Raw genomic sequence first — 70,969 nt, 5'->3', positions numbered from 1 at the left:
GCAGTTGGCAGCACCACGCTTCCTGTAAATCCTGTAATGAGCCAATTAAACCCCTTTCCTTTTAAATTACCCAGCCTCAGGTATTTCTTTACGCCAAAGCAAAACAAAACAAAACAAAAAACCAGCCTAACACATTACCATAGAATTCCTTAGTGGGGTAACAAGATGTGACTTTAGGGTTAACTGTAGTTCCTGTAATCTCTCTAGATCTTGGTTTAAGAATTCAGCCTCAAAGCTGAAAAGGAGGCAATAGAGGACGGCCGGTGACAGGAAGCAGTGCTCAGTACCAAGGACAGCACTGCTCGTGGGTGGCAAGGTTGATTTAGGACGCAACCTGTTTCCAAAATAATAGAAAAGGCCTGTCAGGAAGGAGGTCTTTGTATATCTCCTTCCATGAGTTGCAAGAGAAAAGGGTCCTGGATATTGTGGAAGATCCTTGAATCCCTCAGGCAGACCTCTGGTGAGACTGGTGAGAATGAAACTTTTTCCTAAAAGATCTAAAAATAAGCCACATGACATGCCAGTATATCTAGGCGGTGTGACTAACGGGTGCCTGGAAGGGTCTGGGAAATCACTTTAGCTCTTGGCGTTTCCTCTTCCTCACCTGTCAGGCAGAGATGATAATCACTTCCCTGCCTCACTCACAGGGTCATTATGATTATTGAACCAGACATTGGACAGAAAAGTGCTGTGAACGGCAGAAAGTACAGATGGGAAGGACTCTGAGTCCACATGTCCAGTTTAGCCCCTGATCTGCCACCACTCTAGTCTCTTTCTTTCTTATTATTAGAAAGATTGCCTTTTCTTTCTAAATAACCCAGAGAAAGAGTCGAGACTGGTGCCAATCTCACCCGGTGGGCCTTGGTTACCTATCCGGTATCCATACCCCCAGCAACCCTTTCTCCCATTCCATGGAGCCTGGGTTGTACTCAGGGACAGCTGCCTCCTCCGGAAGGTGAAGGGCTTCCCTGGGGTGGTCACAATGGTCCCATGTCTCTTGCTAACTGTTTTAGAAATGGATCTTTGAATAATCATGGCCAAGGAGAAATGAGAGAAAGTCTGCTGGGGGGTATGAATAATGATCTCACATTGATTTTTAAACATTGCAGGAAGACAGCGGGTCTCCCTCAGAATAGAGTGTAGCCGAGCCGGAGCGGTCCACCCCTGTGCCCTAGAGCTTGTCCAACCTCTGAGTTTCTTGTCCTGTGAGATGATAAAACTCCTTGTTTGGGCCAGATGACCTACAGCAAAAGCATCCACTCTGATAATCCCTGGCCCATGAGGAGATCCTCCGGGCTCCGCACCCCCCACCACCCAGAGGCTCTCCCTCTGCCCAGAGTCCCCTCTCCATCTCCTTTTCTTGGCTTCACCTGGAAACAAAACTGACAAACCATATGTTCCACAGACCCAAGCTCATCTCTAATTAGTGCTCAGAGGCAGTGCTGGGGCTGCAGGGAGGGGCTGCGTTAAGAACTCTGCTCCCTGCCTTCCACCTCCAGAGCTAAGGGAGCCTCCCAACCCTGCACTCATATTCCTCTCCCACAGTGCTCAGAGATGGAGCATTTTGGGGGAAATATTCACTCTGACATCCCAGGATGGGAGGGTGCTCTCTGCAGCCGCTGCAGGGCAGACCAGCTCTCACTCCCAGCCTGTGCCACACCCCACGCTGCTTCGGCCCCAGGAGGAGCTGGCATCCTGGTGGCTGTCAGCAGGAGCCTGAGGCCTGGGAGAGTGCCTGGTTTACTCAGGGAGGAGGCAGCAAATGCCGAGTGGGGGTGGAGCCCAGACCTCCCAACTTTTGGGACTGGCCTCCTCTCCACCCCACAGTGCCCTGGTGCCTCCTGCCCCTTGTCAGTGAACCCACCCATTTGGTTTCACTCACCCCATAGTAAGGAGCTGGAGCCTGAGCCCGGTATCAGGGTCCTCAAAAGAGAGGAGGAGTGATGGCAGCACCAGGAAGGGAGGCTAGCTGGCAGCCCTGGAGGGAAGTGAGAGCACGTGTGCAGGGAGAGTCCGCACTCGCTCCGGAAGGCCCCAGGGTGATCCTTCTCTACCCTGAAGACAAATCCTCTTCTCATAGCTGACCCCTCAAGGCCTTGCACAGGTATCCTTCCTGCTCCCTCCCCTAGGATGAAGGCCACCCGGGCTCCACGAACACCAGGTATTTCCATGTCATCTTTCCTTCTGCAGAGGGTGCATCTCCCTTCTCCTGGGATCCGTCCCCTGAGTCTGCCTCCCTCTCCACAGTCCTTCTGTCTTTCACATGCCTCCTCCGGGCAGCTGCCCAGACCACTTCGGCCCTCCCAGGCCTCATTCTCTGGGCTTGGTCCTCCCGCGAAGGGGAACACCATGTTGGGGTGGGACCGCACAGCCGCTTTCAGGTGGCCTGACATATGGTCAGGAACAGGATGTCACACCCCAAAAGAGGACAGATGGCCCAGGATGCTGTGTAGCCTGAGTTACGACCCACGTGGCTAATGGTGGCACCAGCAGAGGCAGGCCTGGGCCGGGGGTGCTGGCTGAGGATTGGAGGGCACCGGGCCTGCCCTGCCTTCTCCTCCTGCTTCACCAGCCCTGCTGCTGCCTGGGGGAACAAGGCAGCCCAGGGCTTTGACCTGCATGGCTTTGGAGCTATTTTGCTGGGCCCAAGGCCCCTCTCTGGGCCCTCCATTTCTGCAGCAGCCACTCCTATGCTAGCCCGGGGAGCAGGGGTGCTGGCAAGTCCCTGGCCTAGTTTATCTGCTCTGTGTCTACCCCCTTTATCTGTAAAGGGCATAACCAGGCCTGCTGGTCCCCCACCCAGGCCTCATCCTGACAGAGTGAGGTGAGCTGAAGTGCCGGTTCAGCCACAGAGCATGCCATGGGTCCCCATGGGGAGGAGGTGTGGCTACCACAGGAAACCCCTGTCTGTCCTCTAAGGAGTTAGGGGCACAACAGACTGTGCCAATGAATGACACCCCACCCCCAACCTAACACCAGACCCTAGACACAAAAGTGGTCAGAACTGGACGTGACTCCCCCAACTCCCTGACTTGTGGCCCATCGTTCACTCCTCCCATCCCATCGCATCTCCCTTAGTCCCCTGCTTCCCCGTAGAGCCCCCAGCCCTAGCACTTGGTGCCATACCTTCTAGTAGTGAAGAAAAAGTCCTTCTCTCAAACAAAAGGACTGGGGCTGCAACCCTGCTCAGTGGCCTGCATGGTAAAGCAGATTGGGTAGGGGTGGAAATTAAAGAGCTCTGTGAGAGGCTCCTAGCCAAAAGAGGAGGGCCCTCCGAAGACCCTCACAGTGCACCAGCAGCTCTCCCAGGTGGAGACAAGTGACTCACCCACCGTTTGCAGAACACCCCTGGTCCCTTTCCAGATCCCTCCTTTGGTGGCCTGGCTTCTACCTTCAGGACTAGCCATGTGGGTCCAGCTAGAGGAGACTTTTTTTCTTTTCTTTTTTTTTTTCATTTTCTTCTTCTTCTTCTTTTTGAGACAGAGTTTTGCTCTTGTTGCCCAGGCTGGAGTGCAATGGCACGATCTCAGCTCACCACAATCTCTACCTCCCGGGTTCAAGCAATTCTTGCCTCAGCCTCCCGAGTAGCTGGGACTACAGGCATCCGCCACCACATCTGGCTAACTTTGTATTTTTAGTAGAGACTGCGTTTGTCCATGTTCGTCAGGCTGGTCTTGAGCTCCAGACCTCAAGTGATCTACCCACCTTGGCCCCTCAAAGTGCTGGGATTCCAGGCATGAGCCACAGCGCCCGGCTGAGACTTCCTTTTCACTTAAAAAGGCAACAAAATGAAACAGGAAAAAGGATATAAGGATTCAAGATGTTATCAGCCAAGAATCGCAGCCATCCTTTCCTGCCCAGCACTGGAAGTCTGGGCACACGCAGGGCTACCTTGGCGAGCTTGGCCAAGGAGAAAGCAGCCCAGGCATGGGCAGCCTGGGGTCACATTGGCCCAGGAGGTCCCTGCCAGCGCTTTCACATAAACCCACCTTCCTCCTCTCTGAATTCCCAGCCACAGAGCCCTGGGCTTCCATTTTTGTCCCAGTTCTCATTAGCCCAGCTCCTCTCTCTGCAGCCCACGGCATTGGAAGGCATCCTTAGCAGAGGTCAGGAGACCAGCACTGCCTTCATCCTTTGAATGGCTTTAGGCAAATTACTCCCTTCCCCATCACAGGTATCCCATGGCAGAGAGTAGATGTGGAGGTATTGGTCACTAGGAGCCCTGTGGCCACTAGGGTCAGTTATCAACTGACCTCCTTGTCTTCTCTCTGTATGCCTCGGACATGCCTCATGGCACCTGCCTGCTCAGAGCTGCATCCAAGAAAGGCATTCCTACCACAGACCCTGAGCCCCATGCTTTGTCCCACCAGCAGTCCACTCACCTGGCTGCCACTGATGGGACAGAGGCAGGTAGGCAGGTAGGCACATAGTCCAAGGTTAAGGAACCAGTGACCTGTGCTGATGAGCACAGAACTGGGAAACTGTCTTTCTGGGAGAGCTTCCTTGAAAAAGTGATATTTAAGCTGAGACTGAATGGTAAGTAAGTTTAGCCCAGTGATAAAGAAGCACAGCACGCACCCAGAAGTGGGAAGGAGCTTGGAACACTGAGAGAATGATAAAAGGGCCGGTGAGGCTGGACACAGCAGATCTGGAGGAGCAGGGGTAGACAGGGCCAGAGCAGTGAGCTAGGCAGTCACACAGGGCCGTGGAGACCTCCATAAAGCATTTGAATGTCATCCTTCCTGCTTTCTGCCGTCCTGCCTCCAACTGGCCATCTCTGCTCCTACACAGCTCTGCTCCTCAATCATTTCAGCTGCCCATGACCCAACACAGCCTCTCTGGATTCTTTGATCTCCTGGCTTTTCTATGTCAGCTTTTGCTACTAAAAACTACATGCTGTGAATATCTTCCCCAGCTGAATAAAAAATGGCCGCTATTACTGGGCACAGTTCCACCCTCATGCCTCCCAAGGACTCAGAGAACATTGTCTTTATTTCACAGATGCAATCCCCAAGTCAGAGAGGTCAAATCAATTGCCCAAGCAAATTCAGTTGGCAAACAACAGGGCCAGGATTGGAGTGTAAGACTGTCTGATTCTAAACTCTGCCCCGCAACCCTATCCTCAGGTTATTGCTCCCTGAGGCTTTAAGGCTGCAGGCAGGGATGTGTCGGCATAGGGGAAGCAAAGGGGTCCATTGTAACAGGCACCTGATTCCAGGCAATAGGCCCAGAGTCTCCACAGGCTTGTCTGGGATAGTATGAGAAGTGACCTCTTCTCACAGAAACTGACTCTCTCACAGTTCTGGAGGCCTTAAGTCTGCAATTGATAGTACTGGGCTGGAATCAAGGACTTGAGCACAGCCACACTCCCTCTGCAGGCTCTTGCAGAGGCTATTCCTGGCCTTCTGCAAATTCTGCTGGCAGCTGACATTCGTGGGCTTGTGGCCACATCGCTTCAGCCTCTGTCTCTGGGGTCGCATCGCTGTCCTTCTGTGTATATGTCAAATCTCCCTCTTCCTCCCTCTTGTAAGGATACACGTGATGGCATTTAGGGTCCATCTAGTTAATCCGACAGCATCTCCTACTCTCAAAATCGTTAACTTAATCACATCTGCAAAGACCCTTTTTCTAAAGAAGGTAACATTTACAGCTCCCAGAGATTTGGGGCTGATATGTTTGGGTTATTGATAGGCCTACTACAACCAAAAGTGAAATAATTTAGAAATCTCGCTTACCACTAAAGGCAAGGATGAGACTTTTATATTTAGCAAAGGGACACAGAAGTTTTAAAAGCTTCAGTGAGCAAAACGACTTGCAAGGGTCCTCCCTGTCCAATCACTGCAATTTAAACTGCCATGTGCGGAGGGAGACACGCGTTAATTGAGTTTCCATCAAAGCAAAACACAATCAAGAAGTGAAATCCATGACCACAAGACAAAACCGGTCCCAGGCCCATGGCCTGAGATGCCCCTGTGAATAAAACGTTATCTGGGTCTGTGAGGGACTTTGGCTCAGCTGGGGAACCACATCTCAGGGCCTCAAACGTCGCTGGCTCCTAGTTCTGTGGTGGGCCCCAGGCTCAAGACAGACAGAGCCCAGGCCAGGCTGGTGAATGGGTTGGAGAGGCCAGGATCGCAGGCCTTGTGAATGCCCCAGAGATTCATAGCCATATCTCAGCAGCAACACAGCCGAGGAAGAGGGGGATGGCCCTCTGGTTACGCCCTCTGGCCTTACTGCATTTATAAACAGTATTCTTCATGTACCCACAAACTGAATCAAATTGAGCATCTATCAGTCAGGAGAGACACCGCTTGGGGATTCCAGTACAGAAGGGAAGGGCAGAGGTGCTGGCTGGGAAGGGGGCAAGGGCCAGGGACAGCAAGGGGTCCATAGAGGTGCCAGCCTCAGAATCTTCCAGCTCCTCAGCTTTGCTGTAGATTGGCTGTTGTCATGAGCAGAAGACAGGGGCAGATGCAGCCAAGTCTTGGCATGTCTACCTGGTCATGTGCACGTGTGAGCTCAGAAGCAGACACTGGGCCAAGTACACGTACACATAACCATATGCACTCACACACACATGCACACATACAGGCACACACACAGGGGGCTGGGACCAAGCCTAGGCAGCCAATGCATAATTTGTCAGTTGCCCTTTAGGTTACACTTTTAAGTCCAAAAGCCAAATGGAGCGTGTTGCCACGATTTGTTTTCCTGGCATCGCAGCTCCTGAGTGAGCCTAGATCCCCAGCTGAGCTGCCATGTGGCAGGGACTCACACAGAATCCTCTCTTGTGCTGAGCCCACCAAGGGCCTCTCTTCCTCCCTCCCTCCCTGGGCCTGAATTCCTCTCCCCTCCCTTATCACTATCCTGCCAGAACCCCAGCACAGGAAACAGCTGGCCCAAACATCCACAAACACTCACCAAACTTCAGTGCTCCAGGATTTAGGAAACATTTTTTTTTTTTTAACTATTTTAAGGGGAGAGAGAAATGGGTCAGCTTAGAAGGGGAAGAGGGGGTTGGGTGCAGCAGCTGATCTGGGAAATGGAGTTGCCCAGGCTTGGCCCTCCAGCGTCTATCCCAGAGAGCCCATTGTCTGACAGGTGGGGAGATAGAGGCGTGAGGAAACCAGCCAGACCCCTGGAACAGAACAGAGGGTGGAAGGCACACAGAAGAAGGTGAGGGCAGAGCTGGACCACAGGCCCCTTCCCTGGAGCATGCAGCTGCAAACATCGGCACAGCCACCCGGGATGCAGGGACCAGAGGGCAGCTGGGCTGGCACTGTGGGAGGAACAACTGGCTCCGGGGAAAGGACGGCAGCTCCAATGATTCTGTGTTGAGATTTTGTGGTGCTGTTGCTGTTTTTCCAGAACCTCCCTGAACAGTCTGGAGGCAGGCCCTGCTGCTGAACAGTAGCCAGGGCTGGTGGTCAACACCCGGGGAAGACCAGCAAACAGTGTTTGCTCTGCCTGGCCCAGGCTGGCACATCTGCTCAGAGATGGGCCAGGCTCTTTCCCAGGGCTGGGGCAGGCAGCCAGGCCAGATAGACCCTGGGTCTCCAGGTCTAGTCTTCCCCCTCATCCCTCAAAACTTTCTATGGAGGCAGCTCGGGATCAGGGGATGGGGGCTTGTCGGGGGTGGCACCTCCGCACTGTCCAGGCTCCATTCTGCTATGTTGGGCGCTTCCTGTCTGAGGTTGGTCTCCCTGTCAGACTTAGAGCCTCAGGGCAAGGACTGTCCCATTCATCCCTGATCCCAGCATCGTCCAGACTGGACTTGGGCAGCGCATATGCCCAGGGTGATCTTCCCATCTTAGAAGAAGTGAGTGGCTATCCCATCAGGGGTCCCTGAGTTCTGCAGAGAGACTACACTAGGGGTCTCACAGGTCCCTTCTCCTCCAGTCTAGGAGGCACTACCTTTTAGGGCCCTTGTGGTAACAGATGATGGAAACCCAATTTGAGCCAGTTTGGCACAAAGGAGATGTTACTGGATCACAAAACCAAGTGGTGGGGAAGGCCAGGGGAGCAGCATGCCTCGTGGAGACTGAAAGTGAGACTCCTAAGCCACACGGCCTCTCCCTCGGGGTCTCCCCTGCTTCTGCTGGCTGCCAGCCTCCTTTTCTCCTGCCAGCCCTCTCCACAGGCCAGTGTGTTACCCACAGGCTGTCCCAGGGTTCTCTCCACCCAGAGCTACTTGCAGAGAAGAGCTATCTTTCCTTGGTTCTAAATTTTCAAGGGATGTTGACTGGGCACGCTTGGGTCAAGTGCCCGTCCCTGTGGGTGGGGGTATAATGTGATTGGCAGGTCCCTGAGGAATGGAACTCTGTTACTACAAGAAGGGAGGGGGTTGGACCAACAAAGCAAAAGGCATCTCAGGTCACCTGCGACATCCCCTCCTCCTCCAAGCTGGCAGGAGCCAGGGGTGGGCTGATATAGTTGGGGAAGTGTATAAGGGACATGCAGGGGCGGTCACCTCTCCTACTCCTGTCACCCATCAGTTCAGCTCTCAAATCCTCTCTTTAGCATTTCAGTCCCTTTACAACTCCCTCCCCACGCCTCTGCCTCTCCAGCTTCCCCCACCCTAAACCTTCCCTCTAGCTGGGTAATTTCTACATGCAGAGTACAGTCAAGTGGCTACAAGCATGTCTCCACCGCTAGATTGACTTGGGGTCACATCCCAGCCTTGTCACTAACTAGCTGTGTGATCTTGGGCAAGTTATTGAACTTCTCTGTGCTTTAGCTGTTGTGAAGGTTAAACTGAGCCATGCCCAAGCACTGGAACAAAGCCTGGTTCACCACAAGCCCTCAAAGGGGTGTTCACTGTCACCCTGGCTGCTGAGTCTTGGCTCCCATCACCCCTGGCTAGGATGCCCCTCCTCTTATCCAAATCTTCCTCCTCTTAAGGCTTCCCTGACCACTGAACCACCATGGCGAATCCTCATCTCAGAATCCCTGGGGCATTCAGGGTTGGGCACCTGACTGGACATCACCCTGTGGGAAAGACCTATCTTCCCAACTGGTCCAGGGCCCAGGAATCTTCCTACTGTTGGTGAGCTCTGTCCCCAGAACACCCTGGCTCAGGCCTAGGCACACTGGGATATTGGGAAATGCTTAAACTTCTCCCCTGCAGGACGGGCAGGCCAATGGAAAGAGGAAGCTGTTGGTGATCCTGGAGACCAGCCCTGACCAGGGACCATTGGAGCTAAGCAGTGAAGCAGACACAGGCCTCCCTCCCAGCAGACACTCCTCTGGGATCCAGGAAGTCCCCATACCTGTGACATCACACTTCCACCACAAAAATTGCCAGCATATCTCAGCAGCCCGGGTGCAGCCTGCTCTGTGGGGTGATAGGCTGTGAGTGCGAGTCAGCATCTGCCGGGCGGGTGACACCCCTCCCTTCTGACCCCAGAGCGGGGACATGCTAACCCATCAGCAGAGGTGTCTGAGGCTGGGAGAGGTATGAGAGGCAGGAAGACAAATATAGGCAGAGTTCAGGGTTCCCAGGTTTAATTCTGAAAACCAGAGCCGGTCGGGGTCCATGTGTCTGAGGCGGTGTCTTTCTCCAGCTCTGGAACTGGGTCTCTACCCCTGCTCCTCCCTTCCTTCCTCCTTCTCCTGAGTCTGTCTCAGCTGAGGTAGTGCCCAGGGCTGTGGGTGGCTGGGCTGGCAGAGGGCAGAATGACAGAGGTTTCAGGGTTGCAGACTAAGCACAGGTAAGTCAAGGACTGTCAGACCCAACCACATCCCCATGGAGCCTGACAGTGACATGATTTTAGTCCACAGGCCCCACTGAACCAGACACACTGGACTCCACTGCCTCCCATGGAGTCTTCCCTGGGCTCTGGCCACAGAGTGTTCCTGGAGTGCCTCCACCCACTCTGAGTGAACCCAGGATCAGAGCAGGGGCCCACAGTTCTGGGCTCTGCACAGCCAGGGCTGGGAAGGAGGATTGCACGTGCCCTCCCAGCCTGGGGGAAGCAGACAGCGGCAAATAGGAGGCTGGGATCCTTCATAGGTCCCAGACCTCCCCCGAAATCTTCTGTTTTCCAGCATCTGGAAGGTTATTAGAAGTAGCACTGGCCTAAGGAAACACTCAGAACAGCCCCGTGTGTGTGTGCATGCATGTGTGCACACGCGCACAGAAGCAATAACGTGGCAAATCTGGAAACTGCATATGCTCAGAGGTGAGTGCAACTGTGCATAACTATTTGTGCCAGGGCGCTTGGGTAGGGGTGTGAGAGAAATTCTGAATGTAGGATAAATGGTGCTAGGAAGTGGTGGGAGGCGTCTATCTATGTGTGTGCCCATGAGGGTAAAAGCTAGGAGGGCTTTGGGGAGGGTGAGATGGGGAAGGAGACTTTTGTACACTCATACCTAGGCTAATGCCCCTTATCCTCATATCGCCGCAATTCTATCTCACCTGGCAAAGCGTAGGGCCAAATAAATCCAAACGCCAAGTCTACTTAACTTGGGACCTCATTACAGAATTATTTTTTCCATCAGAAAATTTGCTGAAACAAAATGGTGTTTGGCTTCAGCAAATATTGAACCAGTTTGCTTTCCCAGAGCTGACACTGGAGGGAGGGTATGAGGCACTCAGGCCGTGGGAGGCCAAATAGTGACTCTTCATTGGCAAAGAGAATCCCCCCAGGACTGCCCAGTGAGGCAGCCTCACACCTGGGAAGGACACACGTCTCTTTCTGCCTCTGCTTGTGCCAGGCCACCTGCCTGATGTTCTGGAATGTTCTCCCCTCCACTTCTCCACCTGAGGAACGACGGCTCTGCCTCCAGGAGTTAGTGCATCTGCCATTTCTGTGAAGTGACCTCTGGTTCCCTTCCTCTCGTCACCCCACAGCACCTCATATCCTCCACGACAGTGAGTCGATATCCCTCCCCCACTAAATGGGGACCGCCTTGCATACAGGTTTTGTTCAATTCTCTAACCTCAGCATCTAATGCACAATAAAGACTTTTTTTTAAAAGATAGAATCTTGCTCTGTCACCCAGGCTGGAGTGCAGTGGTGTGATCTCAGCTCCCTTCAACCTCTGCCTCCCAGGTTCAAGCAATCTTCCTGCCTCAGCCTTCCAAGTAGCTGGAATTACAGGCACCTGCCACCACACCCGGATAATTTTTGTATTTTTAGTAGAGATGGGGTTTCACCATATTGGCCAGGCTGGTCTCAAACTCCTGACCTCAGGTGATCTGCCCTCCTCAGCCTCTCAAACTGCTGGGATTACAGGCGCGAGCCACTGTTCCTGGCAGAGACTTTTTAAAGTTAACACATGTTGGCCACCTACATGTGCCAGACACTTGACAAGGAGTCTCTTTAATTCCTCAGAACAACCTGTGAGGTCAGTTCTCTTTGTAACATTCCCATTTCATAAAGGAGATTGAAACTCACACTGTCCAGGAATGGAGGGGGCATTGAACTCATGTCTTTCTGACAGCAGAGCCCGTTATGCAATGTTACACTGCCTCTCTGTAGAGACAGAGTCCTGGACTCAAGGTCAGGAGGCCTAAGACCCACCGTGGCTGTGCCTGGCTCTTTATAACCCAGAGCCTTGACTTCTCCATCCATAAAACGGGAAGACAGGTGCTTCCAGCATAAGTTCTATGCCAGTAACAGGAAAGGCAATTAGTGTGCTTTCCCGTGGACAGCTTGTTTTTTTGTTTGTTTGTTTTTGTTGTTGTTTTTGAGACGGCGTCTTGCTCTATTGCCAGGCTGGAGTGCAATGGCGCAATCTCGGCTCACTGCAACCTCCGCCTCCTGGGTTCAAGCGATTCTTCCACCTCAGCTTCCCGAGTAGCTGGGACCACAGGCGCATAATAATTTTTGTATTTTTAGTAGAGATGGGGTTTCACCATGGCCAGGATGGTCTCCATCTCTTGACCTCTTGATTCACCCGCCTTGGCTTCCCAAAGTGCTGGGATTACAGGCGTGAGCCACCGCGCCCAGCCCATGGCTTGTTTTAAAAGTTGTCTTCTCTTTGCTTTGTTTGTTTCTTTTCTTCTCTGTGCTTTATTTGTTTAATTACAGTCTTCTGTCCATAGCCTCTGGAAGGCTGGCTAAGTGAGGCAGGTGTGAAACCAACCAGGGTTTATTTTCTCCTGGCAGTTTCCAGTTGGGGACATTGCAAGGATCTCAGACGCTGGGGCTCGGTGCTGCATCTTCCCTGGCACCTCTGTGTGATCTGCACTGCCTGCCCATTCAAAGCCAGCAGGAACCAGCTGAGGCAGGGTGGGAGCTGGCTCCGGACCGCAGGACAGGCGCCACCAAATGCAGACAGACCCCCTTTCTCTATCTTTGAGGAGCCTGTCATCCTGAGTGCCCCTAAAGCTCAAGCTGAATCCTGCACCACCTCCCTAGCTGCTCAGGAGACAGAAACCCAATCCACAGCTGGGCAGAAGGACCGTGGGAGGCAGTGCCCAGAACCTGGCTGCTCGAGCACCCAGCTGTGCCCATACCACCCTGGGCACTCCTGGACAAGCTCACCCACGCCTCCCAGGCTCAGGACAAAGGAGTTAAGAAGGAATGTGTCGATGGGCCTGGAGCCACTGCCATTTGAATGCTTTGAATGCTTCCTACAGGGCGGTGAAGCTCTCTCCTTCCCCTCCCGCCTTCTCCTGGGCTCCTTCTTGTTCTGTCTCTTTGCTCCCTCTCCCCTTCCCCTCCCTCGCCTCCTCTTCTTTTTCTCTCTCTCTCCCTCCCACACAGCTGCCTCTTAAGAACTCCAGACAACGCTTCACAGTCTTAAAGCAGAGGAAGGCCGCAGGGTCGCAGTGGTGCTATTCATTCTCCATCAGAGATCATTCTTCCTGGAGACCAACAACCTGCCTAAGTTACCTGAAACCTGAACCGCTGGAGACACTGCAGTCTTCCCCACCAGCCTTTTACCTCTGATAAAAGTTTCAAACAAAGCTGGTAGTTTGTTGAGTTGTGAAGGCCGAGTAATCTGTGGACCATGTCAGGTCAACAGAGCGGAAGCATGGCAGTAGTTCAGTAAAGGGACGAAGGAGAGGGGTCGGCAGACTTCTATAAAGGGCCAGCGGGGAAATATTTTCAGCTTTGCAAGCTAAACATTCTGTTGCCACGTCTCAATTCTGCAGTTGCAGTGCAAAAGCAGCCATAGATAATATGTAATGAACAAATGTGGCTGCGTTCCATTAAAACTTTATTTTGGGGCACTGAAATTTGAATTTCATGTAATTATCACATGTCATGAAATATTATTCTTCTTCTCATTTCCCCCTCAATCATTTAAAAATGTAAAAACCATTCTTAGCTTGCAGGCTGTCTAAAAACTAGGGGGTAGGGGTGGGAACTCGATGACCTACAGGTCAGAGGATCCGGGAGACAGATCTGGGGCTGCGATGGGACAGGCACATCAGGCCATCAGATAGCAAATCGTACAATCAGCAACCCCGTGCCACCCCAGCTCTCCAATTCTGGTTCACCAAAGAGCCTTCAGATCGTCTTCTCTTGCAACTTGCTTTTGGGGAGAAACGCGGACCCGGGAGTATACATGTACCCAGAAAACCCTCAGAAGTTCTATTTCTCATGGTGAATTCCTAAGCCAGCGTTTTGATGATAATTTGACTCCGACTTCCTACTGTAGCTTGCCTACTGGGAGCAATGCTATTCTGCCAAGACAAACATCCGTTGCACTTGAGTAGCATTTCTTATTATAAATTAATAAATTGGCACCGGGATATGTATATAAATATCAGTCCCTGTGAGCTTGGTAAATGTGAATCTGTCACAGAGAGATGAATCTCCTTAGCACCCAGCTCACTAAAGCAGATTCCTGTGTCTCCAGAGCTGGCAGCCAGACCCGTGGTACTTTCTCAAAGTAGATGCCACCATGAGAGACCTCCAGGCAGCCAACCGGGTTGCTGGTGAGGCTCTGTGCAGAGCTCTGCCATCCCCACTGCACAGGAGCTGGGCGTGGAATGATGGGGGGATGAGTGGGCAGATGAATGAAGGGGTGGATGATGAAAGGGAGAGTGGCATGTGGAAGGGTGGATGGATGGGTGAATACAATCAGCAAGTTTGTGCCCACTGGCAAAATTGGCCCTGGAAGGCATGGTGGGTGACAAGGTAGCCACATGTGTCCTGAGAGGGAAAGATGGAGCCGAGTACTAATGTCTTTTGTGCACCTACTACATGCCAGCTTTGAGGCACAGGGCTGGCTCCCTCTCCCTTGCCCCCAGCAATCCCCTCTCCCTGCTCTCATGACCTTGTGGGCATGAACTTGACCTCCACGGGCCTTCTCAGGCCCTTTCTGGCTCAGTTCCTAAGTACAAGACGATTCTTTTATGTTCCTGGAGCTTACAGGAGTTGAGGGGTGGTCCTTCCACACCCTTTCATCAGCACCAGCCCTCGCTTTATCTACGGTAGGTACAGAGTGATTTTGCCCCAAACCACACTTGTAGAGGGAGAACCCCTCTCAGGAGAGATGTTGCAAAAATTTAGACTCCCCAAAAGGCCTTCTTTCCCTCCCCTGCTTCTTCCTGGCAGTGCTGTCCCCATCCCTGCCTTTGACCCATTATGGGTCAGGCACAGACTCCTCCTTCCCATTCTCAGATCCCTGGGTCCTTTCCTCAAGGAAGCCCTCCTGGATTGCTTCCAATGGAGCCCAATCTCCTACAGGATGTTGCAGCTGCGCACCTGAGCTTCATCATTTCACACAGAAGGATGTAGCAGCTACAGTACGTGTGCGTGCGTGTGTGTGTGTGTGTGTGTGTGTGTGTGTGTGTGTGTTGGGGGTGCTCTGAGGCTTTCCCCTCCTCCCTCTCCCTTTAGAGCTGAGCTGGAATGAGCTCCCATAGGTGCTGAGCAGCGACTAGCTCAGGGCTGATTGCTCCATCTTAAATGAGGAGTCATTTAATTTTCCCAGCGAAGCTTCCTTCAGCGGATGAGCTAAGGGAACACGGCGGGCCTATTGGAACAGGGAACCGCCAGAAAAAAAACCCCGAGCCTGGCTATTATTACTTTTTGTTGTTGTTAATTTATCCCCTGCTTGGCTTCTGATAGGCTCCAAGATGACTAAATAAACCCAGGAATCAACTCCCCACCCTCCCAAACTCGATCTTCGGCAAGGGAGAGCTCAGTCTGCAGCATAAATTAGCGGAAGCCAGAGTGTAAAAATATGACTCTGTGAACAAACAGAAGCCTTCAGTCATGAGACCAGCAGCGGCTGAGCTGTTCCCGCTGCCGTCAGCTCTGTTTCCAAGCAATTAGAAGGCACAGAGAGAAGAGCCCATCAGGCCCCCCAGTGGAGCTGGGAGGGAGGGAGGAAGGGGGGCAGGGGCAGCCCCCAGGGCCCTGCTGCAGCCCTCCAGACCCTTGGAGCTGGTCAGGAGCTTGCTTGGCAGGCAGGAGAACTGTCTGCCTGGCCCCAGGCTGCCGGGGGACCCCCCGCCACCTCCAAGTGTGATTTTTGCCGCTTGGCCTCAGTTTCTTCATCTTTAAAATGAACATAATAACTCCTGATGGCTTTTCCAGCAATGTATCATGAGGATTAGACAAAATAAAAGTCTGGAAAGGGTTTGAGGAAAGGTAGAGGGAGGTGAGGGCTGTTTGCCGCCTTTCGGCAAGTCAAGGCACTGCCAGGAGGGTGGGTCCCACTGGAGAACTCTTCCTGCTTGAAATCTCCACCCACACCCATTCTACAGATGTCAAAAGTGAGACTCAAGGAGGTTGGGCCCGGTATCAGTTTACTCTCCAGAAACTGAGCCTGCCAGGCACAGAAGCCAGCGGCCTCCCTACTCCACCTCGGAGTCACAGTGCCTTTTGGCAAACCGGAACTAGATAACTGAGGCTCCTGTGAGCTTCGGGCTGAGTTGGTGACCTATGCCTGGTTCATCTGGGTGGAGCTTGGTGACAGACACGGGGCAGCCCACAGCCTGGCACCTGCCAGCATGGTTTAGACTAAAACTACCCTCTGTCAGTTCTCTGGCCTCTTACAGGAAGAAATTCTGATCCCAAGAGGGCCCTTATGAGCAAGCCCCTTGATAAGCATTGAAGACCCTGGAATGGCAAGAGACAGTCCCTGTCCCCAAATGGTTTGCAGTCTGCTACTGGGGACAGGTTCATGGGCCACCTTCAGGATTGGCCTTGGAGGGATGGTGCTTCCCCTGCCTGCAGTGCCAAATTGGGGACTCCAAATGTGAGAGGGCACAGAGCCAACATGTACTGTGCCCCGATGCAGAGCCTGGTGTTCGTCCTGCTCCGTCCGTCCGTTCGGCTCCATGGAGCCTCCTCTTTGTGCCTGGCATACAGTAGTGAGCAACGCACAGGCACCCCTGCCTCCTGGAGTGAGGGCGGACAGGCACTGAACAAAACGAAGCATGGGATGTGAGATGGTGCAAGTGAGGTGGAGAGAAAGAAAGCAGGGAGGAAGGTATGGTTTGAAACCCAACCACAGTCCTCAAAATACCCCTCATCCGCCATTTCAGGAGACTGAGACGCAGAGAGGTTAAGTGCGTTGCTCAAGGTCATACAGTGAAGAAGAGAAGAGCTAAGATTTGAACCAGAATGTTCTGATAGGGGAGCTCTGCTTTCCACCACCGGGCAGCCAGCACTCCAAATGACCCAGGAGCAGACAGAAATCAATCAGAAATCAATGGAGAGCTTCCAGCCAGGAAGCTAACAGATCAAGGAGTTCCATTTACTTTGGACAATCAGGAAGGCTTCATGTAGGAGGCAGCAGCACTTGAGGCTAGTCAGGGAGAGCTCCCTGCCGCCTCCATCAGAGGCTTCACTGAGCCTGGTGAAGGGTACTGGTGCAGGCTGGGGCTGCCTCCTAGTTCCCTGCCGGCCACCCTCTCTCAGCCAACCCCTTGCCTTCCCAGAGCCAACTTGGCTCAGAAATCAAGCAGGGACAAGAAGTTCCCTTCCTGTGCCAGGCCCACAGCCAGCCCAAGGCTGTGGCCTCTCCTGCTTGCCTGCAGATGGCAGAGAAACCTCCAGCCCCGAGTTCTGGGCACCAGCCTGTTGGCCCAGCAGAAAGGCTGCTGGGGGAAGTTTGGCTGAAAAAACGTAGAGTGAAAGAATTGATTTTTTTTTTTTTAATCTACACAGTTGTAAACATAAACTGGAAGATACATCTCTTCCTTTATGGGAGACAATCAAAAACACAATACAAGTTTATGGAGGGAATGTGTCTTTCTTATACAGGATATTTTCCCCAAAACACTTGGCAGCCTGAAACCACTTCATTCCAGAGAGAAGTAATCAAGTGGAAAGAGAAGCGGGGGAGCGGGATCCCGGGGCTTTATGAGCCAGAGACCCTACTCGGTTAAGGATACGGAAAGAGTGGCTTTCCTCTTCTTCTCCCCTGTCCTGGAGACCCAGGGCCATGTGAGATGAGCCCAGAGACCCACATTCCACCTTTGGCAGCCAGGAACCAAGGCTGGGCCATGATCCCATGCTGGTTTTTCAGTGTGGCTCCTCTGGGCGTCTGTGCTGGAGCTGAGGACACAGGTGGTTGGGACCCAATCCTTGCCTTTGAGGAAGCAGCCAGCCAACAGGAAGGGGAGAGATTTAGGCAACCAGTGCTGACCGTATGCAACAGGGATCAGCGGTGTGTAGACGTCTTTCTCTTCTCCTTCCCCTGAATCTTTACTTCTCTCTCGACCTGACTCCGGGTGGGGCTCCGAACCAGGCACCCACCAGCAACTGCTCGATAAAACTTGCCCACTGGGTCGCCAAGGCAGGGCCTTCCATGGTGGCAGCGGGGCCAGGAAGTGGTTGCCCGGAACCAAATGTGCCCAACTCCCTACAGCAGAAGCCACTTCCGGCCCAGCCACACTCCAGGGTAGGCAACTCTGTGCAAGCTCAGGGTCCACTTCCAGCACTTCCTTCCTAGAGGCCAGAGGAGCCATCACCTCCCTGGAGAAGCCCCCCAAGCTGTGGGTGATGGCAGCCAATATTGAAACACCCCCGCCTTCCATCCTTTAGGCCCTTGAGTCCTGGGAGATGCCAGGGGAGTCGAGCCCCACCCTCCACAGTGGGTTCTTTGTTCATGCTCCTTTCTATCAGCTTTTCCCCTTCCCTGTCTCACTCCCCAGCTAACCCCTTACTGAAATCTCCCAAATACACTTCCTCTACCCAAGGCCTGGCCTCAGGCTTTATCTTCAAGGGAGCCCAAACTAAGAAAGTCCTCCGCCACTTCCATACTCCCCAACAGACAAGACCTCTGGCCTGCCTAGAGCTTCTGGAACGTGCTCGAGACTGGTATATTCTCACGGCAAAGGAGAGAGCCCAGCCTCAGCTGGAGGAGTCAGGGGGAGAGGACAGTGGGCCTTCTTCTCCTCCCGGGAGCCATCCCTCCCTCCTTTCCAACTTGACCCCAGATGCTTGGCTCTGGAGCCAGTGAGCTTGAGAGGGCCCAGCTCCATAACCACCTATGTGACCTGGACAAGTGACTTCACCTCTCAGAGCCCTGTTTTTCTCATCTGTCATCTCGGGATGATGACACCAATGCTGAAGAGCCGTGAGAACTGAATGAGGTCGTGTCTGGGAGTGGATGCGCAATCCAAACGGAAACGCATGAACCCGCTATTTGTATGAATTCTGTCTCCCTAGACAGACTGCCAATTCCTTGAAGGCGAGGCCCTTCTTTATTTTTTTCCTGTCTCCCCCACAGCTCCAGCACAGAGCTGGGTACCTGGGAGGCTCTCATTGAAAACTGCCTGGATGGAGTGGGGATTGGCCCTGAGCCCTGGGCTCCTCTCAGACTGGCAAAGCTCTGCATGGCCAGATGATGAAGGCCACTCTGAGCGTGCCCTGGACTGCACAGAGCTGGTCTGGCCCTGTGCCTGGTGCCAGCAAAAGGACAAGTTGCCCTCTCAAGCTGAGGTTGGATGGTGGGCAGGCCAGAACCTGGGAGAAGTGGCGCTCGCTGATGCAGACATCCCTACCCTCCTGAAAAACCCAAGATGACAGTGTTGGGGGCTTTTATCAGCCCCAAGCTCTTTTTGAGTAAAGGGAAAAAATTGGCTTCCACTCCGAGCCCAACTGCATCCGACATCTGGCAGCTCAAAGTGAAGTGACTCATGCAATCCTTAGATACAAGGAAGTGGGGGGAGGAAAGGGAGAAGAAAATCACACAGAAGGAGGGAGAGCAGGCAGGCCATGTGGCCCCAGACAAAAGAATTAGCCAGAGTGGAGAGCAAAGGCTGGTCCCATGCCCAGGTGGCCAATGACAGTGAGTTGCCCAGCCTTTGTTTTGCTCACCCAGCTTTGGGCCGAATGATAGGACCTCTGGCACCAGGCACTGCTGACCTAAAGAGAGACAGGTTCTGACCAGCTCAGGTAGGATAAGAGATGACCCTGCAGGTAGTGAGCAGCCTGTCACTGGAGGCACGCAAGAGAAGCTGGATAAGCCCAGGTCGGAGTGTGGTAAAGACTCTGACCAAATGAGGCTTGGAGAGATAGAAAGATAGAGATGTCCAGTAAGACCCTGAGGGGAAGGGAGGGGAAGGTCACGGAGATTGCAGAGCTCACAGCCTGCTTGTCTGACTGCAGGGACAGAAGCCATTTCCCCATCCATGCAGGTGACAGGGGCAGGCAGTATGAGGTGGAGGGGTCTTCTTCAGCCTGCCCTGGGGCCCAGGGCTGGGTGGCCTTCTCTTCTCCAGTATGACGGTTCTGGGGGTTGCAGAGAGGACTGGAGGGCAGCCTGCAGCAGGGGCACCCCTTTGGGGAGCTCAGAGCCTGGCAGGGGAGGAGCAGCAGGCCTGTGGAAGGATAAGGGAAGAAACACTAGTTTCACAGCACCCTATCTGTCTCATTAGAGCCAGACTCAGGTTCAGAACCATGCAAGGAAGTGAGAGGTCAGCAGGTAGATGCGATGACGGAGAATTTTCCGAGGAACCAGAGGCCTTGGAGCTGGTTCTAAGGGTTGGGCCCAGCTGTGCATAAAAGTCCAGCAATATAAAGTGAGTGTTGGCAAGACAGAAAGATAGAAAGTGGGGCTGGCCATTCCCGATGAGAACTGCCGAGCAAAGGTGCAACGATGGGAAAGAGACTGGCCTGGGTTGGGAAGGGAGGCTGAAGCAGGGGGTCAGGAGCTGTGAGGTCAGCCTCTGTCTTTTCTAGGTCTTAATTTATGTCTCTTTCGGAAATGTCTTTTCAGGGTTCTGCCTGCATGGTTGGAAATCTCAGATAACGTTTCCTGCCTGCTGTTTCCCAGCTGGGGAGAGGGCCACACGTCCGAGCAGGAGATGGGGAGGCTGCAGGTAAGTCCCTCCTCCCTGGATCTCCCATTTCCCACCTGCACAAGACAGGCCGTGCTGTGCAGTCTGTCAAGGCCCTTCTAGCCCAGCTGTATCCAGATTCTTAGGTCTGTGGCCAAAGTCAGGCCAAAGTAGAGGTCGCCTCTTGGCCCACTTGTGCAACGTAACTGCCAGTGCCTTTGCCTCAGCCAGACCGGTTCCATTCCACACTGGCCTGCGGGCCCTCAGCACCCCCTCCCCCACCAAGTCCAGCATTGCCTCCTCAGCCTGCTCTCCAAGAAGGCCTTACCAGAGTCATCCTCACCTCCAGACCTTAGCTCTCTCTGCAGCCCATTCTGCTAATGTCCTTGGTCCTCCTCTCCGAGCAGAGGACGCAGCCTCCAAGGGCTAGAGGAAGGTCCACCTGGTACTGAATGTGGAAGGAAGGTGTTCTTTCATTCAGCCTTCCTGCCAGGCTGGGAGTGGGTGCCAGGAGGGGGCTGCTCAGGATCTGTCTTGAGGAGCTCCCATGCCCCTACCCCCATAGGGCCCTTCGCTGAGTGTTCCATCCACAGGGGCCTCGTCCCCTCTGTGCACCAATAGGCTGATGCACTTCTATCCTCACCTGTCATTAACCATGATCTGCTGTTACGCGTGCTTTGCAGGAGGGCACCATGTGGACATTAGGAGCGTGGGCTCGGCAGCCAGACTCCAGGGCTTGTGTGTGAGGTCCCAACCCCCAGCTGAATGACCATGGGCAAGTGAGGGCCCTCCCTACACCTCAGTGTCCTCATCTGTAAAATGAGGATAGTGATAGCACCTACTTCAAGGTTACTATGAGCAGTGCATGAGTATATGTATATCAAGTGCCAGTGTGGCACCTGCCACATCACAAGGATTCCACGTCACTCGGGGTCAGTGTTCACATGTTACAGTTGTTAGGACCCAGGCAGGCCCCTCTCCATGTGTCCCCAGGTTCCCCAAGGGCAGGGCTTTGGAGGGGTGTGGAGGTGCCCAATGCATGGTCAGGGGTGACATCATAAATGTATTCTTGGTTATTTCATTAATTCCTTGAGTCCCACTGACTCCCAGGGGTTCTGAAGGAAGAACCCCTGTGGGGCAGATGAATTTTGATGTATAGAAAGCAGAGCCTGCAGCATCCCAGAGGGCATCTTGGGGAGTAGGGATTCTTAGTAAGCCCTGGGATGGGGGCCCCTGCTGAGGATGAAACAACTTTGCCCACACTGGGCCTCGTTCAGTGCTGGGAAGACTGAGGGAATGACATCAAGAGACAGGCAGGCCCAGGCTCCCTGATCAGGCTCCCCAGGCCCTCAGTCCCTGCGCCTATTAGTCAGCAGTGTTTCCCCAACACGCTCCAGGCTGCTCCCTTGGACCAGGTTGGAACCCCAGGACTCTGTGTCTACCTTACTGTAGACCTGGACTGGTGATGGAGAAGGTAGGAGGTCTACCAGGGAAGGGGCCAGGCACGGGGGGGGGGGCCATAAACCACACCCCTGGAGAACGGTAGCTGCCAGAGACTGCTATTCTGGCTTTGGTCTGTTTTCTTTCTAAGTTCCCCCAGGGCCCAGAATGGGGCCTGCGGTTGGCAGCTACTCAGTAAAGCTCTTCTGAGTGAATGAATGAATGAATGAATGAAGAGTGAGTGAAATCCAGAGCTGGGTTATTCAGCAGAGCACACCCATGAGATGCTCCCCCAGCTCCCCAGGAAAGCCCATCCCTCCAGATCCTCCCACTTCTCCAGTCCCTGCCCTTGGCCCAGACCCTTTCCCTGCCCCACGAGCAGCCACAGTCTCTGCCCCACCCAGACCCTGATGCCCTGAGTACACTTCCAGACAAGCCAAGGAGGGACGTCAACATGCAGGCTTTCTGTTGTCACTAGCTGACAGGTCTCAGGTAACAGCGCCTGTGGAGAACCAGCTGCCTTAGCCAAAGAATTTGCAAATGCATGCCAGGAATAGGTGGGTGAGCAGAGGGTGGCAGAACGCCTCGGACTGGCTCCTTCTATGGATACCCCACTCCCACAACAGGCTGGCAGCTGGGCGAGATCTCTCCCACACTCTCAGAGCCCCTCCCGCAGGACAGGCTGTAGAGGCGGAGGATACTGTCCATCTCTGGCCCCTTCCTGTCCTGTAACTCTTCATCCCAACCACACATCTCCTGGCCCAGGCTGTTCCTGGGCTACAGGAAGGGCAGAGGGGGTAACTGAGGCTCAGACCAGGCGTATGTCTTGCTCCAGGTCAGATAACGACCCACCTGTGGAGCTGGTAGACAGACGGATCCACCTGTCTGTTCCCCCACCAAGCAGGAAGGTGGAGATAGCCGGATAGAAAGCACAGACAACTAACCCAGGAGACAAGCCACACCCACAGACCCTGTGGTCGCACAGACCCAATGTCAGCATCTAAGGTCAAGGGGCAGGTGTGGGAGGAGGAAAGGGGCAGCCCCCCAGCCATCCAGGAGCACCTCAGAGCAGCTCCTCCCTTCCCAAAATTAGTCAGAGGGGCTAATTGTTTTCAGCTAGGGTGACCAACTCATCTGTTTGGAACTTTCCTGATTTTCACATGTCTCAGGAAGCCCCTCAGTCCCAAGCAAACTGGAACAGGTGGTCATCCTGCTTCCGCTGTGCGCTGCTTTCACTCTCCCCGCTGGGTACAGCCTGGGCTCCAAGCTCTAAGTTCCCTCAGCCACCTGCACCACCTCTATGGGAGGGCTGCGCCGCCCTGGGAACAGCTCTGGTCTCCTGCGAAGGTCCCCAAAGGCTTCCCACTGCAGAAAACTCCCGCAGGGCCTCTTTTGAGACTGACTCCAGGAGAGGGCCCTCATGGGCCACATGGAGCTTGCTACTTTGTCCTGTCCGGACCCTCGGTGGCCATAATTCAACAGTGACAGATGGGGCATCTCTGGTAGCCCTCCCCAGAGGACGGGCCAAAGTGCAGGCCTCTGGCTTCCGAGGGAGCAGGCCCAGGGCCCGAGGCACTACTGCTCCACTGTGGCATTCCTGGGGCAATTGGCCAGGGCGCCCAGCCAGACTCAGGCTGCCCTCTGGCCCTCTCCCCGGCTGGCTCAGTATCTGGTCCAACAGGGGCCAAGCATCTCTAACTGGGTCACCTCCACCCCCACCTTCCCCGTCATGCCTCCACCGGAGATAGCGTGTCAGCTGCAATTAAGAATTTCAAGTTGCAATTAAAAATTAATTGGAAACCGTAGGTTGTTTATGTCTCTCTGACCTCTGTCACCCTTATGGGGGAAGACAGGTGAGAGGAGGAGGAGGGCTTTTTGGAGTGGGTATCTGCGGGAGGAGGGGGGCCTCTGAGCTGGCATAGGTTGCGTCGGAGCAGATCTCTCCTCGAGGCTAGAAGGAGTGGCATCAACCAGCTGGCCTCGAATGCCGCAGTCCCTGAATTCTTTGAGAGCCCCAGAGCATGGAGATCTGTGGGTGGGAGAAGAGAGAGGCTAGAAAGAAGGCATGGAGGGGAACTGCTGGCAGAGCGAGCAGAGGTCAGGTCAGGATAAAATGTAGGTGTGCAGAAGGCCATAACCAGGAGGTGCTCTGGATCTTGGGAAACAGTGGCCTGCAGGAATGAGAGAGGGCTTCCTGGAGGAGGAAGGAACACCTGACCTGGAAGGGCCAGCTGAGGGCAGCAAGCCTTGAGAAGAGTCTCGGAGGGGACAGAGCAAGGCACTGACAGCCAGCATCGTGGGCAAGGAATTGGGACCACGCAGGGCAGCTTCCTTAGAGCCTAATGGGCTGCACCTGGTGTGGGGTGGGAAGTGCGGGGACCTCCAGCCTCCCAGTCTCTGAAATGGCCTATATGGTCTCTGGCCCCATGTCCTGCCAGCCAGGCCCAACGGGGTAAGGCTTTCCCTGACATTCTTAGGGTAAAAAGACTGCGTTCTCACTCCTCAGCCTCCCACCAGGGCTTGGTCTGACCATGATGATCTCCGGAGGTGAAGGTATTTCACCTGCTCTGTCCCCTATGGACACAGAGGCCAAAGTCCCCTTAGCATTGTCATCTTAGCTGCTGCCTTCAGGTGATCCCTATCCCCTCTGCAACTCTTCTCAAGGTTTACTGCCCTCAGCTGGCACTTCCAGGTCAGGTGTTCCTTCCTCCTCCAGGAAGCCCTCTCTCATTCCTGCAGGCCACTGTTTCCCAAGATCCAGAGCCCCTCCTGGCTATGGCCCTCTGCAGGCCTAAGTTTTATCCCATCTGTATTGGTAACAAACCAGTCTAGTGTTTATCCCCCGCCCCCACCCAGGGCTTGGCAAGAGCTGATCTGGGGTTATTGTCTACTCCATGATACAGATATTTGATCTAACAGCAATAAGTGCGAAAGGGCTGTCAATTAAACATATTCAAATGCCAGATCATGGGTTTGCCCCTCAAAGCCCCAGACACAGGGAGCAACACGGACTAAAGCCTGGGTGACAGGCTAAAAGAGTGCTTGAGTCCGCTTACTTGGAGAATGTCTGTAACTTTTCCTACCCCACAAATTGTGTAAAAAATACAGGGAGAAAAAAAGAGAGAGAGAGAGAGAAAGAGTGTGTGTGTGTGTGTGTGTGTGTGTGTGTGTGTGTGTGCATGTGTCCATATCTCTTGTGTTGTATGCACCTGTGGAGTGAAGTCCCATCTCACATTCTTAAAGGGGTCAGTGAATTAGGATTTGCTTTCAGTCATTAATAACAGAAACTCAGCTATAGTGGTATAAGCAAATTTGCAGTTTATTCTCTCTCAAAAAATAAGTCTGGAATTAAGCTGTCCAAAGTTGTATGGCAGCTCCATGATGCTCAGGAGTCTAGCTTCCTTATCTCTTTAGACCTACCATCCCTTGTATACGGCACTCATCCTCAAGGGCCCAAGATGGCTACTTGAGCTCCATCCATCACATCCATATTCTGGGCAAGAAGCAGAAATAAGGAGGATAGTGAAAAATAAAAGGGCATATGTAATCTGCCTGTCTTCCCCTTAAGGGATATTCCCCCAAATCCTCCCTACAACATTTACTTAAAAATCCACCCTACAAAATCACTGGTGACATGTAGCTGCAAGGGAGACTGGGAAATGTAGTCTTTTAGCGGGTATCTTGCCTCCTAGAGGAAAACTGAAGTGTTCTTATTACTCAGAAAAAAGGGGGAGACTGGGTACAGGGAATACAGTTAGTAGGCTCTGCCATGACGAGCAACTCCAGCAAGCTGAATGAGCCCTAAGACCTTGATCTTGGCTAGCCAGGGCCAAGATTGTATCTCTTCCAGGGAGGAGGGGGGCTGCACACAATCCCAGGACCACCCCTGAGCCACACCTCCCTGCTCACAGATGGCAGGAGGTCAAAGGTCACCTGGGCAGGTGTTCAGCAGACCTGCAGTTTGGCTGGAGTCTGTGGCTATGCGGGAGAGAGTTGGTGGGAAGAGGGCAGGCCAGGTGAGGCCCAGGCCCCAAGATGGGGAGGCAGATCAGGGGCTTGATTCTTTCATTCTCGTATTGGCTGTTCCATTATGCATCTAAATTGTGGGTCACCAGGAGGTGGTGGGCACCATGACCACTCCCCTGCCCCAGCTCTCTTTTAATGAAACACCTTTGCCTGCCTCTGGATCCTGCCAGGAAAGGCAAAGGATGCTGCCCAGAGCCTGCAATTCACCCTGCTGTTTCAATTAGGAAAGATGTGTCTTCTGAGGATGTCCACAGTGAGGCTGGTAATTAGGGAGAAAGTAACTGCCTGTTCTTTCAAAACCGACTTGGAAATCTTGAAGGAGCTGTCTGGGTAGCTCCTGGGCCCTCCTGGTTCCCCCTTATCCAGCATTGTTTGGATCCTTACCCAAAAAACTCGTTTTGAGCACTTAGGGGGCTAGGTGATGGGGAAGATAGATCCCTTCCTAACAAGTAATTATACATGTGATGGATATGGTGAAGGAGAAGGCTGGATGGGAGGGACCAGACATTAAATTGGAGAGTTGACCAGTGGGAGAGATGGAAGAGGAGAAGCCCCTAGCTTCTCTCCTAGGAGCCTAGGCCAGGGAGAGACAGGAGTCAGCCTCATGGGACAGTAATGGAAACACATTTATTCAACCAATGTTTCCTGAGTATCTGCCATGTGTCAGGGTCAGTTCGAGGCCCTCAGGATGCTGTAATTCACAAAGCAGAGGCTTAACGTTACGGAGCTTACAGTTCAGCTGGCAGAGATGGACAGTAGAGAAATGAACAGTTAAACACAGGGGTTATGGAAAAATCAAAGAAGGCGAAGGAAATGAGTGACGGGGCAGTTTGCTATTTTCTACTGGCTAGTCAGGAAAGATGTCACCTGAGATGAGATGGAAAAGCCATGATGGAGTAAACCTCGAGGATCACCTAGGCTTAGGGGCTGTAATCAGCAGAGGCAACAGCCAGTGCAAAGGCCCAGAGGTGGGGAAGTGCTCAGCATTTGTTGAGACACAGCAAGGGGCCCTGTGTGGCTGGACAGAATGAGGAAGAGGAGAGCAACAGGAGGGGAGTCAGGTTGGTAAGGGAATGTGGTCATCAGGGGCTGTATAGGCCACAGTGTAAGGATACTGAGGGTGTGGAGCAGAGGACCAGCCTGCTGCAGTATAGAAAGGAGTCTGAGGGGCCAGCCACGGTGGTTCACTCCTGTAATCCCAGCACTTTGGGAGGCCAAGACAGGCAGATCACTTGAAGTTAGGAGTTCGAGACCAGCCTGGCCAACATGGTGAAACTCCATCTCTAATAAAAATACAAAAAATTAGCCAGGCATTGTGGCAGGCACCTATAATCCCAGCTACGCAGGAGCCTGAGGCAGGAGAATCACTAGAACCCGGGAGGTGGAGGCTGCAGTGAGCTGAGATCATGCCACTGCACTCCAGCCTGGGCAATAGAGCAAGACTGTCTCAAAAAGAGAGAGAGAGGGGCCGGGCGCGGTGGCTCAAACCTGTAATCCCGGCACTTTGGGAGGCCGAGGCGGGTGGATCATGAGGTCAAGAGATCGAGACCATCCTGGTCAACATGGTGAAACCCCGTCTCTACTAAAAATACAAAAAATTAGCTGGGCATGGTGACGCATGCCTGTAATCCCAGCTACTCAGGAGGCTAAGGCAGGAGAATTGCCTGAACCCAGGAGGTGGAGGTTGTGGTGAGCCGAGATCACACCATTGCACTCCAGCCTGGGTAACAAGAGCGAAACTCCGTCTCAAAAAAAAAGAGAGAGAGAGAGAGAAAAGAGCCATCAATGAGGGCCTCCTAGAAGAGATGGGACAGATTCAGAGGCAGAAGAGGACAGGCACATTTGTGAAGGGAGGGGGCAGACCGCTGCATTGCACTAGGCAGGCACAGAGGCTGGCAAGTTAACTGCAGCAGGACGACAGTGAGTAGCAAGGGTAAGTCTGTACGCATACCCCGTGCCCTTGGAATATGTCCCACCAACTGCCTCCCTGGCCACCTTTCTATTTGTGGAGCAGTCATCACGCCCCATGTTAGACACGGCTGCTGTTCCAAATGGATTATTGTAAATGATTTAATCACCCACATTAGCACTCCCTGGCTCCCACGTGGGGGCCCTGGAGCTTCTCCTCTCACATTGGCCCTGGCAGAAGATCTTCTGCAATTTACTCAGGCTACCAGGACATGAAGAGGCTTCCAAAGTACTGTTCCTGCCTCCAGCGGGGACACAAAAGGATAGGGGAAGAACATAGTAGAGCTTCTATTTATATTTTGTCTTTCTCTTATTCTTTTAATATGACTATTGTATACATTTTATAACATATAGAATATATTAGCACAGAAATGCGTGCATATAATTTACAAATGAATTAATATCGATATGTATTAGGGACAATGCTTGCTTTTATTACTGCTGGGAGTGAGCTTCTGGACGTGTTTAGGGTCTTCTACTGCAGATAGTAATAGCTAACAATTACATGGAACATGTGCTCCATGCTCCTTTACTTCTCACAATGCCCCATTTCACAGATAAGAAAACTGAAGCACGGCGAGGTTGAGTGACATGCCCAAGGCCACTCAGCCTGGAAGATGCAGGGCTGGGACGTGCCCCCAGTGGTCTGGCTGGGAGGAATCCGTAATGCCTCTCTGATAAGACTGGGGTCCTCAGATGGGAAGCAGGGATTCGAGATGACTGAGTTCATCTTTTGTTTCTGACAGGCTGTCCCTACACCACTCAAGATTAGTGGCCAAAAGAGCACCCCATCGTCAGCTCATGCCTGCCTCCCACAGCTCTCCCATGCCAATGCAACCTGCCTCTAATCCTGTTACAATTGCAGCCACTTGTTTCCATTTCTCCTCTGGGAAAACTGAGAACAGATAATCTGTTTTGCTGGGTGGGGCAGGGAGGGCTGGTGGTTGGAATTCTGTCCTCTTAGAAGATATCCAAATGGAAGTGGCGGGGGAGGAAGCCAAAAACAATTAAAGAATCCTGGAGTGCTGTGATGGGAGAGGCTACGAAGTGGGCTATGGGACTGTTGGAGGAGGCAGGAAAAGGCACCGAGAGCCTGGGCAGCAAAGGGCCCTTGGAGCAGAGTAGGGCAGACAGGAAGGAGAGCTATAAGCTGCATCTAGGAGACGGGGTCTCATCCCAAATCTGGGGACTGAAGGGACCAGGGCTGCAGGGCTCATCTCCTCACCGGAGAGGACAGGCAGTAGCCAGGTTGAGTCCCAGAGGCCTCTGAGAAAAGCCGATGGTCATCAAAGGGGTATGATCCTGCCCCCAGAGGCTTCCCTACCCCAAGCCTTCCTGCCTCCAGGGAAGTTTCCCAGGACCCAGTGGCTTCCTTGGCCATGGACGAGCAGGGAGACTGGTCCCTTTGACTCCCCAACTCAAACCTGAATCAGGAGGGCAGGACTGGAGCTAGGTATAAAGTGTTTAGATCCTGATTCTCTAGAACGATGGTTATAATGAATAAAGCAGAGGTTCCCATTTCCTGAGCATTCACTAACTGCCACACTCACAGCTAGGTGCTTTTCCCCTTGTTATGCCTTCTCAACCTATGAGGCACTGCTGTGGTCTGCATATGCCCCCCAAAGACATGTGTTCTAAACTCAACCCCCAGGGCAATAGTGTGGAGCAGTGGGGCCTAATGAGAGGTGATTCGGCCATAAGATCTCTGCTCTCATGAATGGATTAACGTCATTACCGCAGGAGTAGATTTGTTATCTTGGAAGCAGGTTTCTTATAAAAGGACGAATCTGGTCCCCTTTTATGCTCCACCCACCTCCACATATGCACGTGCCTTCTCTGCTTCCACCCCGGGATGACACAGCAAGAAGGCCCTTATCAGATGCTGACACCTTGATCTTGGACTTCCCAGCCTCCAGAACCATGAACCAATAAATACCTCTTCATTTTAAGTTACCCAGTCTCAAGAATTCTGTTACAGCAGCACAAAATGAACTAAGACAGGTGCATCCCCTTATTCTCATTTACCTGTCAGCAACTCAAGGTCTGCAGGATCAAGATCTTGCTCCAGGTGAGTTGGCAAGTGGTAAGCCAGGATTTGAACTCAGCCTGCTTTGCCTCACCTTGTTCGCAGCAGGCAGTCCCTGAGCTTGTTAACTTGCTCTCAAGGAAAGTTAAGGCCCAGAAAAGATTAGTTTCTGACAGCAGCTCCAGGCTGAACTCTGATCGCATTTATAGGCTGAGCCCTGACTCTGCCCATGCACTGGCTCCTGACCCTGGTCACACACTGAGCCCCAAACCTGGGCACACACTGAGCCCTGCTGTGGTCATAGACCAAGTCCCAACCCTATTCACACACTGAGCTCTGACCCTGGCCACACACTGAGCCCTGATGGAAGTCTACATTCAGAATCAAGGTGGGCACCACGGTTTGTTGACTAAATAGTTGCTGTCGGACTCCTGAGAGCTGTACACAGATCATGACCTCCTCAGTGAGGATTTGGGAAGTTTATACCACATGAGATGCTGATGAGGGAACATTTGAAGTTTGTTGGAGGCTCAGGGTCCGGATGTGTCTTTTCCAGTGGTCACTCTCTGGGTCTTGGAAGATAGGCCTTGAGAGGCACAGCAGGCAGGCATCCAGCGGCTAGAATGGCCAGGGTAAGGCAACTCCACCTGGAGTCTAAGGCTCCTGGGAAGGCCATGGCTGGCACTACATGGGCCTACACAGGGATAGCCATGTCTGCCCAATGAGTTCACCAGTCCTGCTATCTAGAGCCTAGGCGATTTGATCAAGGGAGAGAAGGAGCTGTCACGGGGGCCCTTCCTTAGGAACACTGGCCAAGACTAGCAAGAGAGGTAACCTCCTGCAAGCCACACCCAGACCCAGGAAGAGATCTATTTCCCTCTAGGCAAAGTCAGGTGCACTTCCTAGGCTTTGTGCTAGCATCCCGCAGCAGGATCTAAAGAGGGGAAGTAGCCCATCCGCAGTCCTTCCATCCCTCTCTAGAAAGCCTTCTTGGCGCCTCTAGTCCTCTTAGAGCTCTCCATCTCCTCCCACCTGGCATCAAGGGCCCAGGGCTTCTCCTTTTACAAGGCCATATTCTGTTTTCCCAGCCATGTGGGCCCACGTGTTGGAATAAGTCATGGAATGAATGAATAAATCAATGCATTCACTAGAGGGTAGCAGGCTTGTTGTGTAGATACGGCCTCCGTCAACATCCCGGATCCTCCAGAATAGAACGTCCACCCCTCCCCAGTGGCTTGGCCTCGGTTCTTTGCTCCCTTCACTGCAGAGATCAGGCTGACCCAGCTGTGGTGCATGGAGCTGATAAACGGCTGGGGGATCCTGAGCCAGTCTCTTCCCTCTCTGTGCAGTTCCCTCATGGTAAATTAGGTCAGCAATAGTCCCGAGGAGCCATAGTGCTCCAAGGTCTGTGCAAAGGTCACATGTGGCGGGGCGTGCACAGCAGCTTTGAAGCTAGTGGTGTCCAGCAAAGCACCTAGTACCATGCCTGGCGCCTAGCAGGAGCCAGTGCAGCAGAGTCCAGGTTTCCGCCCTCTGCCTCCCACCTTCTCTATACTCTACTTGGCAAGAGGTGGGTAGGGCTGTCCTGTCCAGGCCAAGGGGTCCCTAAACCCAACCCCTCATCCCAAATGAGTCTGCAGACACACCCTCCCCTGCCAGCTCATTTCAGCCATTTTTCTGCTCTCCCTCCACTCCCACCCCTTGGCTCTGGTAGGTGTTGTTTTAATGTGCACAATACAATTAAGGCAAAATGGGTTTCTCACCAAACCCCCAACGACTTCCCTCTCCCCCCTCACCCCAACATCCCCAGGCCCCATTCCCTCCCTCCCTTGGGGACCGTGGAGTTTAATTTCAGGACATAATTCCCCGAATAACTCTTTTCTACTGGAGCTTCCCACATACCCCTAGAGAACCCTTGAAAGCCAAGACAGGGTTTTGTTGGACTGGAAACCTCAGGAATCAGGGTCAAAGCCCAGTGAGAATAAGACTTCACAGTCATGAAATTTCCACTGCATAGCTCGCTGTCTTGAGGGAGCAGGAGAGCAAGCCAGGAAAGAAGGACGGCCAACATAAGGAAACAGCCTGAAGAGTCCCTCAGTGGAGCGTGGGGCCTCTGTCTCCAGAACTCCCCACCTGGAAGTTAGGAGGCTGGAGCAGCTACACAGGCTGCTTGTCCTGGAGGTGTTAGCTCCCCTGCACTTCCAGCCTGCCTTGATCCACAGGTCGAGCTGGCTTTCCTAGCACTGGTGCACCTGAGGGTGAGCACAAGGCCATCCAGAACCATTCACACAGCTATGGTGGAAAGCAGAGATGAGCAGGGGAGACGTGGTGCTGGGCACAGAGAAATCTGTGACATGAAGCGGCATCCTCCTGCTTAGGTTTCTGTGGCTTCCTTTTGTTGGAGATGCTGCAAGAGTGGAGATCACAGCCTCCTTCAGTTGGAACCGTCCTGTAGAGTCATTCATTCTGCAAACATTTCCCAAGCCATGCTGAGTGCCAGGGACCACGCTGGGCACTGGAGTCATGAAGATGAATCAGGCGAGGCCTCTTCCCTCAGGACTTCCCAGCCTAGGGGAGGAGGCAGAGCCCCACCTGAATGATGCTGCCGAGGTTGGGGCAGAGAGGAGCATGGAGGTAGGTGTTAGCTTGGGAGAGTCAGGGAAGGCTCCACCGGTGAGCTGGGGTTTGAATTGGACCTTGAAGGAGGAGTAGCTGTTCACAGGCTGGGAAGTAGGGAAAGGTTGTCTAGGTCTAGGGCCTGCCCTCAGCACACCCCATAAGCCATCAGTAGATCATCCTTTCAAATTCTGGGTCATCTCAAAGCACCTACCCAGCTCCATCTGCTCCTCTACCCTAGCCTGGCCTGGGGTACTCCAGGCTGAGAACTCAGATGCAGCACCTGAGGAGACTGCCTGCTGGACCTGAGCCACCTGCTTAGTCCTTTTCTGACACGTGGGTCCTGCTTATGCCTGTACTCCCTACGGCCTGGACTGCTGCTGTGCCAAATCTCATGCCCCTCACCTCCCAGGCCTCCCTGATGCCACCTTGTGGCTCATCAGGTCTCCAAAGCCACCAGCCCCATGAGTCCAGTGGGGTGCACACACCTGCACCCGGATCCTGGCACCATAGTTGCGAGGTCTGGGGCAAGTTGCCACTCTCTTTCATTTCCATGGGCTGCACAGCGAGGGTTACGTGAGATAACTAAGATGCATGGAGCACCTCCCCAAAGACTGGCACAGGAGGGCTAGGGTAAACAGCCGCTCTATTGTCAAGTGAATTATTTATTTGCATGGGGAGAAATGGAAGGCGCAATTGTCCAGCAAATAGACCCTGAGTTGTAGATTCTGCTCAGCCCACCAGGGGCCGTGCCAGGACTGCTGGGGCAAAGGGCTGGAGCTCAGCACTGTGTACTGGGATGCTACCCTGAAAAGAAACTGAGGCTCCAGTCCTGTCCCCAGGCACCTGGGCTTGGGCTGGGTTTCCTACATTGGCAACTTCCCTTTCAAGCTTCTCCCAGACTCTCTCCGCATTAGCATGAGAATAGGGCGCCGGCTGAGACCAGAGGGTCCAAAGGTATTTGTATTCCAAAGAGCTTCCTCCTTTCCCTCAAAGTCCTTGTTGCCAGAACTGGGAGGCTGGGCTGGGATCCAGAGGCCACTGTGGGCCAGCGAGGGAGGAGAGACACCCACCAGAGGCCACCCTGTGCTCCTGCTCTCCACCCTGAGGCCTCTCAGAGTGGGCTGCCTCTTCTCCCAGCTCCCACCCCTGTGGTGAGCCTCAATTGTGTGTGCCTGTGGCAGGGGGGAGGCTCTCTCACTTGAAAAAGCATATTCCATATAATAAGTGCTTTGATTTGTGTTTTGCCTCAACTTTTTATTTCTTTGATGTTTTAACTCCTATACTATTAATGGGAGGAGTTTGAAGTTTGTGTGCTTATCACAAGGGAGCCTGGAATTTTAGAAGGCTGAGAGATGTCGCCAGCAGGATTAATAATGACTGTAATAACAGCTAACAGTGGTGAGCATTTGCCCCATGCCAGCCATATGCTGAGGGTTCTACAGACACTATGTTTTTTCAGGCCTCATTACAACCTTGAGATACTGTTACAATCCCCATTTTACAGATGAGGCAACCAGGCCTTAGAAGAGTAAAGTAACTCACCCAGTACCCTAAAATCAGTCAATGGCAGCATGAACCACAGTGCCCTGGCACCACCCCACCACTCTGATGCCTCTTTGGGGAGGTCGAGCACTAACGGGGAGTTTGGGGGACCATAACCAGGGTGGGTGCTAGTCCAGGCCTAACTACTCTCGCGGTGGCTCACGCCTGTAATCGCTATGGCTCAAGCCTGTAATCCCAGCACTTTGGGAGGCCGAGGCGGGTGGATCACGAGGTCAAGAGATCGAGACCATCCTGGTCAACATGGTGAAACCCCGTCTCTACTAAAAATACAAAAAATTAGCTGGGCATGGTGGTGCGTGCCTGTAATCCCAGCTACTCAGGAGACTGAGGCAGGAGAATTGCCTGAACCCAGGAGGCGGAGGTTGCGGTGAGCTGAGATTGCGCCATTGCACTCCTGCCTGGGTAACTGTCCGACCTACCCTCCGCGGGAATACTGAGCTCGTTAGTAAAAAACCGGACCGCAGGCTAGGAGAAAGTCCTTAAGTTCAGGCTTTATTGAGAGGAAAGAGCCTCCGGGCGGGCCAGCCGGGACGAAAAGGAAAAATGGCCACGCTGCTCAGAGGGGCAGGGTTGTTTTATAGGGGGCTGAAGGGCTGGGGGTGGGGAAGCCAAAAGCCGAGGTGGTGGGCAACTGTTGGTCAGTTTGAACTGCTGGGTGGGAAGCTGGGCGGCGGGAAGCTGGGCGGCGGGAGGGCTAGGACCGGTATGTAAAGTGAGAGATAAGAGAGCCTCTTTGTGGGGGAGGGAAAGAGAGAGAGAGAGAGAGAGTTTGCGGTAGGGGCAGAGTTTTCCAAACATTCCCGACTCCTTAAAGAAAAGAAAAAGAGGGGGTCAGGGGCGTCGGTTGTCTCTCTGGCTACTTCCTGCTGACAAGGGTCGACGGGGGGTTCTGAAGAGGTTTCTTTTCCTAAGGAGCCTGGAGGTTTGGGGAGAGGTCTGTTTCTTGCACTCGTTCAGGGTGGGGTTGGAGCAGCATCTGGTGGATGGTGACTCCAGTCAGTTCTTGAAAGAGCCGCTGTAGGAACTGGAGAAAGCAAGGAGCAATAAGTAAGATTAGGCAAACAGCTATTAGGGGCCCAAGCAATGGTGACAAGAGGGTATACATAGAGGAAGACCACCACGCTGTGGCTTCAGCCGAGAACTTCTGACTCTAGAGGTTAGTTTTGAGTTTCTGGAGGCTCTCGATTCGGGTTTCTACTAGGCCGGATTCACTGATGTAGTAACAGCACTCTTCTTGTAGGAAGATACAGGTCCCTCCTCGTTCAGCAGTGAGCAGGTCTAGGGCTCTTCAGTTCTGTAAGGCAACTTGGGCAACTGAGGTGATCTGTCATTGGAGTGATGCTAAAGACTCAGTAGAGTCATCAATAGCTGCTTGGAATTGCGAGGTCAGTCGGGCTATAGCCAGGTGAGAGTGGACTAGTGCCCCTCCTCCTAATCCTGCTGCAAGTGCTGAACCAGCAAGGGAGACACCAACGGCAATGGGTAGGAAGGCAGCTTGTCGGGTGCGGCGATGGGGAGTTTGCAGCATCTGGAATTCGGCTGGGGAATATATAGTGAGTCGAGGGACTAGGGTTACCGGGAGGCATAAAAGAGATGAGGAAAGGCCAATGTAGAGAGTTTTTGTTAAGGTCTTGTTACACCCGAAAAACGTTCCTCGTGGGGCTGTTATATTAGTGGTTACCCGTATAGTTCTGTTACAGCTAGGGACGTTTCGGCCTAGGGAATGTGGGGTTTGGTAGGGGATACTTGGGGTCCCATCGATTCCCATGACTAAGACCTGGGAAGGGGTGAGATGGCCAGAATAAGAAGGAAGAGCGGAGTAGGTAGCCCCCATGTCTTGTGACCCTAGGCTCGGCGAGGGTAACCGGAGTCGGAAAGCCAGGGCCCCGCTAGTCATCTAGCAGCCCTAGTAGACTGGGGAACGGAGCTCCCTCGGAGGTCGGCTCCTGGCAAGCAGGCTCCTCCCTACTGAGGGTGACCGCCGGCTGCGTAACGCCAGTGTGTCTGTTTTGAGGAACCGGCACCCTGGGGAAGCTGGGGCAGTCTGACTTCCAGTGTCCCGGGAGCCGACAGATAGGGCAAGGCTTAGTTGGTGGCCATGGTTGTGGACAGGCTCGGGACCAGTGTCCTTCCTTTCCACATTTGAAACATGCCCCTGGAGGGGCATGGGTTTGGGCCTTGGGCTTCTGGTTCCCTGCCGGCCTTAGAGCCGCCACTAGGGCTTGGGTCTGGAGGGCAGCCTTCTGCTTCATGCGAGTTTGGCAGGCAGCCTCAGCCGCATCTTCCCTGGCATTGAATACTTTAAAGGCCATTTTTACCAGGTTTTGGATGGGAGTCTCTGGCCCCTCTTCTGCTTTCTTTAGTTTCTTTCTTATGTCGGGTGCTGATTGGGAGATAAAGTGGGAGGCTAATACAGTGGCCCCGTTTTGGGAGCTGGATCTAGTCGAGTGTACCGGACTAGGGCTTCTTATGTTTGAGTGAGGTATTGGAATTCTTTAATATAGGTGGACGGGTTGGCTGAGAAGGATCCTAAACGTTGCTCAATTTGGGACAGGTCTTGGAGTGAGAAAGGAACATGGACCCTGATTAAACCTTCTGCGCCTGCTACTTCTCGCAGTGGGGCCAGGGTAGCTGGCTGGTGGGAGCGGGTGTGGGCCGCCACCGGAGAGGCAAGAGGAAGTGCGGCCTCTGAGGGAGGGGGCTCGGAGGGAGTAGAGGGAGAGCAAGGCATGGCCTCTGAGGTAGGAGGTGCAGAGTAAGTGGGGGAAGGGCGTGCCGTTGATGGCGAGTGGTTGCTGAGATTGGCAGGAGAGGACAGATGTTCAGGCAGATCCTCCGGTGAGGAGTAGGGAGGGGGGGAGGTAGTGGAGGAAGATTTACGGGGGGTTCGAGATAAGAGGATTTGGTAGGTGGAGCAGGAAGAACATAGGTCGGGGTGGGTACGGAGGTCCCAAAAAGCCTGGACATAAGGAATTTCATTGTCCTTGCCCGTGCGGCGACAAAAATCGTCGAGATCTCGGAGGGTGTTGAAATCAAAAGTGCCAGTCGGGGGCCAATGTGACTGGTTACTGAGTTTGTATTGGGGCCAAGCCACCTGGGACAGGAAAATAAGCTTTTTCTTTCTGAGGGTTTGGGAATATCCCAATTTGGTAAAATTTCGCAGCAAGCACCCGAGGGGGGTGCTCAGAGGTATTTTGGACTCCGAATTTCCCATGGCAGGTGCAGCTACAGACTCTCCGGCGCGGATGGGCAGATGCAACGAAAAGGCGTCCCCGTTCGTTGCAAATTCCCCGGAGTACAATTAAGTACGGAAAGGGAAGCGGTCAGAGGGGCGTCCCCCGTCTGGCGGCTGTCCCTCGGAAGGCTCCTGGAGCCGGAATGGAAGACTACCTTGGCTTGGCCGAGACTAGGCAAGGAGTCCGTGCGGAACGCCGGAGAGGGAGCAACTGCACCGTGCCGTAGGAAGAGGAGACAGGAAGCGGGGGAAGGCAAAGCAAGAAAAACTTGGCTTACCTTAATCGGAACGTGGAGGTGGCAGGGCCAGTGTTGGGTAGGTCGGGGAGGGGGGCCGTGGCCGGGCCAACGGCCTCAGCTCCCGTCCCGGGTTTCCGGCACCATTTGTCCGACCTACCCTCTGCGGGAAGACTGAGCTCGTTCGGAAAAAACCGGACCACAGGCTAGAGGAAATTCCTTAAGTTCAGGCTTTATTGAGAGGAAAGAGCATCCGGGCAGGCCAGCCGGGACGAAAAGGAAAAATGGCCGCGCTGCTCAGAGGGGCAGGGTTGTTTTATAGGGGGCTGAAGGGCTGGGGGTGGGGAAGCCAAAAGCCGAGGTGGTGGGCAACTGTTGGTCAGTTTGAACTGCTGGGTGGGAAGCTGGGCGGCGGGAAGCTGGGCGGCGGGAGGGCTAGGACCGGTATGTAAAGTGAGAGATAAGAGAGCCTCTTTGTGGGGGAGGGAAAGAGAGAGAGAGAGAGAGAGTTTGCGGTAGGGGCAGAGTTTTCCAAACATTCCCGACTCCTTAAAGAAAAGAAAAAGAGGGGGTCAGGGGCGTCGGTTGTCTCTCTGGCTACTTCCTGCTGACAAGGGTCGACGGGGGGTTCTGAAGAGGTTTCTTTTCCTAAGGAGCCTGGAGGTTTGGGGAGAGGTCTGTTTCTTGCACTCGTTCAGGGTGGGGTTGGAGCAGCATCTGGTGGATGGTGACTCCAGTCAGTTCTTGAAAGAGCCGCTGTAGGAACTGGAGAAAGCAAGGAGCAATAAGTAAGATTAGGCAAACAGCTATTAGGGGCCCAAGCAATGGTGACAAGAGGGTATACATAGAGGAAGACCACCACGCTGTGGCTTCAGCCGAGAACTTCTGACTCTAGAGGTTAGTTTTGAGTTTCTGGAGGCTCTCGATTCGGGTTTCTACTAGGCCGGATTCACTGATGTAGTAACAGCACTCTTCTTGTAGGAAGATACAGGTCCCTCCTCGTTCAGCAGTGAGCAGGTCTAGGGCTCTTCAGTTCTGTAAGGCAACTTGGGCAACTGAGGTGATCTGTCATTGGAGTGATGCTAAAGACTCAGTAGAGTCATCAATAGCTGCTTGGAATTGCGAGGTCAGTCGGGCTATAGCCAGGTGAGAGTGGACTAGTGCCCCTCCTCCTAATCCTGCTGCAAGTGCTGAACCAGCAAGGGAGACACCAACGGCAATGGGTAGGAAGGCAGCTTGTCGGGTGCGGCGATGGGGAGTTTGCAGCATCTGGAATTCGGCTGGGGAATATATAGTGAGTCGAGGGACTAGGGTTACCGGGAGGCATAAAAGAGATGAGGAAAGGCCAATGTAGAGAGTTTTTGTTAAGGTCTTGTTACACCCGAAAAACGTTCCTCGTGGGGCTGTTATATTAGTGGTTACCCGTATAGTTCTGTTACAGCTAGGGACGTTTCGGCCTAGGGAATGTGGGGTTTGGTAGGGGATACTTGGGGTCCCATCGATTCCCATGACTAAGACCTGGGAAGGGGTGAGATGGCCAGAATAAGAAGGAAGAGCGGAGTAGGTAGCCCCCATGTCTTGTGACCCTAGGCTCGGCGAGGGTAACCGGAGTCGGAAAGCCAGGGCCCCGCTAGTCATCTAGCAGCCCTAGTAGACTGGGGAACGGAGCTCCCTCGGAGGTCGGCTCCTGGCAAGCAGGCTCCTCCCTACTGAGGGTGACCGCCGGCTGCGTAACGCCAGTGTGTCTGTTTTGAGGAACCGGCACCCTGGGGAAGCTGGGGCAGTCTGACTTCCAGTGTCCCGGGAGCCGACAGATAGGGCAAGGCTTAGTTGGTGGCCATGGTTGTGGACAGGCTCGGGACCAGTGTCCTTCCTTTCCACATTTGAAACATGCCCCTGGAGGGGCATGGGTTTGGGCCTTGGGCTTCTGGTTCCCTGCCGGCCTTAGAGCCGCCACTAGGGCTTGGGTCTGGAGGGCAGCCTTCTGCTTCATGCGAGTTTGGCAGGCAGCCTCAGCCGCATCTTCCCTGGCATTGAATACTTTAAAGGCCATTTTTACCAGGTTTTGGATGGGAGTCTCTGGCCCCTCTTCTGCTTTCTTTAGTTTCTTTCTTATGTCGGGTGCTGATTGGGAGATAAAGTGGGAGGCTAATACAGTGGCCCCGTTTTGGGAGCTGGATCTAGTCGAGTGTACCGGACTAGGGCTTCTTATGTTTGAGTGAGGTATTGGAATTCTTTAATATAGGTGGACGGGTTGGCTGAGAAGGATCCTAAACGTTGCTCAATTTGGGACAGGTCTTGGAGTGAGAAAGGAACATGGACCCTGATTAAACCTTCTGCGCCTGCTACTTCTCGCAGTGGGGCCAGGGTAGCTGGCTGGTGGGAGCGGGTGTGGGCCGCCACCGGAGAGGCAAGAGGAAGTGCGGCCTCTGAGGGAGGGGGCTCGGAGGGAGTAGAGGGAGAGCAAGGCATGGCCTCTGAGGTAGGAGGTGCAGAGTAAGTGGGGGAAGGGCGTGCCGTTGATGGCGAGTGGTTGCTGAGATTGGCAGGAGAGGACAGATGTTCAGGCAGATCCTCCGGTGAGGAGTAGGGAGGGGGGGAGGTAGTGGAGGAAGATTTACGGGGGGTTCGAGATAAGAGGATTTGGTAGGTGGAGCAGGAAGAACATAGGTCGGGGTGGGTACGGAGGTCCCAAAAAGCCTGGACATAAGGAATTTCATTGTCCTTGCCCGTGCGGCGACAAAAATCGTCGAGATCTCGGAGGGTGTTGAAATCAAAAGTGCCAGTCGGGGGCCAATGTGACTGGTTACTGAGTTTGTATTGGGGCCAAGCCACCTGGGACAGGAAAATAAGCTTTTTCTTTCTGAGGGTTTGGGAATATCCCAATTTGGTAAAATTTCGCAGCAAGCACCCGAGGGGGGTGCTCAGAGGTATTTTGGACTCCGAATTTCCCATGGCAGGTGCAGCTACAGACTCTCCGGCGCGGATGGGCAGATGCAACGAAAAGGCGTCCCCGTTCGTTGCAAATTCCCCGGAGTACAATTAAGTACGGAAAGGGAAGCGGTCAGAGGGGCGTCCCCCGTCTGGCGGCTGTCCCTCGGAAGGCTCCTGGAGCCGGAATGGAAGACTACCTTGGCTTGGCCGAGACTAGGCAAGGAGTCCGTGCGGAACGCCGGAGAGGGAGCAACTGCACCGTGCCGTAGGAAGAGGAGACAGGAAGCGGGGGAAGGCAAAGCAAGAAAAACTTGGCTTACCTTAATCGGAACGTGGAGGTGGCAGGGCCAGTGTTGGGTAGGTCGGGGAGGGGGGCCGTGGCCGGGCCAACGGCCTCAGCTCCCGTCCCGGGTTTCCGGCACCATTTGTCCGACCTACCCTCTGCGGGAAGACTGAGCTCGTTCGGAAAAAACCGGACCACAGGCTAGAGGAAATTCCTTAAGTTCAGGCTTTATTGAGAGGAAAGAGCATCCGGGCAGGCCAGCCGGGACGAAAAGGAAAAATGGCCGCGCTGCTCAGAGGGGCAGGGTTGTTTTATAGGGGGCTGAAGGGCTGGGGGGTGGGGAAGCCAAAAGCCGAGGTGGTGGGCAACTGTTGGTCAGTTTGAACTGCTGGGTGGGAAGCTGGGCGGCGGGAAGCTGGGCGGCGGGAGGGCTAGGACCGGTATGTAAAGTGAGAGATAAGGGAGCCTCTTTGTGGGGGAGGGAAAGAGAGAGAGAGAGAGAGCGTTTGCGGTAGGGGCAGAGTTTTCCAAACAGTAACAAGAGTGAAACTCCATCTCAAAAAAAAAGAAAAGAACGACTCTCCTCAGTCCTGCTCTAGAGGTCCCCATGCCAGGGAGGACAGACTGGCATCCAAGCTAATCAACACCCTGCAAGCCTCGTGTGCAGCTGTGGGGCCAGAGCCCTCAGGGTTTCCCTGTTGGGCTGAGCACAGTGGCATTTCCAAGGGATGGTCCAGGAGCTGGGGAGCAGAAAGACAAAACACCCTAGTTCTAACTACAGCACCCTGTGCTCCCCACAAGAGAGAACCCAGGATCCTGTGCCTGCCCTGCAAGAATGGTCTTTACTTATCTCTCCAACTGCTCTCCCTCCTCCTTTGTCTCTGTTGCCCAGACACACTTGACACATCCTCTTCCCCTCCTCCCTGCCCACTGAGAGCCAAGAACACACCAAGCCCTTCAGCTGCTCTGTACGGAGGGAAGAAAGTCTCCAAGCCCAGCCCTGTGGTCCCAACCACAAATCCCCAGCCAAGCCCCATGCCAAGGCAGGCCTATGATCCCTTCCACTGGCTTTATTCTGTGAAATGTGTCCTTTGCTTCCCATTCCATCACAAATTTCAGGTTTCATACAAACCAGAAGCCTTAATGTCTGGCTTCCTCATCCAAACTGTCCCAGGATCCCAGTGTGGTGTGGAAAATTCTAAGCATTCTTTCCATATCGGAGTAGGAGTGCTTGGTGTGACCCCAACAGGAAGTGCTAATGAGATTTCAGGCACTGTGGCAGAGAGACTACAAGGTAATCCCCGGGATCTGTGAATCACACCAGGACCATGGGTGCCGGGACCCTCTGCAGACCAGGGTGCAAGGCCTTAACCTAAGTCCAAAGAGGCTGGAGGTGGGGATGGGAGCAGGCTAGGTGCTAGGAGGTGGGGGGCTCTGAAGAGAGCAGCTTCCCCAGGCTTTTCATCTGCTCCTCATTATCCTCTCTCTCTGCCTGAGGAGGTAATTAAACCTTCCTCCCATCAAAGGCTGAGGGCTGGCTTCACCCCAATGCCTATCTGGCATAGAAGGAAGGTAATGAGAGCTCTCACCAGGCCCGGGGAGGGGGTCAAAGCCCAGCCCAGGGATGGCCCCCACCCAATCACACACACACACACGCATCCAGGAAACCAGGTTTGAAAGACTCCATTAGCGCTCCCCAGGGCTGAGGAAGAAATCCCAGCAACTCAGGCTGTCCTGATGTTCAAAGCTGTGAGTGCTGTTGTCCTGGGCCCTGGAGTTCAGGGGTTCAGGGCTCAGCCATGGAGGAGTCAGAGGGGAGGGGTACATGCCCACACATTGCTCCTCTAATTAAACAGAGCACAGGACAAGGACCAAGGGTGCTCTGACAGCTCAGAAGAGGGAGCCGAAGAGTCCCTCTTATTATCCCCTTATTATTCCACAGAAAGGAGGAGGAAGAGTGGTTGATGATGATGATCGTATTAGTCCTTTCTCATGCTGCTCATAAAGACATAACTGAGGATGAATAATTTATAAAGGAAAGAGGTTTAATTGACTCACAGTTCAGCATGGTTGAGGAGGCCTCAGGAAACTTACAATCACGGCAGAAGGGGAAGCAAACATGTCCTTCTTCACATGGCATCAGGAGACAGAAGAATCAGTGCCCAGTGAAGGGGGAAGCCTCTTATAAAACCATCAGGTCTTATGAGAACTAATTCCCTATCACAAGAACAGGATGGGGAAAACCACGCCCCATGATTCAATTATCTCCACCCGGTTCCTCCCATGACACGTGGGGAATATGGGACCTACAATTCAAAATGAGATTTGGGTGGGGACATAGCCAAACATATCAATTATGATGATGAAATTGACCCAGCTCCCTTTGTCCTAGTCCTCATCGTACAAGAGGCACTGTAATGAGCCCTGGGTATACATTATTTCATTCAGTGACAGCCTCGCCACAACCCTTTAGAGGCAGCTTCTTGTTATTCCCTCATTTTTTCCCAGAAGTGTCATCTGAAGCTTGGAAAGGTCAAATAGCTTGGCCCAGTTACGGAGTGGAGACAGGAAGGCTTCCTGGAGATATGGATTTTGAGGGCTGGGAGGATGGCAGGAAGGCCATGGTGGAGATGGAGGGGAGGGCAGAGGGCAGGTGGGTGCTGAGAGTGGCAGGCAGTCTAGAGAGGGTGACGCTGGTGATATGGGGAGGGGGCCTGCAGGGAACATTGCAGTAGATCCTGGAGGTGATAGAGAGCCACTGAATGTTTCAGAGCTCAAAAGTAATGGAAACATGCCTTAGGGACAGTGTTGTAGGCTGGAGAGAAGCTGGTATATAGCAGTGCCAGGAGAGTGGTCTGGTCCCTAGCTCCAAAAGCCTGCACTCCTGGCTCTGATCCAACAGGAGAGGAAGTTCCTGGAGCCCAGCAGGAAGGATTCTGGCCCAGAGCCACCTTTGGCCATACCACCCGGCCTTAGGCAGCAGGCTGCCATGACACTCGGACCTGGTACAGTGGGAGTCAGCTACACCTCTTTGATCCTCGGTTTCCCCATCTGCTCTGGGTTGCTACTGGTTTCCCCTAGCCATAGGAGGGCCTAGATGGGCTCCCTCCCTTTTGAAGAGAGCTCTTGAATCCCAGGGAGAAGCACTTTTAATGGGAGGGTTTGAGGCCAACCTCCAGCTTTCAAGCAGCAACTGCTTCACCCAGAGCAGCTGCTCAATTACCTCTTAATCTTCTCGATGGCATGGAGCCAGCTGACAACCGCAGGGCCATGCCAAGTCCCAAGCCAATCCACGGATCATACCCTTCCCCAGAATTCCCAGATGGCTGGGTGGGGGTGTGGGTAGCTCAGGAGAACTTTTCCCTCCCACCCAAAACTGCTTCCTCGTGCCAGTGGGTCAGACCAGTAGTCTGGAAGAGAAAATGTTTTAGCCACAGAGACCTCGTTTGAATTCCCCCAGTAGTGTTTGGTGCTAGGACTGGAAGGCCCTTCTCAACCCGTCCATCCACCCTGGGCACCGTTACTAGTCATGAACAGCTTCCTCTAGGAGTGGTTTTATTAGAACCTTTTTAACCTCTGATTTGGATGGTGCGATTTCAGGACAGATGGGGCAGGAAAGGAAGGCAAGCAAACCGAGCACTGATAACTCACTAGGTCGGGGCATTCATCTCAAAAGCCACAAACGAGAAGCACTGCCCCAGCTAGAGCTTTGGTCAAAACCATCCCATTGCAGGAGCCTAGCAGGAGTTCTCCAGGTTCATGACAAAACACACATAGGTGTACGTGTACACAGCTGTGAGTGCATGTGTACACAGACACACACACACAAACACACAAACACAAGCAGTAATCTAGGAGAGACTGTGAACTTTTTCTTTCTGGATACTTTATTTATTTATTTATTTGAGACAGGGTCTTGCTCTGTCCCTCAGGCAGAAGTGGAGTGGCGTGATCACAGCTCACTGCAGCCTCGACTTCTGGGGCTCAAGCAATCCTCTCACCTCAGCCTCGCAAGTAACTGGGACTACAGGCATGCACCACCATGCCTAGATAATTTTTAAATTTTTTGTAGGAATGGGGTCTCATCTCACCATGTTGTTCGGGCTGGTCTTGAACTCCTGGCCTCAAGCATTCCTCCCGCCTTGGCCTCCCAAAGCTTACAGGCATGAGCCACCAATGCCTAGCCTCTGGAGATTTTCTGATATCAGGTGATCAGCGCATGTCCACCACGTCCTCATCCCAGAGCTGATGAAAGTACTGGTACTATGCAGGACTGAGTTCTGCATAGACTTGAAGACTGGGCTGCAACTGCTTCCCTGGGAAGTCTTTTCACTGATTCTTTCAGGACGGTGGTGGTGGAGAGGTGGGATGGGAGGTGTGTAGGAAGGCTACCCTTCTGCAGTGATGTGATTCAGGCCAGGGCATAGCAGCAGGGCAGCAGTGGAAGGGAAATACAGGTTTTTATTTTCACCCAAGCACTTTGGTTTCGGGCAGATGCTGCCACAAGGTGTCAGTAAAGGCTCAGAGAGGTTGGCTGACTTGCCCAAGGTCACACAGGCCTTCTGATGCCCAGGCATGGGCATTTCCCATTAGACCCAGAGTGATCTGCTCTGTCTGAAACTGGGTGGAGGAATCATGAGGCAAGCTCAAGAAGACCTGAACGACCTTGCTGGGTGGTAACATCAGAAGGTAACTTCCTGGGCTCAGGCCTCCAAGGGGGAAGGTTATGTCAGATTACATCGGTGAAATGGAAGGAGTAGGGGTCAGGCCTGGGCTCTGAGACAATGTGTGAGGCTGACACTGATGGCACAGCAGTGACTTCTCCCTACCCCCACACCACCCCAATTCTTCCAGAATGATCATGGCACGATTCCACTACCCACATTTATCTGCACGCCTTCCTTCAACCCCCAGAGGAAGCCACTTCATCAATCAATCAGATAAAGAGGCCAGGTCCTTTCTGCTGGGGTTTTGAGGCTGACACTATTTAATCTCCTTTTCTTCAAAGGCAAGAAAAGGCCTTGGCAGGCTTGGGACCCTCTGATGCTCCCACCCAGGGAGGGGCTCTCTGCTTTGGTCTTGCTCTCCTTTCTGCCTGGCCTTGTGTTGAAAGCTCACTTCCTCTACTGGGCTCCCGGGCCCAAGTTTCTGGGCACAGTAGGGGCAATGGTTAGCATTTGCTGAATGACTCTTCAAGGGAGGCCTTTCTGGAGTGGCCAGTTTCCCCCCTGCCTCTTCTGGCTGTCATGGCTAGGGGGCTGAGGACTGTGCCTTCTGGGGCAGGTGCCCACCTGTAGCAGAAGCTGCTGGCTGGTGGACCCAAGCCTTTCCACACCCCTTTTTCCCTAGCCTCCTTCCAGTGACTGGTCTAGAAATAGCCATGGGACCTACTTCTGTTCAACAAGGTAAGAGTGAAGTCACTGGGTAGGGCTTCAGGACATTCTTTCTATACGGTACAGACCTGGCATTCCCCTTAGCCTTTCTATCTTCTTTCTGCCTGGAAGCTGGCTTCTAGGTGTGGAGTTGCTGCAGCCACATTGCAGTTATGAGGTAACAAGCATGAAGACAAAGGCTTTCACACTAAGGCTGGTGGAAGGGACAATGAGACGAGCCTGGAGCCTTGACGGCCTGGGAGTCCCAGTCTGCCCATCCCTGAATTTCGTGTTGTATGGAATAGTGACCCTCCCTACCCCACCGTACCCCTGTTAGGATGCTGTTGATTAGGTTCTCTCTTGCTCACTGCCATATGCATCCTTAATTGTTATACCACCATTCTCCAGTTCGAAATGCTGAGCTCAGGTGGAAAAGGATCTCTTTCCCCCAACCTTCGTGTTGGCAGGAAAGGTCGGAACTCTCAGCTTCCAATGAGCTGTGAGTCCAGGATCCTTTGGAGCAGGAAACGCCCTGGAAATGAGGTTGACTTTTGAGTGAACAGTAGCTTCTCTAATAGACCGAGCTCAGGGACCATGCAGTATCTTCCCTTTCTGTGGAAGTGCTCTGCTTTTCCTACCCTTATGCTATGCTGTCTCCCAGCTCCACCAGCCTCCTGACTAGATCTTAGGTGTCTTTCAAGACTCAGCCCGTGTCCCCTCTTCCAAGAAGCCCCTGCCACCTGCATCACCCATCCCCAGGATGGGTTAGACATTTTCCCTTGGACCCCTACAATACCCTATGCCACCTGTAGCACTGCATTTGTCACCAAAGATGTCATGCACCATGTGTACATGTGCCTGCCTGGTACCAGATAAAGTGTCTTTTACCCTTCTAAGCTGGGTACCTAGAGCAGGTGTTCCAGTCATTCAGTGAGTCATTGTTCACTTGCTCATTCATTCATTCCAGGTTTATTGAGCTTCTCTGAGAGATCCAGTGCCAGGTGGAGCAGCTCTGCTGTGCCAAGCTGTCACAGGGCCCAGTGCACCTTGCACTGGATCCTCAGGAGCAGTCCCAGAAGGTTGGCCTCAGGGATGGGTCCTCCAGCCACAGGCCTTGCTCTTACAGCTTACCAGAGCAGGGAGAGACGCAAGCTTGGAGCCAAGATAGCAAAGTCGGATCTCATTCTTGGCATTCTGCCTCCTCCCCGCACCCCACTCCGCCCTGCCATTCAAAGAGAAGAGTCAAGGCCAGAGTGTCCACATGGGTACGATGGTGCTGGGGGTACCTTGCAGGGACTGCAACTATAATCACCTCCTCCACGACTCAAATTTGGGAGCTGAGGATTAAGGAGGAGGAGGCAGGGCCAGAGGAACAGAACTGCTTCTAGAACGCCTAAAGAAATTGAATATACAATCAAAACTCTTTTCACAGAGAAAACTTCAAGTCCAGATGATTTTCCTGGTGAATTCTTGCAAATATTTAAGAATAAATACGCAAACCTTATTATACAAACTCCTCCAGATAACAGAAAAAGAGGAAATTCTAAGTCATTTTACAAGGCCAGCATGATATTGATATCTCAATTCCCACATCTGTAAAGTGGGGATAATAATAGGTGATGCCCACCTCTGAGGTAGGCAGCAAGATTTGGATGAAGGGAGTCATAAGTATAGCCCTTAGCATAATCCCTGCATCTAATATGTCCTCAACGTCAGATGCCAGCATTCGATGCAGCCAAGCCCTGATTCAGGCCGAGGCCTATGTCCCATCCGCACCATGCTGAATCTAGAATGGCATTCCTTAGACAAAGAAAGGGAAGAGCAAAGAGAGTTGGGGAATGGTGTTGAAACAGCCCATCTCGTGATGGCCACTTTGCCAACTTGATCTCGCTGAACCCTCACAAACACTCTTCAAGGAAAGTGTATCAATCCCATTTCACAGACAGGAAAATTGAGGTTCAAAGAATCTGCAACTAACTGCATAAAGTCAAAGCCAGGCTTGTCTTTGAGATAAAGCAAATTACTAACCAACCAATCCATGGCAATGAAGCTCTCTGACCTTGGGCCTAGGTTATCTGTAGATTTAAGGGTTCCTCGCTTTTTTCTTTTCTTTTTTTTTTGATACGGAATCTCACTCTGTCCCCCAAGCTGAAGTGCAATGGCGCGATCCCGGCTCACTGCGACCTCTGCCTCCTGGGTTCAAGTGATTCTCCTGCTTCAGCGTCCTTAGTAACTGGGACTACAGGCACGTGCCACCATACCCAGCTAATCTTTGTATTTTTAGGAGAGGCGGAGTTTCACCATGCTGGCTACACTTGTCTTGAACTCCTGACCTCAAATGATCCATCCACCTCAGCCTCCCAAAATGCTGGGATTACAGGCGTGAGTCACCGTGCCCGGCCAAGGGTTCCTCACTATAAAACGACTGAAAGGGTTTCTCTCCAGGCTGTTGAAAGACAAGAGACGCACACAGAGAGTTCTGACATAAAACTGCCATTGTCTCCAGAGTTCCCATGGGTCTGCATTCCCCAGCAGGTCACCACCTGCCCCAGCCCTTACCTCCTCATAGCATGAGGAGACGGATCACCCACCTCCTGTCTTATGGGAGAGGGAGCCTGGGGAATGGGTATAAGGTTGTTATTGCACAAGTAGTACATAAATACATTCTCACTGTTACAAAAACTTAACCAATTCTGAAATATATTGAACTCCCCCACCCAGAGGGGAATATTGTTCAACCCAGGATAGATCTTCCTCCAGACTTGCTTCTCTGCGTTTATCTTACACAGATGCATCATTTCAAGTAGTTCTTTCACATGACTGCGATCGTCCTGTAGATATTGTTCTGCAACTTATTTTTTTCACTTCACAATCCCACGTGCTATTTATATACCTCCTTTACTTCCCCGATGAATTGAGGAGGTTTACCAGAGTTCCAGAGGGTGGGTGCAGAGCCCCAGAAAGAACGTGGGACTGGAGTCACGCTGACCTGGATTGAAATCCTGGTCCTGCCATTGCATCTGGGTGACCTTGGGCCAGTCCCTAAACTCTCTGAGCTCCAGTTTCCTCACCTGCAAAATGGAGACAGCAATAGTGGTCACCTCAGAGGCTCAGTGTGAGACTTCTTCAGATCCTCAGCCTCCCTGGGGTTTTGGGGACAAGGATTTAAGGGTCTGGAGGTCCCTGGTGGGCAAGATGGTCCTTAGAGCTCAGATCCCAAGGCCTTGAGCAAGTCCTTCCTTACCCAAGACAGACAAGATACAGGAAGAGACAAAGACCCTGTGGGGAGGAGAGCAAAAGGCAGGGGACAGCTCCAGCATAGAGCAACATGAGACACCCAGAGTCAGTGCTCCATGGCTGCAGACCACATTGGGCCTCTCCAGCTACACTGGGAGTGCTGGGTGTTCTGCTCCTCCACATCCCATAGAGGTGGCAGTGGTGACATCTGTCTGGCCTCTGCTTTCCCTAAGCTGGGAAAAAGCAAGCTGCTTTGTTCTCTTTTTTTGAAGATACAGGGTCTTGCTCTGTCACCCAGGCTGGAGTGCAGTAGTACAATCATGGCTTACTGGGCTCACTGCACCCTTGACCTCCCAGGCTCAAGCACCCTCCCACCTCAGCTTCCCAAGTAGCTGGGATCACAGGCATATGCCACCACAACCCAGCATTTTGATTTTTTGATTGATGTTGCCCAGGCTGGTCTCGAACTCCCAGGCTCAAGTGATCCTCCCACCTCAGCCTCCCAAAGTGCTTGGATTACAGACTTGAGGCACTGCCCACTGTCCCAAGCTGCTCTTGGTAAGGATCTGTTGATGCCTATCGAATGATTTCATCATCCATTCCTTGACTTCTGAAGCCTGTTGGAAGATTCTTCTCCCTATTTTGAAAATGGGGAAACCGAGGACAGGGAACATCAGAGCCTCTAGACATCATCTGGCACAGCCTCCTCACTCAACAGATGAAGAGACAGAGACCCTGTGGGGAGAAGAGCAAGAGGCATGGGACAGCCCCGGCATAGAGTGAATACGATAGATAAACACTCACTACATTCAGGGCCAGATGTTTTATTTAATCCTCATCCACCCCCATGAGGTAGGTATTGCCATTTCCCATTTTACATGCCAGAGAGCTTAGGTGGCTTTCTCCAGGGAGCACCGCCAACAGGAGCCAGAGTTAGAACTCCAGTGCACGAGTCTCTCACCCACTGGCTCCCAGCGCTGCCCTCCTGCTAGTCCTCCCCACCCTGCCTCATCTTCCTGGGCTGCAGCTCCCTAGGAGGCCTCTCTGACCACCCTCCTGTGCCCCACTCCTCCAATACAGACATCCATCCTGACCTTCAGGACTCCTGAGCTCCTTGACTGGATGAAGAATCTATCTTCTCGGGAGGCTGAGGCAGGAGAATCGCTTGAATTCGAGAAGCGGAGGTTGCAGTGAGCAGAGATTGTGCCATTGCACTCCGGCCTGGGCAACAAGAGGGAAACTTCATCTAAAAAAAACAGAATCTGCCTTCTCTCTCAAGACTGTGAGATGCCAAAGACAAAGAGTAATTCTGAAACATCTCTGGGTCTTCACATCCACACAGAGCCTGGCCCAAAAGAAGCAAATGTAGATGTTTGTGGAAGGAAAGGAGGGATGGAGGGAGGGACTCCAGAGCCGAGCTCTTTCCTCTATCCCACAGCTTATTTGACCAGAGCCAAGGCTCCAACTTTTAATCTCACATTGCACATCCCTGCCCCCGACCTCACTGCCTCACTGCCACTGGCCCTCTCCCTGCTCCCCAGCCTCCCTCTCCCAAGTGCTAGTGCTCCCCACCGGTGAGGGCAGCAACCCCTCCCTCATCCCTGGCCACACAGCCTGCAGCCCTCAGGGACTCCCCTGCCAACTGAATCCCACCAGGGCCTAGGGTTGCTCCCCTTAAGCAGGTGACAAGGCCTTGACCACAGACCTATGGAGGAAGGTCTTGGAGGCCTGGCCTTGTCTGGCCCTTCGAAGCAACTGAGAAAGTGGCCACTTCCTCCACAGTGCTGCCCTCCTGCTGGCTGGAGACTGTATGATCTGCTCCCTCTCCGAGGTGGGGAGGGGGCTGGGGAGACTCCCAGGGTTTGTCAGCAGAGAACCATAGTTGGGGAGGACTGTGTTTCCATGGATACAGGCCATGGGAGCTGCTGGGAGATGGGGCCATGGTGTACACAGACACAGATCCACACGGACCTGCCAGAAAAATAGCAACAGATTTGCTGAGTCATTGGCCCCACATATTTATAGTCTCTGGCAAAGGCAGACCTGCCTATCAGAGGCTAATAATACTGCAGCAGCGTGTTAATTGCAAAGACGGAGCCTTCAAGCATCCATTCAGACACCCAAGACTGCTCCTTGAATAAAGAGTGGGGCCCTCACAATGAGAGCTGGGATGCGTGGAGGCAGCGTGTGCGCTGAGGAGTGTATGTGTGTGCAGGTACGTGGAACACGGCTGTGGCACGTTCATTCGGGAAGCCAGGCCGAAACCACCCTGCGGCAGAATGTTCGAAAGCGCTCTTCAATCACCTAAGGATACCTAGGATCCAGCCTACTCTACAGATGGGCAGGTTGTGAGGAGGTCGATGAGAGGAGAGCAGGCTGGTTGGCAATGTCCCAGGGGGTGAGAGCGGGTGGACGGGGTGCTGGTCTGCAGATGCGAGAGACCTTTGTGGGGACAGCCCTTTCCTCTAGCTCTGCACAGTTGGGTAGTTAGGAGAAAGAAACAGGCCTCCGTCTTCCGGAAGGTCAGCCCCAGTGGGCCACCTGACACGCCTGAGATCCCACAGGAACCCAATACAGGAGGCAGAGTCAAGGACGCAGATGCCGGAAGCCTGGGTGACATCTTGAATAAACGCCCAAGGGCTAAAGTCGGCCCTAGAGGACAGTCTGCATCCCTTGCCTCAGGGAGCCAGGACAGCCATCTAGCTCCGAATCCGGCGAGCCAAGTCCTCACCTCCTATGACTTCCCCTGGACATGGTGCTCCTGCCCTTGGAGCGCTGTCTGATGGTGGCGTTGGTTATATGTCATTGCCTCTGCAATGACAGGGGGCTTCATATGTTCCCAGCACCTGGAAGAGCAGACCCTCGGTGAGGGCTTGTGAAGAACCAAATCCCTCTGGTTCTTTGAAAGCAATTTTCAGTCCCCCGACTCTTCTGAACTCCAGGCCACATACTCCCCTAGCTTGGGTTCAAGTCTTGTTCCAGGCTCTGGTCCTCTCTGGATGTGCTCCTTCTTACACTGAGCCCTTCACTGGATGCAGAGGGCAGATGATGGGTCTCTGAAGGGATCCCCGCCTTCTCATTTCAGCACATACACTCCTGCCTTCTGGACAAGGAGGGCAAGGATTGCTGAGTGGACCCTTCCCTTATCTGCAGCTGAAACAGCCTCCTGGCCTCTACCCTCCAGCCCAGCCTAGGAGGACAGGATCATACTCTCTCCCCGAGGGATCTGACAGCAGATGGGTCGTGGCCTCCAAGGACCCCCGAGGAGCTGCAGAGCGAGGCTCTGCAGGGAGGAGGAGTAACCAGGCTCACTGCATGAGCTGGGCCTCCATTTCTCCCACTCCTACCCCCAAAACAGCTCAATCATTCGTGACTGAGTTCACAGCATTCCGAAGTAAGGAGGCAGGAAAGGAGGGAGGAGGGGAGAGAAGAGAGGGACATCCTTTCAGTTCTCACTTCTCTTCAGGAGAAGGTTGACTCAAGAGCTATTATTAATAGTAAATTAAATAGTGCAGTTATTCTGAATAATAAAAAGCTCTTCTGTTCCAAGTTTCCACTGTCCTCTCTCGAGGGAAATACCTGCTGTGGCCTGAGATGTGGCATCTAGTGAATGGCATTAATAGGACAAAGCAGATGCTCCCACTGTGCCCAGTCACAGGCCACCAAGTCCCCTCCAAAGTGCCTCCTCCACCCGAGCATCAGGTGCAGGGAGAAGACAGGCTTTACGTGCCCCAGACACCCTGCGTGATCACACCGCAGGGCCCAGACTGTGTTCACCTCAGGGTGGAAACCTTGCCGATGGCATCCCTGCTGGTGGAGTGTGGCCTTCCCACTTACCAGCCGCGTGACCTTGGGCAAGCTCTCCAAGGTTCCAGTCCCTCATCTGTAAAATGGGGATAATGATAGTATCTCCCTCAGGGGTTGCTAGAAGGATTAAGGTTAATATGCATAACATTGTTATTATACATAGAAAGGACTTACAACTATGCCTGGCATTTTGTGCAATGCAAAGGTTTGTGAAATGAGAGGTGGCCAGGCTGGGCAGAAGGCAAGCGCAACATCCAAGACTCCGTGCGTCAGGATCGTGGTGACTGAAACCATGATAGCTGAGAGCTCCTCAGTGGGTGTCAGCCCAGGCTTATGACGGGGATGCAGTGATGAGACGTCCTGCCCTCTCTGAGACTCAGTTTCTCCACCCACGAATGGGGGATGAAGTTGTGTGAGGCGACAGCCATGGCCCAGCCTGCACTGACCTGTAACTTATAAAAACAGCTAATGTCCACTGAACTCCCACTACGTGCTAGGTACTGTGCTGAGCGCTTTAGATAGTCAGTGTCATTTCATGCAATCGTCACAACAGCTCCATAGGTAGGGTACTCTGTGCCACAGATGAAGAAATTGGGGCTCAGAGAGGTTAAGTAACCTGCCCAAGATCACACAGTTAGCAACAGGTGGAGCTAGAATTTGAACCCAGGTCTGCCAAACTCCACAACTCAACTCCCATGCCTTTGAAGTCATGTCATCTAACTTCTTTTCTTGTTGTTGTTGAGATGGAGTCTTACTCTGTCACCAGACTGGAGTGCAATGGCATGATCTCGGCTCACTGCCATCTCTGTGTATCCTGGGTTCAAGCGATTCTCACACCTCAGCTTCCCGAGTAGCTGGGACTACAGGCACGTGCCACCACACCCAGCTAACTTTTGTATTTTTAGTAGAGACGGGGTTTCCCCAACCTAACCTCTTATACCGTAACCAGGAATGTGTTGTGTAACTCAGGATTGCTTGGGAGAAGGGAGAGGGCAAAAAAGAAAGGGCAGGTCTGGGCTGCTCCTGTCCCACCGCAGGCTCAGCAGCCAAGCCACGCTCCATTTGACACAGGTTGGACATCCTTTATCCAAATGCTTAGGACCATCAGTGCTTCCGACTGGGGATTTTTTTTTTCAGATTTTGGAATATTTACAAATACTTACTGGTTAAGCATCCCAAATCTGCAAACCCCAACCCCAAATCTGAAATGCTCTGATGAACATTTCCTTTGAGTATGATGTCCATGCTCAAAGTTTCCAATTTTGGAGCATTTCAGGTTTCAGATTTTCAGACTTGGGATGCTTAACCGTTGTCTGCTTATCTGAAGAGGCGAGAACTCTAGCTGGCTGCCTAGTAGTTGGGGGAACACAGAAAGTTGAAAATGGACCCCAAGGAGAATGGGGTGGGAAGACTCTGGGGGAATCCAGGGATGAGTCCGGGGCCCAGTGGAGAGGTAGACGCAGAGCTATGGCCAGGCCCAGGCCCAGAGCAGGTGCTAGCATCTGGGACATACAGAAAACCCCAAGGGATGCAGCCTATTCAGAGCCCCTCCTGCTCACTCCCTCCCATCTACCCCGAGTCATCTGGTCCCTCCTGGGCCCACTTGGCTTCCCTCTCCTGCGTCTCCAATGGCAGCAGCTTTCGAGGGGGTAACGCTCTCCCCTGGGGCCCCCGACGCTGTGCTAAGCCGTTGTTTCTGAGGAGGAAACAAGGCCGACTGCATTTTCTAAAGAGGCTCCAGGGAGCTGCAGCTCCCTGCTAGGCCTGCGACTGGGGCCTCTCTGCGCCCACCACTGGGCTGGTGAGCCCTGCAGGTCACAGGCGGTAGGTCAAGCAAGCAGGGTGGTTCACGAGTGTGAACAGAACATTTCACCTAGGGCTGACTGAGCAACATTTGTGATGGGGAGACACCGGGCTGGGAGATGAGATGGGGGTGGATCAGGCTGGTCCTAAACCTCCTGGAGCTTCTAGAGATAGAGGTGAACATAGAAGCTACCCTCCCCCTGGTAAGTAGCAAAGAGGTGGGTAACCGAGCTTTGTGGGGTCGGAGGAGGGGGTCTGATAAGTCCTACCTTGGAAGGAAGGTGGGAAGGACATTCCAGGCAGGGGAGCAACCAAGTGAGAGGGTGGGAGGCATAGGAAACATAGGGGAGACTCCCTCCAGGAGTTCTGGTCCTGTGTGGTTCTAGCAGAGAGAGTGGGGGTGGTAAGGGGGGTGTGGACAGAGGACAGTTGTAAGAGACCTGGGAAACTCACAGAGAAGCTCAAGTTTCCTGCTGAAGGTGACAGGGAGCCACTAAAGGGAGTCATGTGATTGGACTGGCCTTTAGAAAGATCACCCTGGGACAAGCTGACACCCCATCCAGCTCTCCAGAGCCCCAGCTCAAGCCCTTGGATGTCACAGTGCTCCTGCCTGAGACGCCATCCTGGATTAGAGGGTGACGAGGGAAAAGTTACGTGTTCACATCCACGGGACTCAGCACAATAGAGATTCAACCAATCCAGGGATGAGTCCGGGGCCCAGTGGAGAGGTAGACGCAGAGCTATGGCCAGGCCCAGGCCCAGAGCAGGTGCTAGCATCTGGGACATACAGAAAACCCCAAGGGATGCAGCCTATTCAGAGCCCCTCCTGCTCACTCCCTCCCATCTACCCCGAGTCATCTGGTCCCTCCTGGGCCCACTTGGCTTCCCTCTCCTGCGTCTCCAATGGCAGCAGCTTTCGAGGGGGTAACGCTCTCCCCTGGGGCCCCCGACGCTGTGCTAAGCCGTTGTTTCTGAGGAGGAAACAAGGCCGACTGCATTTTCTAAAGAGGCTCCAGGGAGCTGCAGCTCCCTGCTAGGCCTGCGACTGGGGCCTCTCTGCGCCCACCACTGGGCTGGTGAGCCCTGCAGGTCACAGGCGGTAGGTCAAGCAAGCAGGGTGGTTCACGAGTGTGAACAGAACATTTCACCTAGGGCTGACTGAGCAACATTTGTGATGGGGAGACACCGGGCTGGGAGATGAGATGGGGGTGGATCAGGCTGGTCCTAAACCTCCTGGAGCTTCTAGAGATAGAGGTGAACATAGAAGCTACCCTCCCCCTGGTAAGTAGCAAAGAGGTGGGTAACCGAGCTTTGTGGGGTCGGAGGAGGGGGTCTGATAAGTCCTACCTTGGAAGGAAGGTGGGAAGGACATTCCAGGCAGGGGAGCAACCAAGTGAGAGGGTGGGAGGCATAGGAAACATAGGGGAGACTCCCTCCAGGAGTTCTGGTCCTGTGTGGTTCTAGCAGAGAGAGTGGGGGTGGTAAGGGGGGTGTGGACAGAGGACAGTTGTAAGAGACCTGGGAAACTCACAGAGAAGCTCAAGTTTCCTGCTGAAGGTGACAGGGAGCCACTAAAGGGAGTCATGTGATTGGACTGGCCTTTAGAAAGATCACCCTGGGACAAGCTGACACCCCATCCAGCTCTCCAGAGCCCCAGCTCAAGCCCTTGGATGTCACAGTGCTCCTGCCTGAGACGCCATCCTGGATTAGAGGGTGACGAGGGAAAAGTTACGTGTTCACATCCACGGGACTCAGCACAATAGAGATTCAACCAATACAGGTTCTCCCCAGCAATGGATCTCTTCCCCAATTCACAGATGGCTGTGTTACAAATGATGACATTTACAGATCAGAAAATCAGTCCCCCTAATTAATCATGCCAATTACCAAAAAGGAAATAGTTCTGTGATCATCTTAACCGACATCAAAAACTCATTTGATAGAACCGAGCATCCATTCTGCTGAAAACCCTTAGTAAAATGAAAAGAAAAGAACCTTTCCTCGGCACAATAATTTTAAAAAAATCTATCTGCAACCAACCATCAACATCATTCTTAGCAATAAAACACCTAGCCAGGGTCATTCATATTTACGTCAGGGTGGGGTGAGAAAGCCTGCTATTACCACAATTATTTCACATTGTTTTGGAAGCTTTAGCCAAGGCAATAGGACATTAAAAGATAAAAGGAAACACAACATTTGGAAGGAGGAGAAATTGCCGTCATTATTTGTACATGATATTACTGTTTATCCAGAAACCTCATGAGAATCAACAGAAAAACTAATAAGAGACTGTGAGCGAGGTCAGAAAGATAGTTTTGAAATAAATACACCTGGCAAAATCCAATTAGAACCCTTAGGAAGAAAAGTGAGGAATGGATGAGGCAGGAGCTCAAGGGTGCTCAAGGTTAGAGAATAAATCCAAGCACCCCAAAGGTCTCCTGTTGGGGCCCAGCCTAGCAGGGATGGGGACAGGAAGATGGGGTGCAGCAGCTAGAGCTACTGAGAGCAGGGAGGTGGGGAGGAAAGGGGTATCTTGAGTCATCTTTCCGGGCTGGTAACAGTTGGGGTTGGATGGGGAGCTGCCCTATTGGGGGAATATCCAGCCCGGTGGGCCTGGTTCCCAGCAGCCCTGGCAGACAGCAGCTCAGGGCGATGGGAGGCAGGCAGTTCCTAACAGGCAGTACTGGGATGCAGCAGGTCCAGGGTAGAGGACTGCAGACCCTGATGGAGAACTGCCATCCACTGTGGGGCACAGAGGCCAGCAAGTGAGATTCCAGCTAAAAGAGTGCCGCTGAACATTTGATAGGCTGATTACAAATTGCTCCTCTGGATTCATTAAAGTAGATTTCCCAAGAGAACTTGTCTACGGCAAAGAGACACACCCAGCCAACCGTTAAGCTCCCTTCTGATGTCAGGGGCTGGCTCCTCAGCTCTCTGCCTCCAGGCTCCTGGTGACTGGGCCCTTTCTTGCTTGGGGTGGCATGATTCCCCTCGAGGCATCCGGGAAGACTGCAGATGCACAGGCACTAGCTGCAGTGCTCCCAGGGCCATTCTCAGAAAGTGAAGCTTGATTTTTTTCTCCATCCGTGGTGTGATTATGGCATGAAATCCATGCACGGCTCCTCTCACATGATGAACAATCTTTGTGATTTCCACCCAAACTTCTCTCCTCTCTCTTTTGTCCTCCTCATTCACAGGCCCCATTTGCAGAAGAAAGAGAGAGAGATAGAGAGAGAGAGGAAGAAAGAAAGATGGAAGAAAGGAAAGGAAGGAAGGAGGAAAGGAAGGAAGGGAAGGAAGGAAGGAAGGAAGGAAGGAAGATGGGAAAATAGAAAGGGAGAGGAGAGAAAAAAATAAAAACCAAACAAAGAAGCCATCACTCATTCCCCCATCTACCCTCCCACCCCACCCCACCTCATTTGCTCCCCATCCCCTCATACAATTGCCCCTGTCCAGGGATAAAACAATTACTTCCAGATAAGATGTTGTCATTTAGAAGGAGGTTTGGTGCAAAGCAGTGGATAGAACTTCCGTGGTAGAATTTTAGGACATGATATAGCGGTATAATATTTTAGACTTTCAATTATGTAAGGATCAAATGATTGAAAGCTAGAATTTTTTTTCTTTTTGAGACAGAGTCTCGCTCTGTTGCCCTTGCTGGAGTGCAGTGGCACAATCTCCACTCACTGCAACCTCCACCTCCTGAGTCGAAGTGATTCTCATGTCTCAGCCTCCCGAGTAGCTGGGATTACAGGCACCCACCACCACACCCGGCTAATTTTTGTATTTTTAATAGCCTTCCCTCTTTGGCAAGCTCACTGATTACCTGGAGTCCTCCTCCCCAAGCCCGGAGTCTGGGAGAAGACTCTTGGAGGTGGGTTTATTTGGCCTAACTCACCAAGTCCCCCTGGTTCCCTTGGTCTTGTCACCATGGAAACCTTGTTAGGTCACTGGCACCATTCAAATAAGAGAAAAAAACCATTTATCCCTCCTCCAAAGTGAGCTCCTGGTTGATGCCAGTGGCTTCCATGGAGGATGGGGAGGGCCAGACTCAGTCCTAGGAAAGACCTGGCCCAGCCCTCAAGGATGGATTAGCCCCCTGATGCCCAGATGCTGGCTGCTCAGACACACACCTTCCACCTCCCTGAGTTTCTCAGGCATCCGTGGAAGAGTGAATCCTATAGCTTTGTGTGCACACCAAACAGCTTCATGCTGTACCTGGAAAGGTGGGGAAAGGGCTCTGAAACCAGGCAATGCTACTGAACAAAATCTGCCTACTGGAGATTCAGCGAGCTGTTGAGAAGCAGGGAGCTGGGGACCCTTCTCCCTCTCAAGCAAAGGTGAGCGCAGGAGCTGCCGGGTGTAGCCGGTACAAGTGTACAAGGTGTTGGGCTCACTCCATGCCCATGCGTTCTAAGGTTGGCTCAGCTGCTCAAGGCCCTTCAAACCCTCTTCTTCCCAGTTGCCAGCATGCCTGGGACGCTTGCCTGCACTGGAGAGGGCCCAGCCCACCTTCTGCCTCCATTTGAGTTCGCTCCTCATCCAATTCTCTTCTCCATCAGGCTGCTCGGCTCTGGCCTATCCCTTCCAGGACCCAAAACATCTCCCCGTGCTGCCCTCCTGGAGTCTACATTCCTCTCACTACTTCCAGGACTCTTCCCAGCACCTGCTCCCGCTACATGTCTTCCCCTCCATCCCTCTGGGTCTCCTCACTGTGCTAGATTGAGAACATGCTGTTTCCTTAATTCACGTTCCTAAGACAACCTCTCCCTCCCTTTGTATCTGTTTTAATCCTGTATCACATTCCTTCACCACCATTTATGCCACTCTCACCTTTCTATTTCCACAGCACCCCAGCACTGCCATCAGCACCAGGCTTCCCATGAGCAAACTCCACTCACCACCATCGAGAACAACCACCATCCCTCTTCTATCACGCTGCCCCTCACCACTGTCACATCTCCTCACCGTTGTCACCACTACCCCACAGTCAGTGCCACCACTGTCACCGACACCATTCTTACCACCTTCATAGTCACCATCATGACATGCTGTCACCACACCCACCATTCCTACCACCCTACCGTCAGCATCACCACCACCATCTCCCTCATCCTTGCCAAACTCACTATTACCACCACTGTTACCATCACCATTCTTTTTTTTAAATGTAGTTTTCTTTTATTCTACACAATCCAAATTAAACAGCTTTTGGTGATGCAATTGTACACCTTGTTAAGAATATATCTAATAGCACGTTTTAGCAGAATCAAGCAATGACTGACATTATTCATTGGGATCTAGCCACTAAATAAAACTCTTTTATGCATAATTGTGATTTTCTTGTCTCTTACACCACTATTTCTTCTCTAATATTGAAACATGTGAAAATCCAGTCAGATGTTATGTTAAAAATGAACTTAAGTTTCTTTATTGGTCGGGTATTTTCCAACACCATCAATCAATTCTCAGATTCTCCCGGACACCAACTGGGTATCTACAATTCAATTCTGACGCTAACTACCCAGAGTTAGTGTCAGATTCCACAGGTTTAAAGGCTGAGTCCCACAAAACTGCCTCACTTCCACTGCCAGTTGCAAGTACTGGGTCCACAGGTGACCTTCATTTCTGTCCAGCTTGGCTACAAAGTCGAGGGGGCTCCCACACACCACCCGCTTAAGGTTCAATAATTTGCTAGAACAGCTCATAGAATTCAGAAAAATACTTTCATTTGCTGGTTTTTGATGAAGGCTATAACTCAGGAAGAGCCAAATTGAAAAGAAGCACAGGGCAAGGCACGGGGAACATGGGGAAGTGCCTAGTGCTCCGAGCCCACTCAGAGCGCAAAATACTCCCAGCACCTCGCGGTGTTCATCTATCTGGGAGCTCTCTGGATCTTACCAGTCAAGAGTTTATTTTATGGAGCTGGATCTCCAGACCATCACCATTCTTCCCATCATCATAAGTCATCACCACCAACATTGTCACCGCTACCACCACCATAGCTGCCTTCTCATTGTCAACACAGCACCACCACCGTCTCCATCACTGATCCTGCACTCACTGTCAGAACCACTATTAACCTGTTACCACCGCTCTCCATACCCTCGTCAATATCACACTGTCATGGCCACACACTGCTATCATCACGGCCACGCAGTCATCAACACCACCATCATTTGGAGGCACATGATGTGTTCCTTCATAAAATCAATCAAGCAGTCAATTTCAAATCCTTCAAGGGAGGCCATAAAATAACCTACATAGGCTGGGCATGGTGGCTCACACCTGTAATCCCAGCACTTTGTGAGGCCGAGGTGGGCAGATCATCTGAGGTCAGGAGTTCGAGACCAGCCTGACCAACATGGTGAAACCTCATCTCTACTTAAAAGACAAAAAATTAGCCGGGCATGGTGGCACACACCTGTAATCCCAGCTACTCGGGAGGTTGAGGCAGGAGAATTGCTTGAACCTGGGAGGCGGAGGTTGCAGTGAGCCGAGATCACGCCATTGCACTGTAGCCTGGCCAACAAGAGCAAAACTCCATCTCAAAAGAAAAAAAAAAAAAAAAGAACCTACATAGACTGGAGCAGCTGGACCTCGAGGCCCCCATTTTGGTCCCTGGGATTATCCTTTGGATAATCTCACACTAGTTTTTGTTGTTGCCACCAAACTGGCCCTAGGGGCTCTTTCTTTAACACCTCAAGGTACAGCCGAGATAGAGCTAGAGCACTCCTAGTAAGTGGGACAATAATATTAAATCACTGATGATGAGAGTATAAACTGGCATGAACTTCCTGAAGAATAGTCGACCAATACAACAAAAATCTTTGAAAGATACATTCTCAGCTATCTAACTCCTAAGAAGCTATCAGAAGGCAATAATTAGATAAATTCACAAAGATGATGTGTGGGTGTTATAATCGCAATCACTGGAAACAGTCTAAATGCATAGCAAAAAAAAAGATTGTTTAAAGAAACCATATTGATTACTATTCAGCCATTAAAACAGAAAATATAGATATACCTATTGACATAAAAAGTATGCCGACTCTATATTGTTAATGAGCAAAAGCAGGTTTTATATCAGCATTTATAAAATTATCCTCTAGCACTAAAAGTGTAAATGTGTTCATGAAACAAGGTGAAAATATTTTCACAGCTGGCATCTAAACTCTTCTTAGATAGAAAACTGTCTTTGGAAAAAGAAAAACAACTTTGGTCAACTGTCTAGACATATGGTGATCGCCAACCACTCAGCATGAGACAAGGAGAGGAATTTCTTTTGCTCCTGAGGACGATGGCAGAGAAAGCTGAGATGATCAGAGAAGGAAGAGCCAAATAAGGCAGCCTAGAGGAGCTGGGGCAGATGCCAGGAAAAGTGCCTGGTGAGGTGGGGAGTGAAGGAAGGCCTTTTAATTCCCCAGGTCGTTACTGTTTCTCCAAAGTTGCTTGTGTGGCTGGACCCCAGGGCTCACACCTGTAAATTGCACCACCTTGGGAGGCTGAGGAGGGAGGACTGCTTTAGACCAAGAGTTCGAGACCAGCCTGGGAAACATAAGGAGATCCACGCTCCCCACGCCATCTCTGCAAAAATATAAATAGATAAATAAACGTGTTTGTGTGGCTACAGTATGAACCATTTCTTCTTCTCCCCCGTACCAAATTTTCAGTCAAGTCTACTGAATGCTCAGAGTTTCTGAATGAAGGGTTTTTCTGTGAGAATTGGAAAAAGGGCTAAATTTCAGGTCTGCTCCACCCCAAAGGGGTTCTTTCTGGTGGAAAAACAAAATTAGGGATGACTTATGTATTTGTTAGTTTTCTTTATATCTTCTAATTTTCTAAAAGAAACAGAAAAGAAAAATTGTGAATATCAGGGACTGCAAATGGGGAATACATCATAAAGTCAGAGGGAAGTGGAGAGTCTGGGTTACAAAATGTGGCCTATGTCCTCTCCCACAGATCCCAGGCTGTTTGCACACTGTGGGCACTGTCTTGATACCCAGCACCCAGAAGAATCTATCTAGATGTCTCAGCACTCTGAAACCGGATCCCAAGAGAGGAATGTTCTGGGGAGACATAGGGAATCCCCGCTCCAAAGCCTAAATTTAGACCCATCTTCTCACTCTGATGAGAAACTCAGAGGCCCCACATCTTCCTGCATGGTGAAGCGACAGCAGCTGATCTCCCTTTTCAGGGGTGTCCTGCCACTCACAGGGACTTAGGCATGTAAGCATCCACAAGATAGAGTCTTTAGATGACGTCACAGCAATCCTGATAATCATATAAGAGGCACACATACAATCGCAGTGTGGTCATTGGTTTTGGCATACCACCAGCACCATCATCATCACCATCGCCACCATCGCCATCATAACTGCAAGTGACCTTCTAATTCAAGCAGTGTACAACCTGTCTAATTCCACCCACCTTCTGGGTCAGCTTCAGGGGGCCTGAAAGGACACAGAGGAAAGTGGGGGAGTGCTGCTTCGTCCCCAACTCCCAACATGTCCCCGATCTGCACACAACCCCGTGAAGTTCATTCACTTGGTATTCAATGGAATAATGTAGCTGGTAATGAATTTGTTTTGCATTCAGTTGGATAACACTGTTAGTTATGAATTTATAATTTGCAGAGGGATAAGGCTTTTTTTCTTCAAGGCGTCGGAGAAGCTGTTGCTTACAAACTTGTAATTCGCCACTGCAAATCCATCTGTAAATGACACTATTGCAAGCTGAAAATCTCCCAGGCACAAGGAATACCGCCTCAGAATTAAATTGTGTGTTTGACAAGAGCCTGCTGCTCTTGTCCAGCCCCGGCCCCCTTGTCCTGCCTCTCCTGAGTTCAGCCTGCTTCCTTCCCAATCAGTTCAGCTGCCGCCACCCTTACTCCCCAGCAATCCGGTCTCGAGTTCTCTGCCCCTCTCCTTCCATATCTAGAGGGGTGTAAATAGCCCAGCTAAGGTCACATAGCTCTCTGGGGGCAAGTGCAGCCAGGCTCAGCCAGCACCTGCATAATCCATGTCTTGGGATAAACACAGAACTCCACTGCCCACTTCTCTCACTCGGCCTTTGTTTCCCCCATCATTGATGGGACTGTGCTGTGGTTTACATGTGTCCCCCAAAAAGCATGTCTTGGAAATTTAGACCCCAGTGCAATAGAGTTGGGAAGTGGGACCGAATGGGCGGTGTTTAGGTCACAAGGGCTCTTCCCTCATACATGGATTCATACTTATTATAAAAGGGCTTGAGGCTGCAAGTTCATTCTCTCTCCGCCTCTTTCACCCTCTCGCTTTCCACTATGGGATGATGCAGCAGGAAGGCCTCGACAGATACTGGCTCCTTGGTATTGGACTTCCAGGCCCCCAGAACTGTAAAAAATAAATTTCTTTTTAAAACAAATTATCCAGTCTGTGGTATTCTGTTATAGCAACACAAAACAGACCAAGACAGACCCCAAGCCTTTTGTAAATATTTTCCCAGGTTTGCCAACTACGGCATGAGTAGGAAGAGAGTTTGCCTTCCAAAAAGTGGGAAGTATCCCCTAACCCAGACTGAGCCCTGAGAATGAGGTAGGAGGGTTCGGAGCTGGGGTGGGAGATTGCTTCAAGAAGCAAAAGGGCAGAATTGGGTGGGGGACAGTGACTTGTGGACAACTTGGCACAGATTCTTTTTTTTTTAGACAGAGTCTCACTCTTGTCTCCCAGGCCTGAGTGCAATGGTGCTATCTCGGCTCACTGCAACCTCCCCCTCCTAGGTTCAAGCGATTCTCCTGCCTCAGCCTCCCAAGTAGCTGGGATTACAGGCACCCGCCACCATACTTGGCTAATTTTTGTATTTTTAGTAGAGATGGGTTTCACCATCTTGGCCAGGCTAGTCTTGAACTCCCAACCTCAGGTGATCCGCCCACTTTGGCCTCCTAAAGTGCTGGGATTGCAGGCATGAGCCTCCATGCCTGGCCTTGGCATAGATTCTATATGGAGCTGAACTTCTGTGCCTCAGCCATTTCCAACATCTTGTATTTTATGCTTTTTTGTCTGATTTCTTTGTGTGCTTCCCTCCATTACTCACTGATTTATTCCACTTTTAGTAAAAGTTACTTCCAAAGAGTTAACTTTGAATACGAATTCAAAGGAAACACAATCCATAGCTGGGATAAGGAATAAGATTGGTGCTTGGTAGGAAGTCAGAGCTGGAAACAGATCCGGGAGACTCATCACCAGAGAGTCCATCAACAAGCATTTACAGTTCTCCATCCCAGCACACACCAGATCCACAGCTAAAGGCGGGGACACAAGAATCAACAAGACAGCATGCCTCTGCTTTAGAAGCCTATGGCTTAGTGGAGAAGACGGGTCATTGAACACACAGCTACAATAAACTGTGATTACTGTTTTGATAAGAAGAATCCATGTGTGGTAGGGCCCCATGGCAGAGGCATCAAAACTCATCTAAAATGGCTTTAGATGAGACCTGCTGCGAATGAGCTGTGCGACCTCGAGCAAGTTGTTTCACCACCCTGAACTTCATCGGTTGTGTTCACTGAGCAACTGTATTACAGTCACTTCAAGGGATATACATTCTAGCAGGGAATGCAAGTGTTACGCTGTGACAAATACCGGGTAGGAGGACATACGTCCCCCTGGGGGATGGCTTTATGGAGGCTTGAAATTTAAGTCAATTCTTCCAGGGTGAGTGGAAGTTAGCTAGGTGAAGAAGGAGCAGGAGTGCCCCAGGCAGAGGAAACAGCATGTAAAAAAAAAAGTCAAGAGGCAAAGAATGTGCACATCTGAGGCACTGAAGGCAGGCTGGAGTGACTGAAGAGCAGAGAGCAATGAAAGTGAGGAGAGAGGGGCGAAGGAGGGAACCACGGGAGCGACCGCAGGGGCTGGTGAGCGTGGTAAGAATCTGGGACTTGGAAGATGTGAAACAAGAGAGGTTTGGAGCAGGAGAATGATATATTAGACTGTAGACTGTCGCACTCCATGTTCTTTTCTTTTCTTTTTTTTTTTTTTTTGAGACGGAGTTTCGATGGTGTTACCCAGACTGGAGTGCAATGGCACAATCTCGGCTCACCGCAACCTCTGCCTCCTGGGTTCAAGCAATTCTCGTGCCTCAGCCTCCCGAGTAGCTGGGACTACAGGCACGCACCAGCATGCCCAGCTAATTTTTGTACTTTTAGTAGAGACGGGGTTTCACCTTGTTGATCAGGATGGTCTTGATCTCTTGACCTCGTGATCCACCCGCCTCGGCCTCCCAAAGTGCTGGGATTATAGGCGTGAGCCACTGCGCCCGGCCACGTTCTCTAAGAATATTGTGCTCCTATGAGAATATATGGAAGAGGACCAGAGAGCACATGGTGGGTGCTGGGGGTTTTGTTGCCTGGTTGAGATGCAGGTGCCTCCAACAGAGGTGGTGGCAGCAGAGAACTGAGACAGGAAGGACCTTCAGGAGGAGAATGAGCAAATGGGGGAGGATTCGGGGCAGAGGGGAGGGGAGGAAGGTATAAGGGAAGACTCCCAGAGTTCTGATCAGAGTGGCTGAGGCAGGGAACATGGGGAAGAGGAGTGTCTTAGTTACTACACCTTTGCCTGGGTAATTTAGAAACCAAAGAAATTCATTGTTCACAGTTCGGGAGGCTGGAGGTCCAAGATCAAGATGCCAGCAGATTCAGTGTCTGGTGAGAGCCTGCTCCCCACAGGTGGTGCCATCTACATCCTTACATGGTGAAAAGGGCAAGGCAGCTCCAAAGGGCACTAATCCCATTCGTGAGGGTGGAGCCTTAATGACTTAATCAGTTCCCAAAGGCCCCACCTCTTAATACTATTCAATGGGGATTAGGTCCCAGCATACAAATATTTGGGAGACACTTAGACCATAGCAAAGAGTTTAGAAAATATCCTGAGGTCAGTTTTGAATTTGAGCTTCCCAGAAGATGTGAAGATGGATCCATGAGTCCGGAATTGGAGCGTCTGGGCTGGAGATGTGGATTTGGGATTTGTGGCCATATTGGTAGTAACTGCAATCAGCAGAGAAGGAGTACAACCAAGGAGGCAGAGAGAGAGACATGAGAAAGAAAAGGACCCAGAACTGAGCCTTGAGCAACTTCAGCATCCAAAGTTGGGCAGTGTGGAAAGTGGGCAGAGGAAGCTGAGAGCCAGCTGTGAACATGCAGCCTGCAGAAATTCAGGAAGGCTGAGCATCCCTGAGGCCAAGAGAGGAGAGGCGGCTGACCATCCAAATGCAGTGGGAAGACAAGTCAGATCAGGGCTCAAACGTGTCCTGTGGATTGAGCATCTTAGAGGTCACGGGTGTGTTTAGCATTTAAAGGCTTTTCAGGGGAGTGGTGGAGGCGGACGCCAGATTGCAAGGAAGAGGGATGAGTTAGAGCCAGGGAACGAGAGGCAGGGAATGGGGACAACTCTTGGCGTGAGTTTGGCTGTGGAAAGAGGAAAGACGAGACAGTACTTGGAGAAGGAAGTGGGATCTTACTTATAAGACAGAAGAATTTAGAGAGCCAGTTTAAATGCTGATGGGAAGGCACCAGGAGAGACAGAGAGAGTTAGAGAAAGTGAGAGAGAGATATTTAAGGATAAGAGTGTGGGGAGTAGGGTAATGGACAGCCTAAATTCCCCAGGAGGCAGGCAGAAATGATAACAGCACACTTCTTCCATGCTGTAGCAAGCTAACTGAAGATTCTTTCAAAGTACTCTGCAAAATACCATCTTCCTATAATATCCTAACATCCCATTTTCAGAAGAGGAAGCAGAGGCACAGAGAGGCTGTATGCTTGGTCTGCGTAACACAGCAGGGCTTTGCATACAGGTCTTTCCTGGAAAAAGTGATGTCTGAATGTTAGAGGTTTGATGAAGACCATTAAGCCTCAGGCTACATGTTGGAGGGACCCTTGAGCTATGTGCCATGCCCCTTCCTTCCGTTTTTTTCTATCTTAGGGTCATCTTTAAAATAGTGTGTTTAACAAAGACGCAAAACGAATAATTATTTGAGAGAGTCATTCAATATTTACAGAACATACCTTGGGAACTGACTTTGACTGACTCTGTTGGATATCAAGGGCATGGAGGTGCTCTCCAGCAGCATGTGGTCTGAGGAAGAGAGCTGGATTCACAACGGCAAGGAAGTGTGGCAAGCACTGTACTTGTGGTGGACGAGGGCTCTGTGGTGGTGCAGAGGAGGGGCCTCACACACTGGAAGAATATTTCAGAACAGTCTAGGGGTTGGCCTCAAGAAGAGAGAAGAGAATAGCATTCCAGGCAAAGGGGAGAGCAGGTATAAGGCGGTGTTGAGGAAAAAAGCTGAAAGCAGCTCAGCATGGCAGAGGCACAGAGAGCAAGAGCCAATAAAGAGGGATGGGGCTGGAGAGCTAGACAATAGCTCCTGGAAAAATGTGGATGCCAAACTAGGGAGACTGGACTTCCTTGTAGAGACAGGGAGCTGTGGGATGATCATAAATGGGTAGATCAGAAAGCGGGTACCAGCAACAGCAACAGTGGACTTCACAGGGTAAGTGTAAAGGCTGGCAGATCCATCAGGAGGCTGCTGGCTAATATAGGGGCTCATGGGTACAATGAAGAGCCTGGTTATCAACAGGGAGATGAAGTGGGAAGAAACAACAGGACTTAGTAATTGATAAGATGTGGAAGAGCTCCGAGTGGTTCTGGGTGGCTCTGGGAGGTTCTGGGTGACTCTGTGTGGTTCTGGGTGGCTCTGGGTGGCTCTGGGTGGTTCTGGGTGGCTCTGGGAGGTTCTGGGTGGCTCTGGGTGGTTCTGGGTGGCTCTGGGAGGTTCTGGGTGGCTCTGGGTGGTTCTGGGTGGCTCTGGGAGGTTCTGGGTGGCTCTGGGTGGCTCTAGCTCTGGCTCTGGCTCTAGTGTGATCTCAAGTTTGTGGCCTGCATGGAGGGGTGGAGGGTGGTGCCATTCTCTGAGATGAGGAAGACAAAAGGGGATACATTTGGAGGAAAGGTAATGGGTTCCAACTTAGGCATGTTGAGTTTGAGGTGCCTGCAAGACAACCTCGTGTAAATGTCCATTAGGCAAGTGGCGATATGATCTGAAGCTTTGCAAAGGTCTCGTTTGGAGACAGTGAACGGGAAGTCGAAAACTTTTAGGGAGTGTGGAAGAGCTCCCTTAGGGAAGGTATATGGAGTGAGAAGAGACTCTAGACGAGAATCCCAATTACTTTACTTTTAAAGGGCCAGAGAAAGAAGAGGAACACCTGAAGCCAACTGAGAAGCAGCAGCCAGAGAGGCAGGAAGAGAGTCAGGAGAGAAAGGGTCCTGGAAGCAGGACAAGCTCAGCAGGTCAGGTCCTACAAGGTCACTGCCTTGAATAGGGGAAGACAAGTGTCTGCTGGTCTCAGTGAGGATAATGTCCTGCACCGGGAGGGTGATTCTAGCAATGCAGTGACAGCAGGCACGGGTTACAAGGTTTGAAAGTGAGTGGGAAGTGAGGAAGTAGAAGCAGTCAGTGTAGAAAACTCTTGAGAAACTTGACTCAGCTGGGGAGATTATCGTGGGCAGAAAGATGACAGAAATGTCCTCAGACATGGCTTTCCCAGCGTGAACCCCATCACTGTCCAGCCACAGAAGGAGATATGTCCCCCTGTCATTCTGAAATGGCCTTTTGTTAGTAATTCAGATACGATTCTCTATAACTCCTTTATTTGGGGACTTTCTTGTGAAAAGTTTGCCTCTGATGCCATCCACTCATCCTAACCTCTGTGTTCAGAAAATTGCCCTAAGTCCCAATATCAATAATAATAGGTAATATTTATCGAATGCCTACTAAGCCCTGTGCTGAACCTGTTACATGGACTGTTTTATTAGTGCTCAAGACAGCTACCAGGGAGGTATTTGCAGAAGGGGAAATTTAGGCTTGGGAAGATTAAATGAGTCACATGGTTAATGAAAAGCTGGCATTAGAGCCCTATCATTCCGACTCTACTGCCTAAGTGTTAGCCTCTCTACTCTCCACTATCTGTTCAAAGCCCACTGGCACCCTGGCACTGCTTCCCTGGTGCCAGGATCCATTGCTTCTGAGAATCCAGCTCGATTCCTCATTCTCTCCAGAGCTGCATGCCAATATCAGTCTTGTGCTATTGGACAGAGTAGATTGCGGTCTAAATAAAAACAGTTACCATGTTTTACCATTCTTCCAACTCCTGCTCCCTCACCCCCCACCCCAGGCACTGTGCTTGATGCTTCTTGCTCCTTATCTCATTCCATCCTCAAAAAAACCCTAGGCAGTCACTATTACATTGCCTGTTTTATTGACAAAGAATCTCAAGTTCAGAGAGGGCAAGCAACTTGCCTGAGATCACACAGCTAGCAAATGGCAAAGCTGCGGTCCAAATCCAAGTTGGCCTGATGCAATAATCTCTCAAATGCCCCCACTTCCCCTCCGTGGCCACAGGGCAGCAGATCCCAACCCTCTGACTTCAGGATTTGGAGACATCTTACTCCATCTGGGAACCCAATTACTCAGTCAATCATTTAGTCAGCTCATTTAGTATTTCCTGAGTGCATCTGTCAGGCTCCTGCGGGTTACAGGAGACAGAGACCCCGCCAAACAAGCTGGAGCAATATCAGGAATTTATTAGGTCTTATAGAGGGGTAGAATGTTGTTGTAGCTCACAGGACTGAAAGAAGAACTGCAGGAGTGAAGGCCATGAGAACCAAAATTGGGATTCAATGCTGCTTGCATGCTCTCTAAATTATTCTCCTCTCTGCTGCCCTGCTTGGTTTCCTAGATTTACTGGGAAAGACGGCTTGTCAGCAGCTTTGGGCCATAGCATCCAGCTTTGCAACCCACTAGGAAGAGGGCTTCTTCCTCCCAGCATCCACATGTCAATCCCAAAGAAAGAATCTGATTGTTCCTGCTTGGGTTATGTGCCCACCGCTTGGACCAATCACTGTTGCTGGAGGATGGGGTTCCATGGCTGGTGCAGTCTGGGTCACATGCCCACTTAGTGGCAGCAGCATAGGGATGGGTGGGAGTAGTGGGTACTTTAACTGACAACCTACTAGGATTATGTGATGACAGCAGGGAGTTACCCTAGGAAAGGAATGCTAGAACTGGACGGTGGAAAACAGGCTAGAGCAGTAAAAATCCCTGCCTACTGTCTACTGCACTGGTCCATGTGAGAAACAGACACACACAGACCCATCATAAGGAGTTCACAGACTCACAGGGAAATA

General features: G+C 52.1%; 1 long non-coding RNA gene across 1 annotated transcript; it reads right to left on the bottom strand.

Annotated features, from left to right (window-relative positions):
* Window positions 1-34,318: 34,318 nt before the first annotated feature.
* LOC144577295 (uncharacterized) lies at window positions 34,319-55,292 on the bottom strand. The gene is made up of 4 exons (XR_013520817.1): window positions 50,234-55,292; window positions 40,568-49,874; window positions 37,356-38,078; window positions 34,319-34,866 (listed from the first exon to the last, which is right to left on the bottom strand). It is a non-coding gene; the product is annotated as an uncharacterized LOC144577295 (long non-coding RNA).
* Window positions 55,293-70,969: the final 15,677 nt, after the last annotated feature.

This window comes from Callithrix jacchus, chromosome 8 (genome assembly GCF_049354715.1).
Source record: "Callithrix jacchus isolate 240 chromosome 8, calJac240_pri, whole genome shotgun sequence".
Lineage (NCBI taxonomy): Eukaryota > Metazoa > Chordata > Mammalia > Primates > Cebidae > Callithrix > Callithrix jacchus.
This window is presented reverse-complemented; position numbering and strand designations above follow the sequence as displayed.